The 72,089-nt window shown below is 38.3% G+C and overlaps 2 protein-coding genes across 2 annotated transcripts; one reads left to right on the plus strand and one right to left on the minus strand.

Annotated features, from left to right (window-relative positions):
* Positions 1-23,847: 23,847 nt before the first annotated feature.
* Positions 23,848-28,521, minus strand: LOC145627896 (uncharacterized). Its single transcript, XM_081680238.1, has 10 exons — positions 27,788-28,521; positions 27,351-27,683; positions 26,452-27,263; positions 26,062-26,205; positions 25,893-26,013; positions 25,479-25,615; positions 24,652-24,655; positions 24,421-24,562; positions 23,982-24,317; positions 23,848-23,898 (listed from the first exon to the last, which is right to left on the minus strand). The coding sequence occupies exons 1-10, from the start codon at positions 28,519-28,521 to the stop codon at positions 23,848-23,850; spliced, it is 2,814 nt and encodes a 937-aa protein (XP_081536364.1).
* Positions 28,522-32,489: 3,968 nt separating this feature from the next.
* On the plus strand, positions 32,490-33,234 carry LOC145627897 (uncharacterized). The gene is made up of 2 exons (XM_081680239.1): positions 32,490-32,701; positions 32,787-33,234. The coding sequence occupies exons 1-2, from the start codon at positions 32,490-32,492 to the stop codon at positions 33,232-33,234; spliced, it is 660 nt and encodes a 219-aa protein (XP_081536365.1).
* The last annotated feature ends 38,855 nt before the right edge of the window (positions 33,235-72,089 follow it).

Genomic DNA, 72,089 nt, shown 5'->3' on the forward strand with positions numbered 1-72,089 from the left:
AGGAAGGCATCAGTAAAAAAAAAAAAACAAAACAAAACAAAACAAAACGATGGCAGTAGAGGAGTAGGAAGGTTGACAAAGGGGGTTTTTTCATTTTTTTTTAAACGGTTCTCCCTCCGTTTTTTAATTTGCATCACTTGCAAATGCGCGAAGTTTTAGGAGAATGAATATGGTATATATAATGTGAGTGGATGAATAATTTATTATTGTAAAAATAGTATGGGGACCAGGAAAGTAAAAGTATGTGAGAGAGAGTAATGAGACCATTAAATAGATAAATGATAAATTATTTTAGTGGAGTTTAAAGAAAGAGAGAGAAATACTCCCTTCGTGTTTTTGTAAGTGTTATAGTTTGATCGGCATATAGTTTAAGGCAATTTAATACACTTAAATAAAATAAGAGGTAAGTGGGATTGTTATAGTATTAAAAAATTGTAAAAGAAAGATAGTGGGGTTAATAGTTTATTGAAAAGTAATGAATGTGAGTAGAAAAATATAATAAAAAAAAAAAGTAGAAGTGGGTTTTTGTGGTGTAGACACTCATTTGTGTCTCCCCAAAACCAAACCCAATGATGAGTACCTTTCATGTCGAATCATAATCGAATGAGGTGAAAGTGTGGAAAGTCTAATGTTGCAATTAGTTTTTATTTCTTTTCTTTCTCTCTATTTTTTAAAACTTATTTTAAGAAAACAACTAATATAGTTTGGTTTGGTCCATGTCAAGGGTCCAATAATAGTGTAGTTGGGTCAGGTTCAAAAAGAGCTTTCCAACGATATATTATAAGCCCAAATCCGATGAATAAGGAGGAAGTTATGGCCAAATTACTTAACTAGGCCCGGTTTGAAATTTATATGCGGCTCAATGATCTAGAGGAGGGCCTAATATTGATTTATCGTTCCTAATGCAATTAGAATTTATTATAGTCTTCTAGATTCTTCTAGAAGGTTCTTTTCATTCCTAATTTAATTAGCATTGATAAATTGACTTTAGTTGACTTTTTAGAGTTTTAATCAGAATAAAAGAAGTGTTTTTAAGGAAAATACGATTTTGCCCTTTTGTACGACTAAAATTTATCAAATTAAGAAAACGCGTGGAGACTGTTTTCTAAAGTCTGACGACAGGACCAGCGCTTGGCGCCAGGCTTGGTGTCTGGCTCTAGACCGGACGTCTGGTGCTAATGTCTGGCGTCTGGCGCCAAGTTGTTTTATTCTCTTCGAAACTATGATTCATTTTTTATCCATCCGACTGATTTTCTCTATAAATAGCCTCCTAAAACCTCCGTTTTCAATAATAAAATCTCATCAAAAATCACCAACTCTCTTCAAGATTCTCTTGATCTATCTTTCTCTTTTCTAAACTAGCCTTTTGCATACAAAATTCCGCATTCACAAGATCTAGACACACCTAGCCAAGTTCGAAGTTGCCTTCGCCCTAGACGTGAAAGGTTTTAATTTGTGAGGGTTTTGTCCCAAATCTCTCTTTCAATTATTTAATTTAATTGTTTGATTTTATTATTTTTTTAAAGTTATTAACGTGTGTATTTTGTTATTAGAAAGAGATACGAGGCGTCCAAGTAAGTGCGTTAATTGCTTTACTGATTTTATGATATAGAAATCATGTCTAGGTTGTTATTATGATTTCTAGTGACATGTTAGGGCGTTTTGATCTTCATAGTATCATGTTTAGAGTAAAGAATAAGTTCTTTAGATCAATAGTGATTTCTGTGATGCCTTTTATTGTCTTCCTAATATTCATGTTAGTATCATGTTAGGGTTAAAGCTTTGATTTTTATATGTTTAGTGACATGCTAGGGTTTGTTATTAATTATGTTAGTATCATGCCTAGGATATTGCTATTATTATGCTTTAACATGATTATGATAATTATGATTATGATTATTTTTATAAGCGTTATGATTATTATTATGTTGCTTGATATTTATTATTATTGCTTGATCACACCTTTTATGCATGTTTAAAGGGAATTTGTACTTGAAATCACTCTTAATAAGATAATTAATAATCTTGTTTAGGGTTAATTTGATTATAATTCAAGTGATCGCCAATAATAGATTTATTTGTGCATTAATATTCAACCAACATAGATTAAAAAGGTTTAGGGTTAACCTATTGATTGCATGTTAGTTAGAAAGCGCACATGAATACAATCAGTTGAAAGTAGAGCCTTATTATTAGGGTCGGTTCAATCTCTTTTAGGTTGGATTTGTACCTTCATCCCCGAACTACCAGTCATGGTTCCAGACCTACTGGATTTGACGATCTCCTGGATCGTTAAGGGGTGTAACCTTCACCCTGTGAACGGTTTACAAGTTCTTAAAACTTGTTGACGATTCTTTTGCTCTATCTTCCTTCCCCTTGGACGCCACAATGCTTTAGTGTGTGATCACAGTGGGGTTCAAGTTTGGGGTAATGCTTGAAATATTCCCTACAGTTTTTTACGACCCTAATGGGGAGGATTTCTTTTTTAATTCCTGAAATTTATTTCGGCAATGATTTAGAATGAGTGGATGAGACTCGAAAAGTTCTAAGTATTTCATGTGCGTAATTTTAATTACCATTATTGTCATATGAATAAAAAAAGATCTCATTGGAAAGACCATCCGTAATGAGTTAAAAGTATAGGATTTTTACACGTAGGAAATTTGAGGAATATCTTTCACAACTAGGATCGAAATAATGCTGCGCGAAACTGGAAAATTTTATCGAGCACAGAAAGCTGCTGAGGCATGTAGGAACTAGCGTCAGAAAACAGAGTCTAGCGTCGAGAATTTAGGAGAACGCAACCTCCCATCTCAAAACAATCTATGCCGACTATGCAGCAAGTTCCCATACCTATCATAGAAGACAACCATATTGTCAAACAATTCAAGAAGACCAAGGTCGAGATGAATGTATGGAATCTTATAGCAACATCTTGAGAACATAGGTTGGCAGTGATGAATGCCTTGGATAAGATAGGGATAGATTTTCACACCACTCTTGAGGGGTTGGCTAACTTCCTAACGAGTGATCTCCCTAGTCCTATCAACTTGATCACCTTTTCTGACAAAGATTTACCTCCAGAAGGTGACAAGAATTATAAAACATTAAACCTCACAGTGGTTTGCAAGAGAGTGAACGGCCCAATGACTCTTGTAGACAATGGATCGGCAATTAATGTTTGTCCACTCAGAACTGCGAGGATGTTAGGCATAAGGGATGAAGACCTAACCCCGTCAACACAAGGAATAAGAGCTTATGACAACACTCGTTGTCAAGCTCTTGGTAACATTACCATGAATATAACGGCGAGAGCAATGGAATATGCTACTACGTTTCAAGTGGTAGATATCAAAGCTTCATTCAACTTATTGTTGGGACGCCCTTGGCTTTATGACCTAAAGGTCGTCCCTTCATCTCTCCACCAACAGGTAAAAACCATATTTGGAGGAATTCCTATCACGATCGATGCTTCATCCATGAGGATTAAAGCTATAGAAAATCCAATAATTAATGTGGAGCACGGTGAAGACGATGAAGACTTGTGGGGCTTTAATGAAGAGGTCTCTTTAATCGAGGAGGATGAAAAGACCCCTCTCTGCCACGACCCGCACTCCAACATGATGATAAATGCTATTCTAAAGAAATAAGGGCATTTACTTGAATGACTCTAGGAAAGAAGAAAAAAATAGCAAAACAGCTGGAATTACCTGGCCTCCCTAAGTTAGATACTTTCGGACTTGGTTTCGAACCGCCTCGGGAAGATCTTAAGCGAGCCTAGGAAAGGTCTAAGGTGCATAGGAACGCTCGCATCCAAAAGAAAGCAATCCCAATGGATCAGTATCCTCTTACTCTCAATGGACAATTCATAAAAGAAGGAGAGGACTATCCATCCTACGAATTTCTCGAACCTTTTGTTGTAAATGGCATAAGGCAACCGAGATTCAAAATTTTCTTAGATTGCTACTTTTTAGATGAAATCCCAACTCCTATCCACAAGGAGAAAGTACCCCAATGCTTTGACTTTAATGTCGTGGGATTACTATTTGGGCGAGAAAAAGATGAGCCAAAGTACATAGAGGATAACTCTTCGCTCATCCAAACGATCCTACAAATCGAGAAATTTGACCCGTCAAAGGTCATCACTCCAGCAGAAGGATCAATACAAGGGTGGCGCAAGACAGTCAAGGTGACTACTCGAAGTGGAAGGAAAATCTCCATAACGACAGGGCAAGGACCGAAGTTTGAAGAGTCGTCAGAGTCAGAGTCAGAGTCTTTTCCTGTAGAGTCATATAAGTTTTTAGTTGTAGCACCCGCTCTTTCTTCTATTTCTTCTCCTAGGATAGTTAGTAATCAAGTCCCTAAGGACATCTACCTTTTTGATGTAATGATTTCCGAATTCAATAATATGTCTTCTTCTGCTTACTCCTCGTGTTTTTCTTTAACCCAAGATGTCGAGCATTGCTTACCTAACAATGAAAATGACAAAGAAATTATTAAAGCAATGGAAACACTTGAAAAGAAAACAACGATAATTGAGGAAACTGAGACGATTGATATCTCATATCATTCAACTATTAAAAGAGAAGTTAAAATTAGATTAACACTTAATGAACAAGAAAGAACCGATTTAATTAATCTACTTATAGAATTTATCGATGTATTTGCTTGGTCATATGAAGATATGCCAGGTTTTAATAGAGAAATAGCTCAACACACTATACCACTAATTCCAGGAATGAAACCTGTAAAACAAAAGTTGTGTCGAACAAAACCCGACGTAGCTCTTAAAATAAAAGAAGAAGTTTAAAAACAAATAACAGCAGGTTTTATCAGGGTATCCAAATACCCCGAATGGGTGGCGAACGTCGTCCTAGTTCCAAAGAAGGATGGAAGGGTAAGAATGTGTGTCAACTATCGAGACTTAAACAAGGCAAGTCCAAAGGACGACTTCCCTTTACCACACATCCATATTCTGGTAGATAATACAGCGAATCATGCACTTCTTTCGTTCATGGATGGATACGCGGGATACAATAAGATTCTCATGGCAGAAGAAGACATGGAGAAAACAACCTTCATAACACCATGGGATACTTACTGCTACAAGGTAATTCCATTCGGGTTGAAAAACGCGGGTGCTACTTACCAACGAGCAGCGACTGCCTTACTCCATGACATGATGCACAAAGAAGTTGAAGTATATGTGGACAATATGATTGTGAAATCAAAAGATCGCCCAGTCCATCAAGTAACCTTGAGAAAATTCTTTGAAAGGCTAAGGAAATACAACATGAGGTTGGATCCATCCAAGTGTGCTTTAGGAGTCACCTCAGGCAAGATTTTGGGTTATGTCATAAGCTCTAGAGGAATAGATATAGACCCAACCAAGATCAATGCAATCATGTCATTGCCATCGCCCAAAACCGAAAACAAATTCGAGGATTTATTGGTCGATTGCAATATATAATTAGGTTCATATCAAAATTAACAACAATATGTGGACCAATATTTAAGAAGCTTAAAAAGAATGTAGCAGTAATATGGGACAATGAGTGTCAAAAAACCTTTGAAAAGATCAAATCCTATCTCGCAAATCCTCCAGTATTAGCACCAGTACTTCTAGGAATACCTCTTAAGTTGTACCTAACAGTCACCAAGGAGACAATGGGAGACATGCTTGCACAAGAAGTAGAAGGTAAAGAAAATGCAATCTACTATCTAAGCAAAAAGATGCTCTAGTATGAAGTACGATATACAGCGCTTGAGAAATTGTGCCTCGCATTGGTGTGGGCCACAACTAAGTTAAGACATTACATACTCGTGCATAGAGTCTTTGTAGTTTCCCGAATGGATCAACTTAAGTATTCATTCCAGAAGTCTACACTGAATTGGCGCATATCAAGATGGATAGTCAACTTAGCCTAGTTTGACGTAAGATTCATGCCTCAAAAGGCTATCAAAGGATTTATGGTCTTAGATTTCCTAGCAGATTTTCCAATAGAAGATTCAACGCCAATACACGACAATGAATTTCCAGACGAAGACTTGATATTCACAGAAGATGATACCTAGACTTTATACTTCGATGGAGCCTCAAACCAAAAGGGATGTGGCGTTGGAGTATTTTTAGTATCACCTAAAGAAGAACATGTTCCAATCTCCATAAAGCTAGATTTTGACGTTACCAACAACGTTGTTGAATACGAAGCATGCGTGGTAGGCCTTGAAACAGCTTTGGCATTGGGAGTGAAGAAATTACGAATATTTGGACTCTTCATTGATCATCAACCAAATTTCTAAAAGATGGAAAGTAAGGAGCGAAAATCTAGCCCCTTATCAAACATACCTGGAAACTCTTATCAATAAGTTAGAAAAGGTAGAATACACATATCTACCTAGAGAGGAAAATTAATTTGTTGATGCCTTGGAAAGACTAGCCTCAATTGTTAGGATTCCTACGGAAATCGAGCAAATGCCTCTAACTATAAAGAAAAGGCACAAACCGGCTTATATTAAGGCTATAGAAGATGATGAAGTGATCCAAGATGATGAAGAAGAAGAAGAAGAAGAACCGTAGTTCACAGATATTGTTTAAATATTTAACCAAAGGAGAATACCCTCCTCATGTTTACAAAAGAGCAAAACGAGCATTAAGGCTCTTGGCTTCCCAATACGTACTCATAGACAACGAGTTGCATAAAAGGGTACCTAAGGGTCGAGCTCTCTTATGTGTAGGGAAAAAGGATGCTCAAAGAGCTATGAGGATAGTCCACGAAGGCATTTGTGGAAACCATGTTAATGGCAAAATGCTAGTCCAAAAGATAATGCGAGAAGGATACTATTGGACTACCATGAATAGGGATTGCCATTAATGTGTAAAAAGATGCCCTAAGTTCCAAATCTATGCTAATTTACAACATGTTCCTCCATCTCTACTCTACACCTACACTTCACCATGGCCATTCTCTACATGGGGAATTGATATTATTGGTAAAATTACTCCTCCAAGAAAAGGCGGTCATGAATACATCCTAATAGCCATTGATTATTTCACAAAGTGGGTTGAAGCACAATCATATGCTAAACTCACTGCAAAACATGTAGCACTCTTTATCGAAATGAATATTATTTGTCGATATGAAGTCCCACATGAAATGATAAGTGACAATGGAACTCACTTTCAAGCTGAGTGTGAAGATTTGTTACAAAAATATGGCATTTAACACCATCATTCTTCTCCTTATAGACCTCAAGCAAATGGAGCAGTTGAAGCAGCTAATAAAAATTTAAACACTATCATCGAGAAAATGAGAAAATTACAAGGATTGGCCTGACAAACTCCATTTCGCACTTTGGGGTTATCGCACGTCAACAGGAAAGACACCATTCTCCCTTGTTTAAGGAATTAATGTTGTACAACCTGTAGAGCTAGAGATACCATCTCTACGCATTGCACTAGAAAGTAAAATCGATGAAGTTGAATGGACTAGAGTGAGATATGAAGAGCTAATTCTACTTGATGAAAAGTGAATAGAAGCTCTACATCATACTCAATGCTATCAAACTCGTATGGCTAGGCATTTTAATAAGAAGGTCAAGACAAGAAATATCAAAATAGGAGACTTGGTGTTAAAAGCATTAAGGAAAAATGTTTTGGATCCAAGAGGCAAATTTAGGCATAATTGGTCTGGACCCTATATTGTCAAAACAATCCTATAAGGAGGTGCAGCAAAATTAACTTATATGGATGGCAACGTGTAGGGAATAATTTCAAGCCTTTAAAATCCCACTAGCTTGAACCCCACTGTGATCATACACTAAAGTATGGTGGCGTCCAAAAGGGAAGAAGTTAGAGCAAAAGAGTCGCCAACAAGTTTTTAAGGAACTTGTAAACCGTTCACGAGGTGAAGGTTACACCCCTTAACGATCCAAGAGATCGTCAACTCCATAAGGTCATGAACCAAATAAGGGTTCGGGATGATGGTACAAATCCAACCTAAAAGAGATTGAACCTGCCCTAATAATAGGCCTCTACTTTATTCTGCTCGTATTCATGTGCGCTTTCTGATTAACATACAATCAATAGGATTAACCCTAAACCTGTTTAATCTATGTTGGTTGAATTTTAATGCAAAAACAAACTATTATTGGCGATCACTTGAATTATAATCACAATTAACCCTAAACAAGATTATTAATATCTTATTAAGCGTGATTGCAAATACCAATTCCCTTTAACATGCAATAAAGGTGATCAAGCAATAAAGAATAAAATAATATGCATATCAAGCAACATAATAAATAAATAACATCATTAACAATAATATTAATCATAATCATAATCATTATAATCATGTTAAAGCATAGAAAGATCCTAGGCATGATATTAACAAGATTAATAACAAACCCTAGCATGTCACTAAGCAATAAAAATCAAAACTTTAACCCTAACATGATACTAAAAATCATAAATATTAGGAAGAACATAGGAAGCATCATAGAAATCATATTTAATATTAAAATTAACCTAGAAATGATACTAGGAATTAAAATAACAATCTAAGCATGATTTCTACATCATAATATCAATTAATCAATAAAATCCCTTAAAGTACTTACTTGGATGCCTCGTACCTCTTTCCTCAGAAATTAAAACCTTTCACGTCTAGGGCGAAGGCAACTTCGAATATGGCTAAGTGTTTCTAGATCTTGCGAATGCGGAATTTTGTATTAAAAAGCAAGAAAGAAAGAATGCTAAAGAATGAATGAAAGCTTGATGAATGAAGAGAGAATTAATGAATGGTAATTGATGAAAACTTAAGAATAAAGAGAATTGGTGACTCTTAATGATTGAAAACGGAGTTTTCGATACGATATTTATAGAGAAAATCATCCAAAAAAGATAATTTATCAAAACAGAGTCTGAAGACTACAAAACTAACTTGGCGTCAGCCCTGGCTCATTGGCGCCAAGACCAGTGGCTAGCGCCAGGCGCCAATGCTGGCGTCTAGCGCCAATCCTAGTTCCAGGCGCCAAGGCCTGGGGGTGGACGCCAATTCGGATTTCAACGCGTTTTCGAAATTCTGATAATTTTACCGTACTGGAAGATAAAATAATATAATTTCAGTCGAAAATGCTATTTGATCTAATTAAAACTCTGAAGAGTCCTAATTGAATTAAGAATGATAAAACCTTCTAGAATGTTCTAGAAGACAAAAACCATTCCTAATCACATTAGGAATGATAAATCATATTAGGCCCTCCCCTAGATCATTGGGCCGTACTTAAAACTCAAACCGGGCCCAGTTTAGTAAATTGGCCATAATTTCCTCAATATTCATCGGAATTGGGCTTATAATATATCGTTGGAAAGGTATTTGCAAACCCCATCCAACTACACATCTATTGGACCCATATCATGGACCAACCAAACTGGATTTGCTGTTTTCTTAAAAATAAAGTTTTCAAAAACAGGGAGAAGAGAAAAGAAAAGAAATAAAACTTTCCGCAACACTAGACCTTTCCACACTTTCGTTTCATTCGATTATGATTCGACATGAAAGGTACTCATCACTGGGTTTGGTTTTGGGGAGACACAAATGGGTGTCTACAGAAGCCCCTACTTTGACTGAGTTTGGAGAAACGCAAGTTTCGAAAACGAAAGCCAAAGTATCGATAGGGACGGAGAATGATTCAGAACGTTCTGCGATCCTAAATCAATCTTGTAACGCCGATACCTGCAAAACTAGCATTAGTTAAACAGATAAAAGAGTTAAGAAACGCATATCTTGCACCGTCGAGCACACGTCTCTGAAAGTAACCGATTGTTGCTGCTGTTGTTCTTTGACGACCTCCTGCAAGCTAGAGAATGCCATCCCGCTAGAAAACCGCTACGCCTTGTAACTGCTTCCAATTAGAAGATTGCTTCGCCTGAAACTACATTCTCCGCTGTGATAATATTCTACGTCCAAGGGAATATTATCGAAAATTATTTCTCTTGAAATAATTCTCATCCGCATTACGATCATCTTCCATGCCTCAGGAATTATGATCGAAGACAATTTTGCCCTGAAATTACCTTCAGTTGTCCATGACAACTTTCCGCCAAAGATATCTTCTCTTGAAGTCATCCTCATTTGATGCGATAATTTCCCAAAGGAAAATACCGAAGATCCACGCCTTGTCGATCTTTAAAAGTTCGCCTGAACCTTGCTTTTGCTATGCCTGTACGTCGGCGCTCTTTGCTCTTGAACCTGTATGTCGGTGCTCTTTTCTCTTGAACCTGTATGTCGGTGCTTTTTGCTAATGAGCCAATATGTCGGTGCCTTTTGCTAATGAGCCAATGCTTAGGCGCTTTAAGCTTAGTGAGACGATCTCTTTATCAGGTCGATCACTTTACGTAATCAAGCCGATTACTTAATCATGTCAAATTGCTTAGAGGGGCTAACTGGCGTACCAAGGAACCCAAAATATATTGCAGAAGGCTAGCACAACCCCAACAGGTGGCTGGCTGCTTTGGCGTCGCTGAAAATCAATCAGCGCCAGACTTATGGCATTAGCGCCATGCGCTGATATTGGCGTCTGGCGCCAAGCACAGAATGTGACGCCAATGCCTAGGGACTGGCGCCAGCACGGGAATCACTTTAAATTCCCGTTTTCAGTTCATTTCGTGCTCTGGCTTGTTGCGAACGCTGCTCGAAAGAAGTCGAAACTTCAATTGATCGTTGCTCATTCGTTTCTCAACCGAATTCGCTCAAATTTGTTGCAAATCAAAGCTCTTCTCATCCATATTCCCGATCTACGTAAGTTTTCCTCCAACTCACACCGGTTTTTATGAATTCTTGGCATGTTCATTCACGAATTTCATGAAAATTCGAAACTTATAATGCTCAATTTGCTTTGTTTATCAAGTTTTATGCCATGAAATTGCATGTTTATGTTTGTATATTGCCTTGGGAGTAATTTGAGACTAGTTTGACTCAATTTGGTGAAGAAACGAGCAATCCGCCATTGTTGGACCTCCTAAGGTCGTGAAGAACAATGCGACCCGTTCTTGATGTTTTTGCTAGCAATTCTTGTTCAATTTGTCACAATAATCACTATAGTGCAAGAAATTGTTTGATTGCTTGAAAAAATGTTGTCATGCTCAATTTGAATTTGTGCTCTGTTTTAGTACTACGTACTCTGTTTTTGCGAACATAGTATCATGCAGCTAGGCGAACCTTTAGATACTATATAACCTTAATTTATGATGATTCTGCACAATGTAGCATGGCTAGACAAAGAGGCTCGGGTTCACGGTCCCGAAACACTAGACGGGAGCATGAGCCCGTGGAGGACGACACTACACCGTCCACTTCGCTTGGTCAGTTCCCAGAGTGGGATGAGCAGACCTTGTTCTTTGCCCCTGTCCACCACATTTCTGAGAGGGTGAGACGGGGAACCGAACCTGGGAGGACACGGCATCACGGCTCTGGCTGTGATGGTCTAGGCGATTTGTATAGGATGCATATCGCCAGAGATCGAGAGACGAGACTCCTATGGGAGTCTTGTGGACTGGTTGCCCTGTTTGAGACCTCCGAGGCTATGGTTGCCTCCAGCGGGGGTCACCACGTGGTACGCGCTCTGGTGGAGTTCTTCTGGGACACCACCAACACTTTTCATTTTCCATGGGGTGAGATGACGTTCACTCCTACAGACTTCATTCTCATCACAGGACTGGAATTCACTTCTGTGCCGCTGCCATTCGACGGCAGTATCGACGTCTTTTCTCCAGAGGTCGAGGAACTGTTGGGGCCGATTGTTGTTCCGGCCCGAGCTGAGGTCGAGACGACTCAGTTCAGTGCTAGGGGGATTCGCCGCTCGACGCTGGCAGCGGCTCTTGATGACGATGCGACCACCCGAGAGCAGTGGGTGCGCATCTTTGTGCTGATGTTGTTGTCAGGGACATTCTCCCCTGACAGGGATAGTAGGGCGTTGCTTTACTACCTCCCTGCTGTTCGCGATCTCCGGCGGATCGGGACTTATGACTGGGCCAGCTTGGCCTACACTGACTTCGTTCGCGCGTTGAGGGACTCGTGTCGCCACCGGTCCTTTAGGACGAACGTTGCTCTGTCTGCTTTCTGGAAAGTCGTAGAGGTAAACATTATTCCCTATAAAGTTTAACCCTACATGTTAGTTAGCATTTACTCACGCTTTAACTTTTTTTTTGTAGATTTGGTTCTATGAGTACTTTCCTTCCATTACGCCGGCGAGACCATCGCCGAGGGGGTATCCGGTGAGCGCCTCTTGGGGCGGCCACCATGTGGACCTGTCTATTGCACGTGTCCGGAGTCGGATCATCTCGGTACGACTTTTTAGTGTTTATCTTGCTCTTCTGCGATGTTTTAGACATGTTCTTACCTGATTGGTATTCTTATAAGGACCTGAGGTAGTATACCGACCATGGGGTGGTTGGACAGTCCCTGGATTAGCCGCACAGTACTCTGCTGAGCGTCGCTACTTTTTGGGGACCTATGGAGCGGTTGCGTACTTAGGAGAGAGAGTTGCTAGACAGCACTCTTCCGATATTTTTGTTGTTCCTACTCCTCCACTACGTCACATGTTTGACGAGAGAGAGTTGTCGAGCATGGCTGAGGAGTCTGGTTCCCTCTGGCAGTCCCATGTGATCCTTGGGCGGAGTTATGCTGAGGAGCTACTTACTTTGTTAGCTCCAGCCCCTTTACCGGCCGAGGATGTGAGGGTAAGATCCTTAAATTTTGTTTTTCGCTGAGTAGCCCCCAAGTGATACCTTGCTGATTTCTTTTTGTCTTAGCAGGATGGTCCCACTGAGTTTGTGCCACCCCGTATGTCCATCCACTACCAGGGGATGTACGGGCCGATGGAGGAGATGATTTCTCCGGCTCCTGAGGGCGAGCGCTTCGTGGAGCGGTCGATTCCTCGTCACCAGACTAGGGTAAGCCTAGTTTTACTTCAGAGTCTTGTATTCAGTTATCATGCACTTTAACTGATTTAACTTTCCTTGACAGTTCTCACGCGAGGTGGTTTCGGCTATGGCACGATGCATAGATGCCTTCCAGAGCCTACTTGTTCGGATGAGGAACGCGGCTACCTGTCGTCGAGACGACGCTGTCTGAGAGGTAACTTTTCCTTACTTATTATTTCTACACTATGCTTTAGTTTTCACCTTGTTTCTGATTTAATTCTTTTTGCAGGGTCAGCCGATTGCTTCTCACACCCGTACAAGGCCTGAGGGGCGGAGAGAGCCGGCGAGGTCTAGCTCGAGACGTCGTTGCACTTCGTCAGGAGGTAGAGGTGGTAGTTCTGAGGCTGCTCGAGCCGATGTTGCTGAGGGCTCAGGGTCTTCTTCTGAGGGTGCTCCTGCTGCACCGGTAGGAGAGGCTACCTCGGCTTTCAGAGGTGGTGGGATGTACGAGGTTGGCTCGTTATCGCAGTAGCCTCCGCGGTCTCAGCCTCAGGTTGACTTTGGCTGGAGCGGTCCTGTCTTGAGTTTCCCTTCTCCTACGGAGACTGGAGCTAGTGCTGAGGCCGGAGCTGGTGGAGAAGTGACTCCTCGGACGGCGCAGTTTTATGGCATGATGGGCCTACGTCCTCCGGCGCCGTAGTTTATTTCTGTATATGCATTTTATTTTGACTTTTTATAGAACTTTGCCTTTGACTTATTATTTAGACACTTGTACTTTATTGTTATTGTAAATTTATCTATTATTATGTTAGTGTATGTTAGTGTGTGCAAATGTGATAACAATTTTGCGCAAAAATTCCGTCATTTTCATTATTGATGGAGGGTATTATCCGACTCTCTCCCCCAAAAGGAAAAAATAAAAAGGAGAAAATAAAACGGAGAGAAAGGCTGATTTTTTAATTTTAACATAAAATCCAAAAGAAATTAACTAAAAATAATTACTATATTTAATTAATTAACAAAAGGATAGAAAAATATTTAGAAGAAATTAAAACGGGGCCATAAAGTCATTAACCAACTCCAATTTAATATCAAAACGCAAACTGAGCACGCGCGGCTATCCTGCTGACTTGGCGCCAGCTGGTGCTAGCCTGTGGTGCGTGGCGCCAGGCGCTATTGCTAGCGTGTGGCGCCAATAGCAGATGGGTGACGCCAATTCTGGGTGGCTGACGCCAATTGACGCTGATTCCGTATTTCATTCAGATTGAAAATCCTCGTAATTCGAGCATAAATAGCCCCCTGCTCAGCCGATTCTTCACATAATTCCAGCAAAAAAATTATTCTTCTCTTTAGAAAAAAAAATAATCATGTCTTTAGCCACTTAAACCTTCACCCAATATTCTCATGAATGGTGTCGATCTCTTAATGCTAGAGAAAGAAAAGAATTGGATTTATTTCACTTGGGGGGAATATATGGCATTAAAGGGGTAGATCTAGACATAGACTTCATACATACCGCTTTAGAATATTGGAACATTGATACACATTGTTTTAGAATAGGGTATGATAAAATTAACCCTTTGCCAGAGGAATTTGGTGCTGTTTTAGGCTTCCCTGCAATAGACCTGGTAGTAATCCCTAGAGTAGATGCATATTACTATAAGGATTTTGAGCGCTTTTTTAACTTGAAGGAAAGGGATTTATCAAAAATAGTAGATGGCAATGTGGTGAACTTAAAAGAATTCGCACGCTATTATTTTGATAAGCCGCTTTCTGAGTCTTTTCACATATATAGAAGGAGGGCGTTCTTATTCTGCATGCTTAATCAATATTGTCTTAGTAGTGGTAAAATTAACGAGGGTCAATCAATTATAACCACTGTGCTAGAACAAATTGAATCAGGGAGAAATCCAATGCCATTAATAGTTGGAGAGACTATGTTTAGTCTAGATGAATTGAAAAGGGCCCCAAAAGCACCTTTTCGCGGTTCTCCAATTTTATTACAGGTAGAAAAATAATATTTTTAATTACAGAAATCAAAAAAAATATTTTTGTATTGTAATATTAATTTATTTGCATTGGAATTTTTTACAGATGTGGCTAATGGAGAGGCTAGGATTAATTAGCCCTCCGGACGACATTGAAAGTTATACGCCCACTTGCTTTGTGAGAAGAAAGAAGCGCATCCCTAAAATTGGGCGCCATGGGTGAAAGAAAGTCTTTGAATCACGTGATTTCGCTATCAAGTGGGTCATCCCATGGTGGAAAATAAAAAGGATGGTTGGTGTTAACAAGCAACCTTTCTGCCGTCTTCCAAGCTTGTCTCGCATGACATATTATTACCCCTGTAGAGTAAAGAGACAATATGGCTTGCTTCAAAATATTCCTTCCGGGGATCTTCGTCCTCCCTATGAGTATCCCATATCTCAAGAAGTAGGTAAATTTGACACTTACTGGAGCGCTAGACCTTTATGGGAGGTGATTACCCAAAAGGTTCCCCCTTTTTTACCTAATGATGTAAAGAAGTGGTTGTTGAAGAAGTCTTCAATTGATCAGGGTAGAACCGATGTGAAGAATCGTCTAGGTGACAGGGTGACACCGGCCAAGGAATGCTTAGGAGCAAGAATTGAGTTCAAGACACCTACAATGCCTAAGAAGTAAAATACTACTAAAGACAAGGGGAAAAGGAAAACTACAGACAAGAAGGCCAGGCTTGGGTGGAAAAGAAGCATAAAGTGCTAGCTGAAGGGGAAACAATCTATTCTAAGATTGAATGTAGGTCCTCTAAAGGATGCCTACTAGATAAAGTAATGGATGAAGAGGAGGAAACGAAAGAATTGGAAAAGTGCAAAGAAGGAGAAGAAAGGCTAGACCATTGCTTAACTTTAGATTTATTAGATTCTTAATTTTTATTTATTTCAGCCTTATTTAAATTCCATTAACAGTGCTATTTATTTTATTAATGAAATTTCATCTTTCAATTAAATTGTTACTTTAAATTTATTTTATTAAAGCAATGAAAAACCGAAAAAAATTAATTTTCGGAAATCTTTCGAGTACGGAAGTCGAAAATTTTCCGAAAAACACCGAAATTCGCCCAAATTTTACGACTGAATTGGCGTCAGTGATTGTAGATTGGCGCCAGCTATTGAGGTCTGGCGCCAGGCGCCAATTCCGTCGTCTGGCGCTAATGGCTTTTGGCTGGCGCCGGACTCTGTTCTGTGACGCCAGTTGCTTTTCCGACTTTTGTTAACTTTTTGTTGATTCTGGAACGCGGAGATGTCGAAAAATAAAGTGGCCGCACCCGTAATGAGTTGCCTACGTATCCTTTCCTAAGGAATCAGGCCGAACGTAGCTCTCTTGAGTGTCCTACTCAAGTAATTATGGGTAGTATTTTTTAAGTTGGTCAAGATTGGTCATGTTTGAGAATTCATTGCCATCCATATCAGTTAACTTTGCTGCACCACCTGACAGGATTGTTTTGACAATGTAGGGGCCAGACCAATTAGGTCTAAACTTTCCCCTTGGATCTAAAACATTTTTCCTTAGCGATTTTAATACCAAATCTCCTATTTTGATATTTCTTGTCTTGACCTTCTTATTAAAATGTCTAGCCATACGAGTTTGATAGCACTGAGTGTGATGTAGAGCTTCTAGTCGTTTTTCGTCGAGTAGGATCAATTCTTCATATCGTGCCCTAGTCCATTCAACTTCATCGAGTTTGCTCTCTAGCGCAATACGTAGAGATGGTATTTCTAGTTCGACAGGTTGTACGACATCCATTCCATATACCAAAGAAAATGGTGTATTTCCTGTTGACGTACGGATTGACGTGCGATAACCCCACAATGCAAAGTGAAGCTTGTCAGGCCAATCCTTATAATTTTCTGTCATTTTCTCGATGATAGTCTTTAAATTCTTATTAGCTGCCTCGACTGCTCCGTTTGCTTGAGGTCTATAAGGGGACGAATGATGATGTTGGATATCATATTTATGTAGCAATTCTTCACATTCAGCTTGAAAGTGAGTTCCATTGTCACTTATCATTTCATGTGGGACTCCATATCGACAAATGATATTTCTCTCGATAAAGAGTGCTACATGTTTTGCAGTGAGTTTAGCGTATGATTGTGCTTCAACCCATTTTGTAAAGTAATCAATTGCTACTAGAATAAATTCATGGCCTCCTGTCCCTGGAGGAGCGATCTTGCCAATTATGTCAATTCCCCATGTAGAGAATGGCCATGGTGATGTGTAGGTGTAGAGCAAAGATGAAGGAATGTGCTGTAAATTGGCGTAAATTTGACACTTAGGGCATCTTTTCACATATTGATGGCAGTCCCTATTCATGGTAGTCCAATAATACCCTTCTCGCATTATTTTCTAGACTAACATTTTGCCATTTATATGAGTTCCACAGATTCCTTCGTGGACCATTCTCATTATTCTTTGTGCATCCACATTCCCTACACATAGGAGGGCTCGGCCTTTAGGTACGCTTTTATGTAGCTCGTTGTCTATGAGTACATATTGAGAAGCCAAAAGTCTCAAGGCTCGTTTTGCTCTTTTGTCAGCATGAGGAGGGTATTCTCCATTGGTGACATGATTGAGAATGTCTGTGTACCATGGTTCTTCTTCTTGTTCTTCATCTTCGTCTTGGACTGGGTCGTCGTCTTCTATAGCCTGTATATATGCCGGTTTGTGCCTTTTTCGATAGTTAGAGGCATTTGCTCGATATCCGTGGGAATCCTAACCATTGAGGCTAATCTTGCCAAGGCATCTGCAAATTGATTTTCCTCTCTAGGTAGATATGTGTATTGTACCTTCTCTAACTGATTGGTAAGAGTTTCCAGATAAGTTTGGTAAGGGGCTAGGCTTTCACTCCTTACTTTCCACCTTTTAGATATTTGATTGATGATTAGAAAGGAATCTCCAAATATCCTTAACTTCTTTACTCCCAATGCCAGAGCTGTTTGAAGGCCTACCACACATGCTTCATATTCAGCAGCATTGTTGGTAACGTCGAAATCAAGCTTTATTGAGATTAGGACGTGTTCTTCCTTAGGTGATACTAGTAGCACTCCGACACCACATACCTTTTGGTTTGAGGCTCCGTCGAAATACAAGGTCCAAGTATCATCTTCGGTGACCATCAAATCTTCATCTGGAAATTCATTGTCCTGTATTGGTGTCGAGTCTTCTATTGGAAAATCTGCCAGAAAGTCTGACACCACGGATCCTTTAATAGCTTTTTGTGGCATAAACCGCACATCGAACTGGGCTAAGTTGACTATCCATCTTGAAATACGTCCATTGAGTGTTGATTTCTCGAACAAGTATTTGAGTGGATCCAATCGAGATACCACGAAAACGGTATGCACCAACATGTAATGTCTTAACTTAGTTGTGGCCCACACCAAAGCGAGGCACAATTTCTCGAGTGGTGTATAGCGTGTTTTGTATTCGAGCATCTTCTTACTTAAGTAATAGATTGCATTCTCTTTGTTTTCTACCTCTTGTGCTAGCATGGCTCCCATTGTCTCTTTGGTAACCGTCAAATATAACCTAAGAGGTATTCCGGGAAGCGCTGGCGCTAATACGGGAGGATTTGCGAGATAGGCTTTGATCCGGTCAAAGGCTTTTTGACACTCGTCATCCCATATTACTGGTACATTCTTCTTGAGCTTTTTGAAGATTGGTTCGCATATCGTCGTTAGTTTTGATATGAACCTACTTATGTATTGCAACCGGCCAATGAATCCTCGAATCTGTTTCTCGGTCTTGGGCAGTGGCATCGACATGATTGCTTTAATCTTGGTTGAATCTATCTCTATTCCTCTAGAGCTTATGACGTACCCCAAGAGTTTGCCTGAGGTGACTCCAAAAGCACATTTTGATGGATTTAACCTCATATTGTCTTTTCTTAACCTTTCAAAAAATTTCCTTAAGGCTACTTGATGGCCTGGACGGTCCTTTGATTTCACAATCATGTCGTCGACATATACTTCAACTTCTTTGTGCATCATGTCATAGAGCAAGGCAGTTGCTGCACGTTGGTAAGTGGCACCTGCGTTTTTACCGTGTAATAGTAAGTGCCCAATGGTGTGATAAAAGTTGTCTTCTCCATGTCTTCTTCCGCCATGAGAATCTGATTGTACCCTGCGTATCCGTCCATGAATGGGAGATGCGCGTGATTTGCCGTGTTGTCTACCAGAATATCGATGTGTGGCAAAGGGAAGTCGTCCTTTGGACTTGCCTTATTTAAATCTCGATAGTCGACACACATCCTTACCCTTCCGTCTTTCTTTGGAACTGGGACGACGTTGGCGACCCATTCGGGGTATTTGGATACCTTGATGAAACCTGCAGTTATTTGTTTTTGAACTTCTTCTTTTATTTTAAGTGCTACGTCGGGTTTCATTCGACGCAACTTTTGTTTTACAGGTTTCATTCCTGGGATTAATGGTATAGTGTGTTGAGCTATTTCTCTGTTAATGCCTGGCATATCTTCGTATGACCAAGCAAACACATCGATAAATTCTTTAAGCAAGTTAATTAAATCGGTTCTTTCTTGTTTATTCAATGTTAGTCCGATTTTAACTTCTCTTTTATGACTTGAATCATTTGAGATGTCAACTGTTTCAGTCTCTTCAATTACTGGTGTTTTATTTTCAAGTGTTTCCATTGCTTTAATAAATTTGTTATCTTTTTCATCGTTAGCTAAGCAATGTTCATCGTCTTGGGTTAGGGAAGAACACGAGAAGTAAGGAGAATGAGCGATATTATTATACTCTGAGATCATTACATCAAAGAGCGATATGTCCTCAGGGACTGGATCACTAACTATCCTAGGAGAGGAAATAGGAAGGGGAGGCGTTATAGCTAAAGACCCAGAAGATTTTAAAGGGAAAGACTCTAACTCAAACTCTGACTCTGACTCTGACGATTCTTCAAACATTGGCCCTTGTCCTGTCGTGATTGATATATTCCTCCCACTCGGAGTGGTCACCTTGATAGTCTTGCGCCACCCTTGCAATAATCCTTCAGCTGGAGTAATTAGCTTTGAGGGGTCGAAGTTTTCACTTTGTAGGACCGTTTGAATGAGTGAGGAGTTATCTTCCTCATAAAATGGCTCAATCTTTTCTCGCCCAAACAGTAATCCCATGACGTTAAAGTCAAAGCATGGAGGTGCTTTCTCCTTATGGACGGGAGTTGGGATTTCGTCAGTGAAATAGCAATCCAAGAAAATATCGAATCCTGGTTGTCGTATGCCATTTACAACAACTGGTTCGGGAAATTCATGGCATGGATAGTCCTCTCCTTCTTTTATAAACTGACCATTAAGCGTAAGAGGGTACTGGTCCATTGGAATTACTTTCTTTTGAATGCTAGCGTTCCTACGTGCTTTCAATTTGTCCTGGGCTTGCTTGAGATCTTTCCGAGTCGGTTCGAAACCAAGTCCGAAAGTATCTAGTTTAGGGAGGCCAGGTGACTCTATTGATTTTGCTATCCCCTTCTTCTTTCCTAAGGTCATCCCAGGGAAGTGTCCTTGTTTCTTTAGCATAGTGTTGATAATCATGTCGGAATGGGGGTCATAACAAAGAGATGTCCTTTCATCCTCTTGGATTAAGGAGACTTCTTCGTTAAAGCCCCATAGGTCTTCATCATCTTCGTCGTGCTCTACGTTGATGATTGGATTCTCTATTGATTTGATCCTCATTGGCGAAGCATAAATGGTGATGGGTATTCCTCCAACTATGGCTTTCACTTGTTGGTGGAGAGATGAAGGGACGACCTTTAGATCATGGAGCCAAGGGCGTCCTAGTAACAGATTGAATGAGGCTTTGATGTCTACCACTTGAAAAGTAGTAGCATGTTCTATTGCTCCTGCCGTCACATTTAGGGTTATTTTGCCAAGAGCTTGACGTCGAGTATTATCGTAAGCTCTTATTCCTTGTGTGGACGGAGTTAAATCCTCATCCTTTATGCCGAGCATCCTCGCAGTCCTAAGTGGACAGACATTAATAGCCGATCCATTATCCACAAGAGTCATGGGAACGTTCATTCTTTTGCAGACTACCGTGAGGTTTAATGCTTTGTAATGTTTTTCACCCTCCGGGGGTAAATCTTTATCAGAGAAGGTGATTAGATTAATTGGACTAGGGAGATCACTCGTGAGGAAGTTAGCTAGTCCCTCAGGAGTAGTGTCAGAATCTATCCCGATTTTGTCCGAGGCATTCATCACAGCCAACTTATGTTCTCGAGATGTTGCCAGAAGCTTCCATACATTCATCTCAACTTTTGTCTTCTTGAATTGTTTAACGATGTCATTGTCTTCGATGATAGGTATGGGAACTTGTTGTACAGTAGGCATAGGTTGTGTTGAAACGGGAGGTTGTATTCTCCCGGATCTTGTGAGGACGTCTATTGATGAATCTTCTTCAGCCCAAATGTCGTCCGTGGTGTATGATACAGAAGGTGAATGTCCTAATATGTCTTTTAGATAGACATCTTCTTCATCACTGTCCCATACTCCATTAACATTTATATCCTCTTCTTGCTGAACTTTGACTAATTCCTTTCTATCAATCATTTTCTGCACCAAATCCTTGAATTTGAAGCAATTTTCTATGGTGTGTCCTCCTGACTGATGGTATTGACAGTAATATCTATCTGTTCTTTTTAATGATTCAAATGGTCTCGGTTCGAGAGGTTTGACCTTGCCACTCTCGGAGAGCATTTTAAACATTTGTGCATACGGGATCCCAATTGGAGTATAAACTTTATTGCTCTTCTTGGGTCTTTCGGTGACTTGTAAGGGAAATTATTTTGCCTCATAAGTCGTTTTTACTGATGTGGATTCTTTCTTAGGTTCTTCATCATATTCCTTGTGAATTTCATTCAAAATTTTGAGATTTTCATGTAACAGTTGCGATGTCTCCCTCAGATACAGTGTGAGTATTCGTATCTCTACCTCGTTTGCTGGTTCCGGAAGATTATCTTCGACATCGAAAAAGGTTTCTTCTTCTTCCTCTTCGACATTGGTTTCTTGGACAGGCTTAATGAGAGATGAGGGGTCAACTTCGCTTTCTTCATCGGAGATAGCCAATGTGTGAGCTAGAGGTGCATTGTCAATACTCGGTTTCTTACTGGCAGGAGGCAACGACAGCTTGTTACTGTCAATTAGGTCTTGGATAGCTTCCTTAAGCTTCCAACAGCTTTCAGTAGAATGGCCCCTACCTTGATGATATTTGCAATGCGCATTGGGGCTCCAATTAGGCGACCTCTTCTCGACTGGTGGATCTCCAAATGGTCCAATGGGAGTTATAAGACCTTTTGCATTTAGCCGATCAAACGCGGTGTCATAACTCATGCCAATAAGAGTGAAGTTTCTCCTAAACGGTTTCTTTTGTCCTTGGTTGTTCATGGCGAGGACTTCTCCCAGATTAAAGGCGCTAACATTATTAGAGTGGGCGGTTTTGGAAGAAGAAGGATTGTCGTTCTTCTTTCCTTTCCAGCCACTGTTGGAGTTATTGTTGGCAGCTTTAGATTTAGCCAAGTCATCTTCGATATTAATCCCAATATCATAAAAGGCCTTAAAGGTATGAAGGTTATTTTGATATTTAAGATGTTTTGAATATTTTTCTTGGAGATTTTTAATGAACAATCTCACGGACTCTTTTTCACTTGGTACCTCAATCATTTTAGCTGAGGTTTCTCTCCACTTGTTAAAGAAATATGTGAAGCCTTCATTCTCCTTCTGTTTGAGGATTTCAAGTTCTCTATGGTCAGTTTCGACTTGAACGTTGCACTTGTACCTATCGACGAAAGCGTTTGCTATGGATTCCCAGGTAGAGGTCTTTTCTTTTTCAAGAGAAAAGAACCATTGTTGGCAAACGGTCTCGAGAGATAACGAGAACAGAGAAGGAAAAACTTTCTTATCAATACCCTTGATACTCATTATCGTTTCAAATGCCCTTAGATGGAAGTAGGGGTTGTCGATTGCTCTAAACTTTAGGATGTCGTTGGCACTGAACTTCTGCGGAAGAAGATCCTTATCCACCGAGACCCCTTGGGATGTGAGTTCTTGGAACTTGTAGTCGCTGGACAACTTGCTTAGGCTTTCTTGCATGAGGTCCATTTGTTGTTGCTTCGCGGGATCTTCGATCTTAAGTGCGAGAAGCTTTAGTGTCTCAGTTATAGTAGCCAGTTGGTTCTTGAGATCATTAACTTCTTCCTGAGTTGCCATTATAACTCTTGCTTTCCTCTTGCGAGCTATAGGTTTGTCGAAAAGTTGGACTTGTACGAAGAGGTTATCTTTGATTAATCGTCCTTCCTTTCTTGACCACGCGCTGTAAATTAAGCCAGTTTGCGTTTTAATTACTTGACTCGAATCAATTTGACTTTATGGCTTTTATAGCAATAAAAAGGTATGCATATTTTTAGGGAGCAATAATGTACATGTGTTTAGGGAACTTAAGTATTTTTTTTTTTTTTTTTTTTGGAAAATAAGATTTTATTACCAAAAAGAGAAAGTTACAACTTACAAAGCTAAGTTATAACTACCACCAGAACACCAAAAGACCTGAAAACAACAGGCCACCCCACGACCAGTTCTAGACCCAAACCTAGCCACCTTCTAGGAAGGGTTCTAGGAAAGGCCTAGAACAACTGGACTCAGATTTCCGGCCACCTTCTAGGAAGGGTTCCAGAAACCAGGGCCAGACAACAAAAAACCAGAAAACAACACAGCCAAACACCCGAAAGTCACCAAAAACTACAGCCAGAAGCAGACAAGCCTGCAAACCGACTAAAGAAACCAAAAGAACAAAGATAAACAACAAAACGAGTACCAAAGCAACACTAAAAACAAACTACAACAACAAAGACAGCACCAAAACAGTCGTGCAAAAACAAAATCAGCAGGCAGCAAAGCACAGCAAGCAGCAGCAACAAACACCACTCATAGTCTACAGCAGCACACAGCAGCAAAAGCAGTAGAACAGCAGCGCAGCAGGAGCAAAAAGCCAGAATAGCAGCCGGCACTGCATACCATCAGCAACAGCAAGCAGCAGGCACAGCAACAGCAACACAACAACACCAACAGCAGACTGCAGCAGACAGCAGGCACAGCACAGCAGCATAAAACCAGCAGATCAGCAACAGCATACAGCAGTGCAGCAGCAACCAAACCACAACAAAACCAGCAACCAGACTGCAGCAACAATAGCAGTAACACACCAGCAGTGCAGCAGCACATAAAGCAGGCAGCAGCAACACAGCAGCACAGCAGAGCACAGCAACACAAAACCAGCAGAGCTACCAGCAGACAGCAGCTAGAAACAGCCTGCAGAAAAGGAAACCGATACAAAAAGAAACGACGGGAAACCTAGTATCAGAACCCAATCCAAAGAAACCAGAACATAAACACAAAGAGCCCGAGACAAGCCCTAAACAATCAAATATTTGCTTCCCGCCGGGATTCTACAAACTGAGTGAAAGACAATATCCCGAACAAGGGCATCAACTGATTTGCAACAACCAGTAAAGAGAACTGCATTCCTTTGAATCCAAATACCATAAACCGTTTCAGTGAAGGCCACCTGGATCACTTTATTCTTCAATCTGGAACTTCTGCAGATTTTCTTCATCCAATCAATCTCATCACTAAACTGCTGAACAGGCTTGGAAACACGTAAGATCCCAAAAACCTTACTCCAAACCTTCCTAGAGAAATCACAATCAAAGAAAAGATGCTGAACACTTTCATTGCCATTCAGACAAAGGAAACACTTTGGATCACAAGAGATGTGCCATTGAAGCAACCTATCCATAGTGACAAGCCTATTCCATAAAGCTAGCCACAATATGAAAACACTCTTGGGAGTTGCTAAGTTATGGCAAGTAACTCTCTTCCAAGGAACTTTAGGCACTTGAGGCCTAATAGCAGCATAAAGCTTCTTGATTTTCATCTTGTTGCCCTGAACAAAACCATCCCATCCCCCTTGATCATATACAACATCTCTACAACTCAAAATCTTCTTCAAGAACCAGGAGCATCTAGCAGGGGTAGGAGTGGTCCAACAATCTTTGTGCTTGAAATAGTAGATATGAACCCACTTAACCCAAAGATTATCAGCCTTGTGAGCAATATCCCAAAGTAACTTAGTGACGGCTGCTTTATTCCACTCAGGAAGAGAAAGCAGATTCCAACCACCACAAACTTTAGGAAGACCGACATTATTCCAAGCAACCAAAGACTTCTTAGCAGGAGTAGAGGATCCAGTCCAAAGAAAGCATCTGAACCTAGCCTCAATCTCTTTCACAATTTTCTTCGGAAGAATAAAAATTTGAGCCCAATAAGTCTGGATACCAAACAACACACTCTTCACCAATTGAAGCCTCCCAGCATAGGACAGGTGTTTAGCCATCCACCCATGAATTCTAGCAGTGACTCTCTCCACCAAAGGCCTACATTGAGCAATAGTAAGCTTCTTTGAAGAGAGAGGGACCCCAAGATACCTAAAAGGAATGGAGCCTTGAGAAACACCAAGAAGCTCCCTCAACTCAATCTGAACATCAACAGAGACTCCTCCAAAGTAGACTTCACTTTTATCAAGATTAGCAGAAAGCCCAGAGGCACCCGAGAATTTCGAAAAGGCTTGGAAGAGAAGCTTAACAGAAACACTATCCGCTCGAGAAAACATCAATAAGTCATCAGCAAACATCATGTGAGTTAGGTTTAACTTTTCACATCTAGGGTGAAAGTTAAAGTCAGGAGACAACCTAAGCTCATCAAGGCATCTGGAGAGGTATTCCATACCAATAGCAAAGAGAAAGGGGGACATAGGATCACCTTGTCTTAACCCTTTCTTAGCTTCAAAGGGGGGGGGGGGCAGGAAAACCATTAATAAGAATAGAGTAAGAGACAGAAGTAAGACAATTCCAGATCCAATCAACAAACCTCTGAGGGAAACCTAGCTCTTGCATGACAGTGATCAAGAAACCCCACTCAATCGAATCATAGGCTTTCTTCAAATCCACCTTAACCATACACTTGGGAGAGATGAATTTGTGATCATAGCCTTTGATCAATTCAGTTGCAAGAAGAATATTATCACCAATGTGCTTGCCAGGAATGAACCCAGCCTGAGCATCATCAATCACCTCACCAATGACAGCAGCAAGCCTAGCAGTTATGATTTTAGAAATGAGCTTATAGACCACAGTACAACAGGCTATAGGTCTAAAATCCTTAACATGAGAAGCAGAAAGGACTTTAGGAACCAAAGTAATAGTTGTACAATTCCATTGCCTAGGCAAGATCCCATTATTAAAGAAATCAATAACACTTGCATAAATATCATCTTTCACAATATGCCAAACTCTCTTAAAGAAAAATGAGTTAAAGCGATCAATACCAGGAGCTTTAGTGTTATCAATTCCCTTAAGGCCAGCATCAATTTCAGCATGAGAAATAGGCCTAATGAGGTAGCTCTTAGCAGCAGAGCTAAGCTGCTTACCCCTCCGCATAGTAACAAGGTCAACAGCAGGGAGCCAAGAAGCCTGAGTCCCTAAAAGAGACTTATAGAAAGAGATAATTTCATGAGAGATAGCATCTAGATCCTTAAGCAACACCTGATTAGAATAAAAAATGGAGTCAATTCTATTCCTTGCTTGCCTAGTCTTCATCACAGAGAAGAAGTAGTGGGAATTGCCATCTCCAAGCTTAACCCAATTAATCCTAGATTTTTGCTTGAAGATGCTTTCCTGAATATCATTCCAGTGCTTAACAACCTTAATAGCATCAGATTCTTTAGCATACAAATCCAAATCAGCAGGGTTCTGAGCCATTAAGGTTTGAATTCTAGTAAGCTCATCATTAGCCTGATCAATCTTTCCCTCAATGTTACCAAACTGCTTGCTAGTAAGAGATTTGATACTAGACTTCACAGAATTGAGCTTCTGCCAAACAGAACTACCAGAGCCCCAAGCCTGCGAAACAGTATCAAGAAAATCAGGGTGATCAGCAATACAATTTAGAAACCGGAAAGGTCTACCTTTCCCAACAGGGCCAGAGCAAATATCCAGCAAAACAGGACTATGATCAGATAAAGATGGGGGGAGATAAACAGTCTCCACATGCCCATGAGAAGCTAACCAAGCTTGATTACCAAAGGCTCTATCAAGTCTAGAGAGCGTTCTAGGGCCAGTATGAGCCTTATTAGACAAAGAGTAGAAGGACCCTTTGCTTTTGAGTTCAGTAAGGTCCAAATCATCAACCAAATTATGAAAGTCTCTAGTCTCATAATCAGTAACATCAGCACCATGAAGCCTATCAGAAGCATGAAGAACAGAGTTATAGTCACCAACACAAAGCCACGGAGAAAGCTGGATAGAGATGCTTCTGAGCCCCTCCTACAAAGAAAGCCTATCATGAATGGAGTGAAGACCATAGATAACAGTGAGAAAAATCTGAGTAGAGAGATCCTTAGAAGAAACAGTACAATGAATGAACTGTTCATGAGTCTTCAAGACATTAACAGTTACTCTATCCACATTCCAACCAAGCCAAATCCTCCCTTTGGGAGAATGGTCATAATTACACAACCAAAGCCAAGAAGAGCCAAACTTCTTCTGATAAGTGAGAACTTTTTTCAATTTGATTTTTGTTTCAAGCAATCCAACAACATCAACTGAATGAGAGTGAAGCAACCTCCTTACAGAGGCAACTTTGCTAGGGTCATTCAGGCCCCTGACATTCCAAACAGAGTAAATCATGACACCAAAGGGGGATTAACCTCACCCCCGCTTGGATTAATAGTGAAACCACCTGCACCATCCATTTCATTTGCAAACAAAGCAACAAAGGAATTAGAAGTAGAAGCAGGCTGATGAACTCTAGTTTGCTGGCTTTTTGTTTTCCTCCCTACTATTCTCCAACCCTCATCTGAATTCTTAGAGGTATGAACCTGTGAAGTAATAATAGATTGACCATGAACAGAAACCCCAACATCAACAGCAGCAGAAGGAGCAGGGACATGGGTAGGCTTAGGAGCCCAAACTTGCTTTTGCTTAGGAGGAATAGGAGCCGGTTGCTTAGAAGCCTGCTTGGGCAAAGGAGGCTTAACAGAGCAATCATGACCAATCTTGTTACACTTAGAGCAAAAAGAAGGAGCCCACTCATACACCACCTTGATCTCCAATAATTCCTTCGAAGGACTCTCAACCCACACAGAGGTTGGCATAGGCTTTGTAACATCAATCTCAATTAGAACCCTAGCAAAAGACACTCTAAGCTGTCTAGTAGTACACTCATCAGCACAAATTGGCACTCCAAGCAAACTACCAAGGCGGTTAAGAGTGTGAGATCCCCAACAATTAAGTGGAAGATTAGGGAATTTAACCCAAAGAGGAATAGTTCTAAGTATTTCAGCATGAAAATCAAAATCAGGGCACCAAGGCTTCACTATTGCAGGCTTTCTAAAGAACATATGAGGACCAGAACAAAAAATAGTATCTCTATCAACACTAGAACACATATTGATAATAAAGTACCCATCATCATGCCAATACACATCTGCTTTTTGCATATCATTCCATTGTTGAGTAAAGAAACGAAGAACAGCAGCAATAGTAGGATAAAAGCCAACCACATAAAAAACAAGAGCATTAGCCCATTTTCGATTACCTTCCTCAAGCTCGGCTGCTTATAGCTCAGCAATTAGCTTACCATCTTGCACTTTCGGAGCAACAAAGGATAGTGAAGCTCCTTTAGCAGCCAATTTCCCAGCAAAAGGTGAAGCACGAGTCCCATTCTGCTCCAGAACAGGGGAATCAGCTCGGTTTTCAGCAGAATCGCGCGAGCTCAGCTCCAAGTCAGAAAGAGGGCCAGCTCGTTCTTCATTAATATCATGCGCAATATGCTCCAGAGAGATTGAGGAAGGAAATACAGAGTGTCCTGTTGCACCACCGAGCCCAGATCCACCAACATCCAATGGAACAGTAACCTTAGAAACCCTAGGTACTGTTCCATTGGACTGATTCGATTTGGCAGCAGTTTTAGCACCAGAAGTAGCTTTTTGAATCAAATGAAAGTTTAACAAATTCAAACAAAGCTTTTTACATTAAATGAAATAAAAACACATTAAAAAAAATCTTTTTGAATTAAATGAAAGTGAAACACATTCTAACAAAGCATTTTAAGTCAAATAAAAGGTAAACACATTCTCACAAAGCTTTTTAAATTAAATGAAAGTCAAAGAAATTCAAACAAAGCTTTTTGAAAGTCGAACACATTCAAACAAAGATTTTTTAATCAAATGAAAGGCAAACACATTTAAACAAAGCTTTTTGAATCAAATTAAAGTCAAACACATTCAAACAAAGCTTTTTAATCAAATGAAAGTGAAATGCTATAAGCAAATCTAATTAAATCAAATGAAAATCAAACACATTAAAACAAAGCTGTTTGAATCAAATGAAAGTTAAAAACATTCAAACAAAGCTTTTACAATTAAACGAAAGTAAAAAAGACTCAAACAAAGCTTTTTGAATCAAATGAATGTCAAACAAATTCAATCAAATATTTTTGAATCAAATGAGAGTCAAACAAATTTAAAAAAAGCTTTATAAACGAACAAATGTCAAATACATTCGATGAAACTAATTGAATCAACTGAAAGTCAAACAATCTCAAACAAAGCGTTTTGAATCAAATGAAAGTTTAACACATTCAAACAAAACTTTTTGAATCGAATAAAAGTCAAATACATTCAACGAAGCTAAATGAATTAAATGAATGTCAAACACATTCAAACAAAGCTTTTTGATTCAAATAAAAGTCAAACACATTCAAACAAAACTTTTTGAATCGAATGAAAGTCAAATGAATTCAACGAAGCTAATTTAATGAAATAAAAGTAAAACACATTCAAACAAAGCTTTTTCAATCAAATAAAAATTAAAAAAAATTAAATAAAGCTTTTTAAATGGAATGACAGTCAAATGCAGTCAACAAATTAATTGAATGAAATAAAAGTCTAACACATTCAGACAAAGCTTTTTAATCAAATGAAAGTCAAACACATTCAAACAAATCTTTTTAAATCAAATTAAAGTCAAACACATTCAAACAAATCTTTTTGAATCAAATGAAAGTAAAACATATTCAAACAAAGCTTTTTAAAACAAATATATCAAACACAGTCAAACAAGGCTTTTTGAATAATATGAACGTCAAACATAATCAAACAAAGCTTTTTTAATAGAATGAACATTAAACACATTCAAACAAAGCTTTTTGAATTGAATTAAAGTCAAACACTTTCCAACAAAGCTTTTCGAATAAAATGAAAGTATAACACATTCACATAAAGCTTTTTGAATTGATTGAAAGTCAAATGCATTCAACGTAGCTAATTAAATCAATCGAAAGTTAAACACATTGAAACAAAACTATTTGAATTGAATGAAAGTCAAACACTTTCAAACAAAGCTTTTTGAATCCATTGAAAGTCAAACACATTAAACAAAACTTTTTTAATCAAATGAAAGTCAAACTCATTTAAACAAAACTTTTTGAATGGAATGAAAGTTAAACACATTCAAACAAAGCTTTTTGAATCGAATGAAAGTCAAATGCATTCAACGAGCTAATTGAATCAAATTTAAGTCAAACACATTCAAACAAAGTTATTTTAAATCAAATGAAAGTAAAATGCATTCAATGAGCTAATTGAATCAAATTAAAGTCAAATACATTCAAACAATGCCTTTTGAATCAAATTAAAGTTAAACACATTCAAACAAAACTTTTTAAATCAAATAAAAGTCAAACACATTCAAACAAAACTTTTTTAATTAAATGAAAGTCAAAAACATTAAAATAAAGCTTTTTGAATCGAATGACAGTCAAATGTGGTCAACGAATTAATTGAATGAAATAAAAGTCAAACACATTCAGACAAAGCTTTTCGAATCAAATGAAAGTCAAACACATTCAATCAATTCTTTTTAAATCAAATTAAAGTAAAACACATTCAAACAAATCTTTTTGAATCAAATGAAAGTAAAACATATTCAAACAAAGATTTTTTAATCAAATGAATCAAACACATTCAAACAAAGCTTTTTGAATAATATGAAAGTCAAACACATTCCAACAAAGTTTTTTTTAATCAAATGAACAATAAACACATACAAACAAAGCTTTTTGAATTGAATGAAAGTCAAAGACTTTCTAACAAAGCTTTTTTGAAACAAATGAAAGTCTAACACATTAAAACAAAACTTTTTTAATCAAATGAAAGTCAAACACTTTCAAACAAAGCTTTATGAATCTAATGAAAGTCAAACACATTAAAACAAAGCTTTTTGAATCAAATAAATCAAACACATTCAAACAATGCTTTTTTGAAAAATATGAAATTCAAACATATTCAAACAAAGCCTTTTGAATCGAACGAAATTCAAATGCATTCAATGAAGCTAATTAAATCAAATTAAAGTCAAACACATTAAAACAAAGATTTTTGAAACAAACGAAATTCAAACACATTCAAACAAAGAGCTTTGAATCAAATGAAATGTCAAACACATTTAGACAAAGCTTTTAAAATAGAATAAAAGTCAAATGCAATCAACAAAACAAATTGAATTAAATGATAGTCAAACACATTCAAACAATGCCTTTTGAATCAAATAAAAAGTCACACACATTTAAACAAAGCTTTTTGAATCAAATGAATCAAACACATTCAAACAAAGCTTTTTTAATATATGAAATTCAAACACCTTCAAACAAAGCTTTTTTAATCGAATGAAAGTCAAATGCATTCAACGAAGCTAATTGAATCAAATTAAAGTCAAACACATTCAAACAAAGCTTTTTGAAGCAAACAAAATTCAAGCACATTCAAAAAAAGAGCTTTGAATTAAATGAAAGTCTAACACATTCAGACAAAGCTTTTAAAATCGAATAAAAGTCAAATGCATTCAACGAATTAAATTTAATTAAATGAAAGTCAAATACATTCAAACAATGCCTTTTGAATCAAATGAAAGTCAAACACATTCAAACAAATCTTTTTAAATTAAATGAAAGTCAAACACATTCAAACAAAGTTTTTTTGAATCGATTGAATGTCAAATGCATTCAACAAACTAATTAAATTTAATGAAAGTCAAACACATTCAAATAAAGATTCTTGAAAGTCACCTTTAATCATTTCAAAAGCTTTGTTAATAACCTTGATCTTTGTGAAATTAAGAGTTAAGGTTCATTTTATTCTTGGTCTTATAAGGGTCATGGTACCAGTAAAACTACTACAAGGATTGACACATGGCTAGTGAATCAGGCTTGGATAAGCACTTATAATCATGTTGAATCTATTTATCTTCCCCATCTCCTTTCTGATCATTGCCCTATCTTTTTAGAGTGTGTATATTTGTACCTACTAAGGGTAGACCTTTTTGTTTTGTGAATTGCCTAACCGATCATGCCGAGTTCTGTTCTATTGTGAAGAATAGCTGGCAAGGTGTTACAGTTTCTTCTGCTATGATGACTATTTGGCAGAATCTGAAATATGTCAAAGGTGGTCTTAAAAATCTAAACACTAAGTATTTTGCTAATGTTGATGAGAAAGTTGATCTGGCTCTTACTTCCTTGACCTCTATTCAAGATCAGCTTGCTTTGGATTACTCTAACTCTCATCTTCATGATAAAGAGGCTGGAGTTTTAAAAATGGTGAAACATTGGATGAGCATCCAAGAGTTTATTTATAAAAAAAATCCAAGGTAGATTGGATTAAACTGGGGAATCCAATTCTCATTACTTCTTTTCTTTCATGAAACCCAGGGAAGGTAGAAAAAGAATTGATTCTATCATTATTAAAGCTTATATTCTCTTAAAAGACCCTATGCTTATTGAAAATGAGATTGTGGGATTTTACAAAGGGCTTCTTGGCACTAGTGCTAGCTCTTTGCCTGCTGTAGATCTCCACACAGTTAGAAATTGTAAACAGCTCAATTCTGGTTCAATTGACATTCTGACTGTTGCTGTTACTACTGCTCAGATTAATGATGCTTTATCTCAGATTGGAGATGATAAGGCACCTGGTATTGATGGTTTCAATCCTGTTTTCTTCAAAAAGGCATGGCTAATGATTAAAACTGATATTTATGTTATTATCTTCTCTTTCTTTGAGCATGGTGTTATTGCTAAACAATGGAACTTAACAACAACCACCTTAGTGCCTAAGGTTCAGTATCCTTCTTATGTTAATGAGTTTAGACCTATTGCTTAATGCACCATGTTGTACGGGTTGATCTATAAATTTCTCACAAATAGCATTGCTAAAGTTGTAGGAACTGTTATTAATGATGCTCAATTTGGGTTTATTCCTGGTAAGCATATTGGTGATAATATTCTGTTGGCTACTAAATTGATTAAAGGCCATTCTCATAAATTTGTCACTCTTAGGTGCATGATTAAGATTGACCTGCGGAAGGCCTACGCTTCAATTGAATGGCCCTTTTTGCAGGCTGTTTTGGAAGAGTTTGGCTTTCCTCAAACAATTGTGAAGTTGATTATGACGTGTTTCTGTTCTGTTTCTTATTCTGTCATGATTTATGGGTTTGCTTCTAAACCTTTTTCTACGAAAAAGGGTCTTAGACAAGGGGATCCTATGTCTTCTTTTCTTTTTGCTCTCTGTATGGAGTATCTTTCTAGGTGCCTTAAGGAGATAATTGAGAATCCTAACTTTAACTTTCATCCTAGATGTGAGAAGTTAGGCATAGCCCACATGATGTTTGCTGATGATTTACTCCTCTTTTCTAGAGCTGATCTCATCTTTATTCAGCTTCTCTTGCATGCTTTTCAGAAGTTTTCTTGTTCTTCTAGGTTGATGGCTAATTTAAGTAAGAGTGAGGTCTATTTAGGGGGAATTTCTGATTTTGAAAAAGATTAGTTAAAATATGTGCTTGGTATGAGTAGAGGTAGCTTGCCTTTCTGATATCTTAGGGTGCCCTTGTCTTCTAAAAAGCTAATTGTTGCTCAGTGTAGGCCCTTGGTTGAAAGGGTTACTGCTAGAATTGATTGATGGACTTCTAGAAATCTGTCTTATGCTGGTAGTCTGCAGCCTATTAAAAGTGTTTGCTCTATTTGGTATTCAGGCTTATTTGGCTCAGATTTTCATTTTCCATAAGAAGATTCTTAGGGAAATTGAGTCTATGTTTAGATTTTTTCTTTAGACTAGAAAGAACACTTTTGCAAAAAAGGCTCATGTCTCCTGGCATCATATGACTCTCCCTAAGGTGTGCGATGGTTGGAATATTACCTCCCTCGGTGATTTGAATATGGTTGCTATATATTTGTAAGATTCTTTGGGATCTTGCTCATAAAGCTGACAATATGGGGGGAAATGGGTGCATACCTATTATTTCAGCAATAAGAACATTTGGAATGCTTCTATTCCCAAGAAATGCTCTTGGGTGCTGAAGAAAATTTTGAGTTGTAGGAATATTATTGATAGTATTGGTGGCTGGTAATCTGTTCTGAAGAATGGGAAGATGAGTATTGCTAAACTCTATGCTCATATTAGACCTCAGGCTGCTAAAGTGGGGTGGAAAAGAATTATCAGTAACAACCAGGCATCTCCTAAGAGTATTTTTATTACCTGGTTAGCTTTGCTTGAGAAGCTTGCTACTAAAGACGGGATAATCAAATGGAATGCTAGTTGTGATCCCATTTGCTTTTTCTGTCAGAATTCCTGTGAAACTGTTTCTCACCTATTTTTTCCTTTTCTTACTCTAAGATTGTCTTGGAACAAATTTTGAAGCTACTGTTAGGTAGTCTGTTCAGTCTTTCAACTTTGAGCAACAATGGATTATTCAGAATTGCAGGAAGACTAGTAGCAGGGGAAGAGTGTCTATGAGACTAATTATACTATCTGGTTGCAATGGAAAAGTCTGATGTTTATAGGTGACTGTTAACCTACATAAACTGATTTCAGATATATTATTTTTCATGTTTCTTTTAGGTTTAACAGTGCTGACAGAAAGTTGTTCTTGCTGTCTTGATGTTCTGTTCCCTAGGTTTTAAAATCTGTTAGACTGCTGGTGCTTCTCTTGGGTTTTTAATTTGTAGCCAGCAAATGTTCTGTAAACTAGCAAGCAGCTGCTGTTCTTGTAATTTTGTGTGTTTTGGTTGTTTTAGTTGTTTTGAGCCTGGTTTGTTTAGCAGTTTACAGGAGTACTGTTCTGCTTGTTTGCTTTAGGTAATTTCGTGTGGTTGTGGTTCTCGTAACCCTTCCTAGAAGCTGGCTTGGAGCTTGAGTCCAGTAGTAGTCATTAGGTCTACATAGAGCCCTTACTCAAAGGTGGCTAGGGCAGATTCTTAGACTGTTGTTGGTGGTTTGGCCTGTTTCAGGTCTAGAGGTGTTTGGTGCTCAGTTATAGCTTAGCCTTTGTAAGTTGTAACTACTACTCTTTTAAAAATAAAATTCCTTATATACAAAAAAAAAAAATCTTTTAATAGAATGAAAATCAAATGCATTCGACGAAGCTAATTGAATCAAATGAAATTCAAACACGTTCAAATAAAGCTTTTGAATCAAATGAAAGACAAACACATTCAAACAAAGATTTTTGAATCGAATGAAAGTTAAATGCATTCAACAAACTAATTGAATAAAATGAATGTCAAAAATATTCAATAAAAGCATTTTGATTCAATTGAAAGTTAAACACATTCAATCAAATCTTTTTAAATCAAATGAAAGTCAAACACATTCTAACAAAGCTTTTTGAATAAAATGAAAGTTAAACACATTTAAACAAAGCTTTTTGAATTAAATAAAAGTTAAACACATTCAAACAGAGCTTTTTGAATCAAATAAAAGTCTAACACATTCAATCAAAGATTTTTTAATCAAAAGAAAGTCAAACGCATTCAAAAACAGTTTTTTGAATCAAATGAACGTCAAACACATTAAAAAAAAGGTTTTTGAATTAAATAAAAGTTAAACACATTCAAACAAAGCTTTTTGAATTGAATGAAAGTGAAATGCATTCAACAAATCTAATTGAATCAAATGAAAGTCGAACACATTCAAACAAAGCTTTTTAAATCAAATGAAAGTCAAACACATTCAAACAAATCATATTAAATCGAATGAAAGTCAAATGCATTCAAAGGAGCTAATTGAATCAAATGAAAGTCAAACACATTCAAACAAAGCTTTTTGAATCTAATAAGAGTTAAACACATTCAAACAAAGCTTTTTGATGTAATTGAAAGTAAAACTCATTCAAACAAAGCTTTTTGAAGCAAATGAATGTCAAACATATTCAAACAAAGCTATTTGAAAAATATGAAAGTCAAACAAATTCCAACAAAGCTTTTTAAATCGAATGACTGTTAAACACATTTAAACAAATCTTTTTGAAATGAATGAAAGTTACACATTCAAACAAAACTTTTTAAATCAAATGAAAGTCAAACACATTAAAACAAAACTTTTTTTATCCTAATGAAAATCAAACACATTAAAACAAAGCTTTTAGAATCAAATAAATCAAACTCATTCAAACAAAGCTTTTTGAAAAGTATGAATGTCAAACACATTCAAACAAAGCTTTTTGAATCTATTGAAAGTTAAATGCATTCAACGAAGCTAAAGGAATTAAATGAAAGTCAAACACATTCAAACAAAGCTTTTTGAAACATTTGAAATTCTAATTGAATCAAATGAAAGTCAAACACATTCAAACAAATCTTTTTGAATCAGGGGTTTTGCTTGCGTTGACTTTTTGTTGACTTTTCTCTCTAGGCGATTTCCATGGAGATTTGAGCAGCTAGGTTAGGATCTTCATCTGCCTTCTTCTCATCATGGCACGAAAGAAGAAAACATCAACTCCACTCCCGCAAAACACTAATCATGCTCCTTTTGATAAGATCTTAGATAATCTAAGGAAATCTGGGATTTCTTTAAATGACTCGATTTCTGAAGCTGATGAAATGGTAACTCCTCCTGCATATCTGGTGCATCCAACTGCTGGAAAGGTTTCCAGAAGTGATTTGAGGATGCTAGAAAGTGTTCACAGGAGTCCGATTGCCCAGTTTCAAGCTCAATCCAATAGAACAGTAATTAGGGTTTCTGCGGTTATTGTTCCATTAGTTACAGGGGAAAATCGGACCTCGATGGCTACTCTTGATGTTAATCCTGAAACGTCTAAGGTTTTCGATGATCCAAAGCATGTTTCTGAAGCTCCTGCTGAAGAATGGAAGGGCTTGTTGATATGTCCATTTTATATAGTGTTTTACCCCCGTCCCTTGGTCGTTATTAGTAGTGTTTTTGGCTCTTTTGGGCCACTTTTATTACTAATTTGTGTGATCTAGTGTTTTCGTAGTTTTAGTTGTATTTTACAGGAAATTGCACTCTTGGAGCATTTTCCCAGGCTTTATGGATCAACTACGGAAGCTAGAAGGACACGACCACTTTTGGAGCCCAGGATCGGTGAGAGCCGGTGATTAAGGGCTCGGTAATTGGGATCCTGAGGCATTTGGACCAAGTATTCAAGACCCGAGAGGAAATCCGAATTAGGCCGAGAAATCTAGCTCAATATAAGTCCAAGCCTCAATGGGAGCAAAGACCCGATCGGGCAACCTCTAGCCCGATCGGGCGCGGCAAACCATAGTGCTGTGCATGCTAAGGCGCGCCCGATCGTGCGAGCATCCAGCACGATCGAGCGATGCTGCTTGGGAAGAACGCGAAGAAAAAGGCGCGCCCGATCGGGCGGCCCTTCGCCCGATCGGGCGCGCGTTTTTAGAAGACCTGATTAAGTTAGTTTTAATTCTTGTTTTAGAAAATGTTTAAATACGATTTTGTACGGAATTATAAGATCTTCTTCTTTCTAAGACTTTCTCTCTCTACTTAGGATCTTTTCTCTCTCTTTACTCTTCTCTCAACTCTTCTCTCAACTCTTGTTCTTGATTATTTCCATTAATACAGATTAGTTTGGTAACGATTTCTCTTCTCTTAATCTTATTTCCTTTCAACATGATTTATTTTATTACTTTGTTTAGTTTAGTTTTTAATATGTGTGAGTAGTTTTATTTCTAGGGTTTGTGGGGATCCATAAATAATATGAAGGAGTAAATTGTTGTTGTTAATTATCAATGCTTGATTAATTTCCTATTGATTGATTTAATGCTCTGTGACTAGATTTGCGCAGATCTTTTATGCATGAGTTTAACAATATTGATTCGAGATTCGACAGATGAGAATTGATGTTTAGGTCTAGTTTCAATAGGCAGGTTAATTTATAAATGGTTAAGTCGAGATTCGAGAGATGAGATTTAATACCGGTAAATTAATTGTGTGATTGTAATACGTAGCGAAAGCCCTTTACAATCTGGTTAATTGATGCATTGATGATTGACTATTATTGATTATTGGTATTGAATGGTAATTTCTTATTGAATTGTTTCAACGTTTTACAATTGCGGCTTGTAAAAGTATAGCAATATTGAATTGATGAATCGAGCAGATGTTAATTTGATATTAAAGGCTATTTTCAATAAGAACTTAGATCTAGTAAATTGCGAGAGCCTGTTAGATATATGTTGATTAATAAATTGCGAGAGCCTGTTAATCGTGTTATTTATGCAATGTCAACGATTGATTACTATGTTTTACCCTGGAGTATTATTTATTGGTGAACCTATGCCCTAGATCCTTTTATATATTGTTTTCTCCCTACTCCTATTCTTTGTAGTTTAGTTTCATACTCAAACATAAATATTGGTTACTTAGATAATTAAGATTATAATAATTAATTAGGAGTAAAAAGACTTGTTTCCCTGTGGAGATCGACCCTACTTCCCTATCTACTTTAGTTAGAGAATTTAGGTATTTACTTTTGATTAGGGGATACGACTTTACCTTGTCACTTGTTCAAGGGGAAGCTGAATGCAAAAGGAACCTCACTGTCTTTCATTGCTCCTGAGGTTAAGGATGGTAAATCAATTTCAAAGCTTAGCTCTGCTGATATTCTTGAAGGCAATAGGAAATGGGGTAATGCTCTTATTTTCTACGTAGTTGGTTATTCACCTACTATTTCTGCAGTTCATAAGTTCATTGTTGATAATTGGAATTTTATAGCTAAACCAGACATTTTTTGGCATGATGAGGGATATTTCATTGTTAATTTGAAATCTGTAGATGATAAGAATGTTATACTATGTTCTGGTCCCCATATGTTCTTTGGTAAACCCGCTATTGTGAAATCTTGGTCTGATAAGTTTGATTTTCATGCTTAAATCTTAAGAACTATACCTCTATGGATTAAGCTACCTAATTTGCCTTTGAGTTGCTGGGGTGCTGAAACTTTAAGTAGAATTGGTTGTCTGCTGGGTGTCCCTGTATGCGCTGATGAATGCACATCTAGACAGCTTAGGGTCTCATTTGCTAGGCTCCTGGTGGAAATTGATGTTACTAAACCTTTGCCTAGTTCTGTCTGGGTTGAGAGTCCTGCTGGAGAATTAATTGGGATTAAAGTCTTATTTGAATGGACACCACCATTCTGCAAAAAATGCAGCAAAGTGGGGCATGACTGTGCTGTTCCTAGAAAGCCTAAGCAGAATCAAGATGGTGTTCAAAAACTTGCTCCAGCTCAGAGTAAGAAAGTTTGGGTGCCTAAGAAAGCCAATCCTGCTGGTGCTAGTAAAGTTACTGAACCTGTTAAGGAAGTCTTAGTTCCTCCAGTTCAGAAACATGAAGAATGGTAGGTTCCTGGGAAAAAATCCAAGAAAAAAGCTAACAGGCAAATCTCTTTCCCTGCTATTGTTACAAACTCAAACTCTTACCTTCCTTTGGCTAATGAGAATGATGTTGTGGTTAATATTGATGATGAAGTTGTTGATCCTAACGGGGTTGATGGTAATCCCTCTTTGGGAATATGCTAGTGCTATCTTGGAACATAAGGGGTCTTAAAGACCCTAGGAAGATAGCTTCTGTTAAGAAGCTTCTTTCAGAGCAAAATATTGATGTTGTTTGTCTTCTTGAAACTAAAGTAAAGCAGCAAACTAGTATGAATATTCAGAAGAAATTTGGATTCTCTTGGTCTTGGCACTATAACTATTCTAACTCTCCTAAAGGTAGAATTTGGTTTGGGTGGAAAGCTGAGTGTCTTACTTTGGATGAACACTTTTTTTTGCTAAATAGTTTGTTCATTGTTTACTCAGCACTCAAGATTTGCAGCCTCAGATTATGGTTACCTTTGTTTATGGTCTGCATACTATTCATGACAGATTGCAATTATGGAGTGGGCTCAAGAATTTGCCTAGTACTCTTTTGCCTTGGTTGTGCACTGGAGACTTCAACTCTATCTTGTCTGCTGATGATAGATTAAATGGAGCTGCTGTCTCTGAGTATGAGACTAGAGACTTTCAGCAGTGTATTGATGATCTAGCTCTTGTTGAAATCAAGAGCAAGGGCTCCTTTTTCTCTTGGTGTAACAAAGCTCATGAAGGCCCTAGAACGTTTTCTAGGATTGATAGAGGTGTTTTTAATCAAGAGTAGATTAATTGTTATGGTCATGTTGAAGCTGTTTACTTGCCTCCTTCCTTATCTGATCATAACCCTATTGTTTATGACATCTTTCATGCTTTTCCTGGGAAAGGGAGACCTTTTAGGTTTCTCAATTGTCTTGCTGAGCATGATAGTTTCTTGTCTGTTGTGGAAAATGCTTGGCAAAGCACTGATTCTAGTAATCCTATGGATGACATTTGGTGTAAGCTTAAGCATGTTAAGGTTTCTTTGAAATCTTTGAATACTCAGAAGTTTGGTGATATGAGTGCAAAGCTTGATTCTGCCCAAAACCATCTTATGGATATTCAGCAACAAATCTCCAATGATGTTACTAATACTGATCTGTATGCTCTAGAGATGGCAGCTATTGCAAATGTGAAACATTGGTTTGGCATTCAGGAAAGTGTTTATAGGCAGAAATCTAGGATTGACTGGATGCAGCTTGGGGATGGTAATAATCATTATTTTTTCTCAGTCATGAAGCAAAGACAAAGCAGAAAGAGGATTGATTCTATTTATACTGAGCAAGGTGTTCTGCTGAAAACCCCTGATGCTATTGAAGAAGTGGTTACAGGTTTCTATAAGAAACTACTTGGTTTTAGAGCTCATGCTCTTCCTGAGGTTGATTTGAGTATAATGAGGAAAGGTAGATAGCTATCTAAGTCTGCTCAAGATTCCCTTGTTGCCCCTGTTACTATTGCTGAGATTGATTTGGCTCTTAAGGGTATTAACAATACTAAGGCTCCCGGGATAGATGGTTTTAATTCCTTTTTCTTTAAAAAGGCTTGGAATATTGTGAAAGCTGATGTTTGTGCTAGTGTTATGCATTTCTTTAACACTGGTAACATGATGAGGCATTGGAACTGCACTACTGTTACCTTAGTTCCTAAGGTGCAGAGCCCTTCTTATGCTAAGGACTATAGGCTAATTGCTTGCTGTACTGTACTGTATAAGCTGATCTCTAAGATTTTGACTACTAGATTGGCTGCTGTTTTGCATGAAATTATTGATAATGCTCAAGCTGGGTTTATTCCTTGTAAGCATATAGGAGACAACATTTTTCTTTCAACTGAGTTAATTAAGGGTTACACTCATAAATACATCACCCCAAGGTGTATGCTCAAGGTTGACCTTAAAAAAGCTTATGATTCAGTTGAATGGAGCTTTCTTGAGACTGTTATGGCTGAGCTCAGTTTTCCTGCTCCGTTTACCAGTTGGGTTAAGAGCTGTCTTTCTACTGTTACTTTTTACATCTTGATCAATAGTGTCCCTGCCAAACCTTTTCCAGCTAGGAAGGGGCTTAGACAAGGTGACCCTATGTCCCCCTTCCTTTTTGCAATTAGGATGGAGTATTTGTCAAGATGTCTTTTTGAGATGAATCAGGACCCTGACTTTAATTATCACCCTAGGTGTGAAAGAATGAATCTGACTCATCTCATGTTTGCTGAAGATCTGCTTATGTTCTGTAGAGCAGATACTGGTTATGTCTCTCTTCTCTTCCAGGCTTTCACCAAGTTTTCTGAAGCTTCAGGGCTTTCTGCAAATCTGGATAAAAGTGAGATATATTTTGGTGGGTTAGCTGAGGATGATCAAGCTAATCTCAGATCTCTGGTGGGTGTTGCTCCTGGGGTTATCCCTTTTAGGTACTTGGGAGTGCCTCTCTCTTCAAAGAAACTCACTATTGCTTAGTGTAAACCTTTGATTGATAAAGTGACTACTAGAATCCATGGGTAGGCTGCAAGGTTTCTTTCTTATGTTGGTAGGTTGCAACTGATCAAAAGTGTTCTTTTTGGTGTACAAACCTATTGGGCGCAAATTTTTGTCCTTCCCAAGAAGATTCTAAAGGAAATTGAGTCAAGATTTAGGGTTTTTCTTTGGACTGGGAAAGCCAATCCCTCAAAGAAATCCTTAGTCTCTTGGTCCCAAGTCTGTCTCTCTAAGGTTATTGGGGGGGGAATGTCATTTCTCTCCCTGAGTGGAACCTTTCTGCTATTACTAAGCTTCTCTGGGATTTGGCTCATGAAGCTAATAGCCTATGGGTCAAATGGGTCCACATTTATTACTTCAAAGAGAAGGCCTGGTGGGGTTTGCCTGGTCCCAGGAAATGTTCTTGGGTTCTCAAAAGAATTCTGAAATGCAGGAATATTATTGATAATATTGGCAGTTGGGATCCTGTTATGCAAGGTGGCAAGGTTAAGATTAAGAAGATTTACCAGTGCATTACTAATCAGGTCCCTAAGGTGAGTTGGAAAAGGATTATTTGTAATAACATGGCTTCTTCAAGAAGTATGTTTACTACCTGGCTTGCTGTCAGGAACAGGCTAGTTACCAAAGATAGATTGTAAAGCTGGAACATTCAATGTGATCCTGTCTGCTTTTTGTGTAATCGGAGTTTGGAATCAGTGCAACATCTTTTCTTTGAATGCCCTTTCAGTTGCAGTATCTGGAAACAGGTCCTTGAAGTCTTTGGCTATGTTAGAGCTGTACAGCATTTTGATGCTGAATTGGAGTGGATTTTAAAGATCTGCAGGAAGTCTAGACCTAAGAATAGGTTGCTGGGAATGTGCTTTGCTGAAGCTATATATCAAATTTGGCTGCAAAGGAATGTTGTGGTTTTTACAGGAAGCTGCAAGATTACTACTGGTGTTTTTAGAGAAATTATTTTTTCTGTAGCTTGTAGATGTTTTGTCTCTGATAGACAGCTTCTAGGTTTTTCTTGGTCTGTGCTGCCTTTTTGTCTAGTCCTTCTGTTTGGTTTGTCCTGCAGCTGAGTCTAGGAGAGGCTGGTTTTTGCTTTCTTGCCTGTCTGCTTTTTCTTGCACCCTTCATAGAAGGTGGCTAGCTTTGTAGACAGGGTCTGCCTTCTTTTCCCTGGTGAACCCTTCCTAGAAGGTGGCACTTTGGGATTTAGGGGCAGTTTGGGGTTTGTTTGCCTGTGTTCAGGCTTGTGTAGTTTGGGGTTGCAACTTTGCTTTTGGAAGTTGTAATTTTCTTCTTTTGGTAATAATAATTTCCATTTACCAAAAAAAAAAAAAAAAATCTTTTTGAAACAAATGAAATTCAAACAAATTTAAACATCGCGCTTTGAAGCAAATGAAAGTCAAGCACATTAAGACAAAGCTTTTAGAATCGAATAAAATTCAAATGCATTCAACGAAGCTAATTGAATTAAATGAAAGCCAAATACATTAAAACAATGCTCTTTGAATCAAATGAAAATAAATCACATTCAAACAAATATTTTTAAATCAAATGAAAGTCAAACACATTCAAGCAAAGCTTTTTAAATTGAATAAAAGTCAAATGCACTCAACGAACTAATTGAATTGAATGAAAGTCAAACACATTAAAACAAATTAAAACAAAGGTTTTTGAATTAAATAAAAGTTAAACACATTCAAACAAAGATTTTTGAATAGAATGAAAGTCAAATGCATTCAACAAAGCTAATTGAATCAAATAAAAGTCAAAACACATTCAAACAATGCTTTTGAATCAAATGAAAGCCAATCACATTCAAATAAAGCTTTTTGAATAAAATGAAAGTGAAAGGCATTCTACAAACTAATTGAATAAAACAAATGTAAAACACATTCAAACAAAGCATTTTGAATCTATTGAAAGTCAAACATATCCAAACAAATATTTTTTAATCAAATGAAAGTCAAACACGTTCAAACAAAGATTTTTAAATCAAATGAAATTTAAACATATTCAAACAAATCTTTTTAAATTGAATGAAAGTCAAACACATTCAAACAAAGATTTTTGAATCAAATGAAAGTCAAACACATTCAAACAAATCTTTTTGAATCAAATGAATGTCAAACACATTAAAACAAAGGTTTTTGAATAAAATGAAAGTCAAACACATTCGAACAAAGCTTTTTGAATTGAACGAGAGTGAAATGCATTTAACGAAACTAATTGAATCAAATGAAAGTCGAACACATGCTAACAAAGCTTTTTAAATCAAATGATAGTCAAATGCATTAAACGAATTGTAGACACCCATTTGTGTCTCCCCATAACCAAACCCGGTGATGAATACCTTTCGCGTCAAATGTCTAGTGTTGCGGTTAGTTTTTTTATTAAAATATCTCTTTTTGTTTTCGAAAACAAATTCTATCTTAAGAAAATAGCCAATACAGTTTTGTTTGGTTCATGAAAAGGGTACAATAATAGTGTAGTTGGATAGGGCTCGAAAAGTGCTTTTCAACGATATAATATAAGCCCAATTTTGATGAATAAGGAGGAAGTTATGGCCAAATTACTAAACTGGGCCAAGTATGATCTTTATATGCGGCCCGATGATCTAGAAGAGGGTCTATTATGAATTATCATTCCTAATGAAATTATGATTGATTATAGTCTTTGAGAATCTTCTAGAAGATTCTTTTCAATCCTAATGTGATTAGGATTGATAATAAAGTTTTATTTGGAATAAAAGAAGTGTTTTAAGAGAAATTACGATTTTACCCTTCGTACAAACTTTTACAACTTAATTTTATCAAAAAATAGAAAACGTGTGAAAAAATCTCCTGCAGCGCCGAACGTTAGGCTATCGCGCCGCGACAGACCCTGTCGCGCGGCGACAGGAGCTGTTGTGGCGATAGCGGCGTGTTTTATTCCTTTTCAAACTCTAATTCTTTTTTTTTTTGTCAAATCCGGACTATTTTCATTATAAATAGTGTCCTTAGAATTTCAACATTTCTTACCAACTCTCATCAAGAAATTCTTGACTCTCTATCTCTCTCTCTATTTCTTAACCAACCCTTTTTACAAACAAAATTCCGCATTCACCAAATCTAGACACACCTAGCCAAATTCGAAGTTGCCTTCGCCCTAAACGTGAAAGGGTTGGTATTTCTAAGGGTTTGGTCCCAAATCTCTATTTCAATTATTTAATTTAATTGTTTGTTTTATTATTTTCCTTGAAGCTACTAACGTGTGTATTTTGTTATTAGAAAGAGATACGAGGCATCCATGTAAGTGCTTTAATTGTTTTATTGATATTATGATATAGAAGTCCTGCTTAGATTGTTATTTTGATTCCTAGTATCATGTTAGGATATTTTAATTGCTTCCTTGTATCATATTTAGGGTAACAACTAAAAATTCCTAATATCAAGTATGATTAAAAGAATGCTTCCTTTTTTCTTTCCTAATAGCATGTTAGTATCATGTTAGGGTTAAAAGCTTTGATCTTTATTGTTTAGTGATATGCTAGTGTTTGTTTTTAATCTTGTTAGTATCATGCCTAGGATCTTGCTATCATTATGCTTTAACATGATTATTTTAATTATGATTATTATGATTGTTATTATGATTATAATTATTGTTATTATTATTATGTTGCTTGATATATTTATTATTATTGTTTGATCACGCCTTTTATGCATGTTTAAAGGGAATTTGTACTTGTAATCATGCTTAATAAGATAATTAATAATCTTGTTTAGGCTAACATGATTTTAATTCAAGTGATCGCCAATAATAGTTTTATTTGTGCATTTAATATTCAACCAACATAGATTAAACAGGTTAGTCTGAAAGCGCACATGAATACGAGAAGAATAAAGAAGAGGCCTATTATTAAGGCAGGTTCTTTCTCTTTTAGATTGGATTTATACCTTCATCCCTGAACTTCCAATCTTGGTTCCAGACCTATTGGAGTTAACGATCTCCTGGATCGTTAAGGGGTGTAACCTTCACCCCGTGAACGGTTTACAAGTTCCTAAAACTTGTTGGCGATTCTTTTGCTCTAGCTTCCTTCCCTTTGGACGCCACCATGCTTAAGTGTATGATCACAGTGGGGTTCAAGTTTGGGGTAATGCTTGAAATATTACCTAAAATTTTTGGCGACTCCGCTGGGGAGGATTTCTATTTCAATTCCTAAAATTTATTTCGGCAATGATTTAGAATGAGTGTATTACACTTGAAAAGTTCAAAGTATTTCATGTGCTTAATTTTGATTAACATTATTGTCACATGCATAAAAAAAAGGTTCTCATTAGAAAGACCATCCGTAATGAGTAAAAAAAATAGGATTTTTTCACGTAGGAAATTTGAGGAATATCTTTCACAACTAGAATCGAAATAATACTGCGTAAACTAGAAAATTCAAAGAACAAAGAAAGGTGTTAAGGCATGTAGGAACTAGCGTCTAGAAAACAGAGCTTGTCGCCGAAGATATGGCTCTGTCGCCTAGCGACAATTCTGTTGTCTGGCGATAGGGCTTATATCCTGACGACAGACTCTGTTGTCTGGCATCGTGTTCTTCCAATACCGAGCCGGAAATCTGCCTTCTTGTTTCGACCAGTTCTAGCACTCTTGGCTCGATTCTACTTCCTGATTGAGTTTTTCTCACTTTTCTTAAACCCAATTGTGTTATACATATGGACATAACCCTTTGGTAATTCATGCTCCATCTACCTGATTGAACGCTCTGAGCAACAAAGGGTACATCCGAGAATGTTGAATTCACTAAATAATGGAAGTGAGTTAAACTCGTGGGGTTCCATTCACACGCACCAACCCTTCCAAAGGTAAGACTTCCGCGCAGTGCATCTGGACTCATAACCATGGACCCTCTTTTACTAACCCATATCCCGAAATTTAGAGAACTAGAGCCATAGTTAGGTTGCAAACTTATTGCATCTACACTTGAAACGAAATTATTAATGCAATGGAAACACTTGAAAAGAAAACACCGGTAATTGAAGACACTGAAACGGTTGACATCTCAAATGATCCTACCATTAAAAGAGAAGTTAAAATTGGACTAACACTGAATAAAGAAGAAATAACCGATTTAATTAATCTACTTAAAGAATTTATCGATGTATCTGCTTGGTCATATGAAGATATGCTAGGTATTAATAGAGAAATAGCTCAACACACCATACCACTAATTCTAGGAATGAAACTTGTAAAACAAAATCTGTGTCGAATGAAACCCGACGTAGCTCTTAAAATAAAAGAAGAAGTTCAAAAGAAAATAACTGCAGGTTTTGACAGGGTATCCAAATACCCTGAATGGGTAGCAAATGTGGTCACAGTTTCAATTAAGGATGGAAGGGTAAGAATGTGTGTCGACTATCGAGATTTAAATAAGGCAAGTCAAAAGTACGACTTCCCTTTACCACACATCGACATCTTAGTAGATAATACATCAAATCACGCGCTTCTCTCATTTATGGATGGATACGCAGGATAATACAGCAAATCACGCGATTCTCATGGTTAAAGAAGACATAGAGAAAACGACATTCATGATACCTTGGGGTACTTACAGTTACACGGTAATGCCATTTGAATTGAGAAACGCGGGTGCCACTTACCAACGAGCAGCCACTGCCCTACTCCGTTATATGATGCATAAAGAGGTTGAAGTATATTTGGACGTTATGGTTGTGAAATCAAAAGATCTCCTAGGACATCAAGTAGACATAAGAAAATTTTTCGAAAGGCTAAGAAATTACAACATGAGGTTGAATCCATCCAAGTGTGCTTTTGGAGTCACCTCAGGCAAACTCTTGGGATATGTCATAAGCTGTAGAGGAATAGAGATAGACCTAACCAAGATTAAGGCGATTATGTCAATGACACCACCCAAAACCGAGAAACAAATTCGAGGATTTATTGGCTGATTGCAATATATAAGTAGGTTCATATCAAAGCTAACAACGATATGTGAACCAATATTCAAGAAAGTCAAAAAGAATGTGCCAGTAATATGGGATGATGAGTGTCAAAAAGCCTTTGAAAAGATCAAATCCTTTTTCGCAAACCCTCTCGTATTAGCACCAGCGCTTCTAGGGATTCCTCTTATGTTGTACTTAACAGTCACTAAAGAGACAATGGGGGCTATGCTTGCAAAAGAAGTAGAAGCAAAAGAAAATGCGATCTACTACCTAAGCAAGAGAATGCTTGAGTATGAAGTACGCTACACACCGCTTGAGAAATCGTGCCTTGCATTAGTGTGGGCCACACCAAGCTAAGACATTACATGCTCGTGCATACAGCCTTTGTAGTTTCTTGAATGGATCCACTTAAGTATTTGTTCGAAAAGTCTACACTCAATGGGCGCATATCAAGGTGGATAGTCAACTTAGCCCAATTCGATCTAAGATTCATGCCTCAAAACGCTATCAAAGGATCTGTGGTCTCGGAATTCTTAGCGGATTTCCCAATAGAAGATTTGACGCCAGTACATGCAACAAATTTCCAGATGAAGACTTGATGAACACAGAAGATAATACTTGGACTTTATACTTCGACGGAGCCTCAAACCAAAAGGGATGTGGCGTTGGAGTACTATTAGTATCACCTAAAGAAGAGCATGTTCCAATCTCCATAAAGTTAGATTTCGACGTTACCAACAATGCTGCTGAATACGAAGCATGTGTTGTAGGCCTCGAAACAGCTTTGGCATTGGGAGTGAAGAAATTGCGAATATTCGAAGACTCTTCTTTGATCATCAATCAAATATCAAAAAGATGGAAAGTAAGGAGTGAAAGTCTAGCCCCTTACCAAACTTATCTGGAGACTCTCACTAACCAATTGGAAAAGGTGGAATACACATACCTACCTAGAGAGGAAAATCAATTTGCTGATGCCTTGGCAAGACTAGTCTCAATGGTTAGGATTCCTTCGGAAATCGATCAAATGCCTTTAACCATAGAAAAAACTTAAAAGGCATAAACCGGCTTACATTCAAGCCATATAAGATGATGAAGTGGTACAAGAAGAAGAAGAACCATGGAATACAATTATACTCAATTACGTTACCAAAGGAGAATATCCTCCTCATGCTGAAAAAAGAGCAAAACGAGCAATAAGACTCTTGGCTTCCCAATATGTGCTCATAGACAACGAGTTACACAAAAGGGAACCTAGGGGTCGAGATCTCTTATATGTAGAGAAAAAAGAAGCCCAAAGAGCTGTGAGGATAGTCCACGAAGGCGTTTGTGGAACTCATGTTAATGGAAAAATGCTAGTCCAAAAGATATTGCGAGAAGGATATTATTGGACTACCATGAATAGGGAATGTCATCAATATGTAAAAAAAAATGCCCTAAATGCCAAATATATGCTAACTTGCAACATGTTCCTCCATCTCTACTCTACACCTATACTTCACCATGGCCATTCTCTACATGGGAAATTGATATTAATGGTACAATTACCCCTCTTGGGACAGGATGTCACGAATACATTCTAGTCGCAATTAATTACTTCACGAAGTAGGTTGAAGCACATTCTTATGCCAAACTCACTGCAAAACATGTAGCACTCTTTATCAAAAGGAATATTGTTTGTCGATACGGAGTCCCACATGAAATAATAAGTGACATTGGAACTCACTTTCAAGCAGAATGTGAAGGTATTCAACACCATCACTCTTCCCATTATAGACCTCAAGCGAATGGAGCAGTTGAGGCCGCTAACAAAACTTTAAAGACTATTATCAAGAAAATGACAGAAAATTACAAGGATTGGCTTGACAAACTCCATTTTCGCACTTTGGTGTTATCACACGTTAATTCACACATCAACAGGAAATACGCTATTCTCCTTGGTTTATGGAATGGATGTCGTACAACCTATAGAGCTAGAGATACCATCTCTACGCATTGCATTAGAAAGAAAACTCGATGAAGTCGAATGGACTAGGACAAGATATGAAGAGATAATTCTACTCGATGAAAAGCAACTAGAAGCTCAACATCATACCCAAATGCTATCAAACCCGTATGGATAGACACTTTAATAAGAAGGTCAAGACAAGAAACATCAAAGTAGGGGACTTGGTGTTAAAAGCATTAAGGAAAAATGTTTTGGATCCAAGAGGCAAAATTAGGCCTAATTGGTCGGGACCATATATTGTCAAAACAATTCTCTCCGGAGGTGCAGCAAAACTAACTGATATGGATGGCAATGAATTCTCAAACATGACGAATCATGACCAACTTAAAAAGTACTACCCACAATCACTTGAGTAGGAAACTCAAGAGAACTACATCTATCCTGATTCCTTAGGAAAGGATACGTAGGCAACCCTTTACAAGGTACGACCACTTTTATTTTCACAAACCTCGCTTCCTAACATCAATAAAAACTCGACGCAATGTCAGCGCCACAAAAAGAAGTATGTTTCCAGACGACAGACTGCAGCGCAAGGCTACAAATCCTGTTGCCCGGCGACAGGAAGCAACGTCTGGCGACAGACAAAAAATAGCAGCGTCAGTTTTATGCAAATATCTGGGTAAATTTCAGTGTATTTCGGAAAATTTTCGACTTTCATACTCGAGAAAATTTCTAGGAAATAATTTAAGTTGTTTTCATTGCTTTTATAAAATAAAAAAGTTGATTTAATGAAAAAAGCTGAAATTGCACTAATAAAATAAAGTAAAAATTACATTATTGGAAGTTAAGTAATGCTTAAATCTTTTTTCTCTTTCTTTGCTCTTTTCAAATTTTTGTCCGAGTCCTCTTCATTATCCATGACTTTAGCTAGTAGGCATCCTTTAGAGGACCTGCATTTAATTTTAGTGAAAATGGTTTCTCCCATTGCTAGGACTCCATGTTTCTTTTCAACCCAAACCTTCTTTTCTGAAGTGTCATCTTTTGATTTCTCTTTACCATTAGTTGTGTCTTTCTTCTTAGGCATCACAGGTGTTTTAAATTCAACTTTTTCACCCAAACTTTCCTTAAAAGGAATTACTTTGTCACCTAGACGGTTCTTCATATTGGTTCTACTCTTATTTTTCTTCATGTCCTTTGTAGGATTATAAAGAAGCCAATTTTTCGCATCATTTGGCAAGGGAGGAGGAACCTTTTGGGTAATCACTTCCCATAAAGGTCTAACACTCCAATATGTGTCAAATTTCTCTACTTCTTGTGAAATAGGGAATTCATAAGGACGACGGAGATCCCTAGAATAAATTGTTTGAAGCAGACTGTACTGCCTTTTTACCCTGCAGGGATAATAAAAAGTCATCTTGGTTAAGCTCGAAAGACAGCAGAAGGGTTGCTTGTTGACACCAACCTTCTTCTCAATTTTCCACCATAGGATGACCCACTTAATAGCAAAGTTGCAAGAGGGAAAAATTTTACTCCACTCACAGCGACCCATCTTAGAGAAACGCTTCTTTTGCCTCACAAAGCAATTTGGAGTGTATTTTTCAATGTTGTCAGTAGGACTAATTAATTCTAGTCTCTCCATTAACCATATCTGCAAAAAAAAAAAAAAAAAAAAAAAAAAAAATCAATGCAAATAATTAGTGTTAATAAACAAAAATATGTGTTTTGATTTCTGTAATTAAAAATATTATTTTTCTACCTGTAATAAAATTAAAGAGCCCCGAAAAGGTGCGTTTGGATTTTTCTTCAATTCATCTAGACTAAGCATAGTCACTCCAACAATTAATGGCATTGGATTCCTTCCAGATCAATTTGCTCCAACACAATTAATATGATTGCTTGACCCTCAATATTTCACCCACTAGTAAGAAGATATTGGTTAAGCATACAAAAGAGAAAAGCCCTTCTTCTATAAACATGAAAAGACTCAGAATATGGTCTATCAAAGTAGTGGCGTGCAAATTCTTTTTTATTAACTACGCTACCATCTACAATATTTATTAGATCTTTGTCTTTTAAAATAAAGAAGCGCTCAAAATCTTTATAATAATACTCATTCACTCTAGCAATTACCGCAAGATCTAATAAAGAGAAGCCTAGGATGACACCAAATTCTTCCGATAAAGGGCTAATTTCATCACAGCCTAGTCTAAAGCAATGTGTATTTGTATCCCAATATTCGAAGGCGGTATGAATAAATTCTATGTCAAGATCTACCCCCTTAATACCATAAATACCTCCAATGTGAAAAAAGTCACGTTCTTTTCTCTCTTTAGCAGTTAAAGACCGATACCATTCACGAGTAAAATTGCTAAAACTCTTAGTGACTAAAGACATGATTATTTGTTGATAAGCTAAGATTATAATTAATCTGATCGAATTGTACAGAAAATCGGCAGATTAGGGGGCTATTTATGTGCAAAATTGATGAAGTTCGAGTCCTGAAAGGATTCGACGGCAGCGCACTACAGCGCTAGACGACAAGCCTGTTGCCTGGCGACAGAAGCAGCACTCGATGACAGCGTCAAGCGCGTGGCGACACGAAACGCTGTAATGCCAGCTCATCGCACTATGCAAACCGCGTTTTTCTGACTATGATTTGAATTCGTACAATGACTTTACAATTTTTCCCTTTATTCAATTACCCCATACATATTAATTTAATATATTTTCCTTCCTTTTTTAGATTTATTCAAGCTTGATTAAATTTAGGCTTCTTTTAAGTCCGATTTATTTTTCATTTTTTCTTTTCGGTGGAGAAAGTCGGATACCCACCATTAGTAATAAAAATGACGGAAATTTTTGCGCAAAATTTATCACAAATTTCTTGCACACACACATATGCATATAAAATGAAAAATGAAATGCAAAGATAAAGCAGTCAAAATAGATAATAGTTTGTATATATAAATATGTCTAATAAATGAGTCAGTCGGCAAAGTCCTATAAAAGTCAAAATAAGTAACAAAACAGGTACAACTACGGTGCTGGAGGGCACAGATGATGAGGGATGCTCATCATGTCGAAGAATATCGCAGATCGAGGAGTATGCTCCTCACCGGCTCCGGACTCGCCAAGTTTCAAAAACCTCAACTCAGCACCAGTCCACCCAAGCTCACCCTGGTGCTAAATTACTAAAGGCTAAGGCTGCGGGGGCTACTACGACGACGAGCCAACCTCGTACGTCCAACCACCCACTGGACGAGCCGATGTCGCGCCTCCTTGGCCCATCAGCCCAGTCCGTGCAACCTAAGTGGATGAACCCGAGCCCTCCACTGCCTCGATCCGAGCAGCGTCAAATCGGCCACCTTGGCCACCAACAGTACTGTGGCGATGCCTCGAGCTAGACCTAGACGACTCCCTGTTAGCCTCGAGTCTCGTCCGAGTACGTGAAGGGATAGGCTGTCCCTGCAAAAAATTAAATCAAGTTAGATAAAAAGTAACCAGAAGGATAAACATTGCAAAATAAAGAGGAAAAAGGATACCTCTTGAGCAACGTTGTCACGACGACAGGAAGCTACGTTCCTCATCCTCCCCAGCTGGCTTCGAAAGGCGTCTATGCACCTTGCCATCACTATCACCACCTCACGCGAGAACTGTCAAGAAACAAAGTCAGTAACAATACAAGACAAGTATAAACAAATAGTAAGTAAATAACTCACCTGAGTCTAGTGACGAGGGACGGATCGCTTTACGAAGCACTGATCCTCAGGAGCCGGGGGGATCATCTCCTCAACGGGGCCATACGTCCCCTGATATCTGATGGACATCCGAGGAGGAACAAACTCAACAGCCTAGGCCTGTCAAAAAACAAATCTAAGTGATTAATGTCCACTTGGGGGCTATCAAGCAAAGAATTAAAAGAAAAAAAGCATATCGCCGCCTCCTCACATAAAACAGAGGTCGACGCTAGCAATGGCAGTAGGTCCTCGTAACACCGCCCTGAGCTAGCATGAGATCGCTAAGGGGTACCAGCAGGCGACCTCTTCGCCAAGTTGATCAGCATCGCATCATGGAACATGTGGCGAGGCGGAGGAGCAGGGATGACAAAAATCTCCGAAGAGTGCTGAATAGCCACTCTCTCACCAAGGTATGCCGCCGCCTCGTACGTCGCTTGCAAGTAGTTACGCTCAGTGGTGTACTGCGCGGCCAGCGTAGGAATAGCTAGACTGGCCCACGGCCGATATACCACATCAGGCTCCTGCAAAATACGTCTTTAAGGTAAAACACTATCAAAAAGCAATACAAAAACAACAACTGTTCAAAAAGAACATACCAAGAGGATCAGCTCTCGGACATGGGCAGTGGGCGTCCGATCACTTATGCGACCTCCCCAACAGGCACCAACAAGAAGCTCGCCATGAGATGGTCTCGCCGGCGCAAGCGACGGAAAGTGCTCGTAGAACCTGATCTACAAAGACAGAAGAAAATCAGCGAATGGTGATAAGAATCTAGAGCTAACTTTTAAAGAGATAAAGTATACCTCTACGATTCTCCAGAAGCTAGAGAGTGCGATGATTACTGTGAAAGCACTATGGCGACAGGAGTCTCGCAAGCCCCGCAAGAAATTAGCATAGGCCAAGCTGGCCCAGTCATAGGTCCCGACCTGCTGAAGATCGTGGAGAGTAGGAAGGTAGTACAGAAGTACACGACTACCTTTGTCAGGGGAAAAGGTCCCTGACAACAAGATAAGAACAATGATGCGCACCCGCTGCTCTCTGGTGGTCGCATCATAATCGAAAGCCATTGCCAGAATTGACCGGCGTATACACCGAGAGCTAAGTTGTGATGGCTCCACCTCGGCACAGGCCCGAACAGTGATCGGACGCAACAACTCCTCAACTATCGGAGAAAAGGCAGTAATCGTACTGTTGAATGGCAGCGCAGTCGAGCGAAACTCCAGTCCTGAGATGAGACTGAAGTCGGCAGGGGTGTTAGTGGTGTCCCGGAAGAACTCCACAAAAGCACGAACCACGTGGTGGCTCGCGTCAAACGAGTACAAGGCCTGAGTAGCCCAAAAAAGGGCAGTCAGCCAACAAGAGTCCCAAAGCTGTCGCAACTTCTCATCGTTGCGGAAATACTTGTCGCCGATGGACTCGTTGCCCAAACCATGACTACTCGTCCTCCCGCTAATAATCCCGCGACACACTCTCTCTGAAATGTGGTTCTCGGGAGCGAAAAACAAGGTCCGCTCATCCAAATCAGGGAAGGGACCAAGAGAAGTGAACGGATCCTCGTCTTCATCCACGGGCTCGTGCTCCCGTCGAGTGTCTCGAGACTGGAACCAAAACCATGTTGTCTGGCCATACTACATTATGCAATAGTGACAAAAAGTTAGGCTCTATAGTATCTAAGGTTTTCCTAGCCGCATAATACTATGTTCGCAAAAGAAAAAAAAAAGGGTACATAGTACTAAAATAGAGCAGGATTTCAATTCAAGCATATATGGCATTTTCCAAGCAATCGGACAATTTCTTGCAATATTATGATAATCATTGTGACAAATTGGACAAGAATAGCTGGAAAAAAAACGCGAGGAACAACCCACATTGTTCTCACGATCTCAAGGGGTTCAACAATGGTGAATTGTTCATTTCTCCACCAAATTGAGTCAACCAAGTCTTAAAGTACTCCCAAGGAAATATACAAACATAATCAAGCAATTTCATGGCACAAAATTCTACAAACAAAGCCAATTAAGCAATTTAAATTAACATGCAAAAATTATGCAAAATTCGAGTGAGTTTGAAGAAAACTTACATAGATCAGCAAACTTGTTGGGAATATTTCAAGCATTACCCCAAACTTCAACCCCACTGTGATCATACACTTACGCATGGTGGCATCCAAAGGGAAAGAAGCTAGAGCAAAAGAGTCGCCAACAAATTTTAGGAACTTGTAAACCGTTCACAGGGTGAAGGTTACACCCCTTAACGATTCAGGGGATCTTTAACTCCAATAGGTCTGGAACCATGACTGGAAGTTCGGGGATGAAGGTACAAATCCAATCTAAAAGAGAAAGAACCTGCTCTAATAATAGGCCTCTACTTTATTCTTCTCGTACTCATCTGCACTTTCTAACTAACATGCAATCAATAGGTTTACCCTAAACCTGTTTAATCTATGTTGGTTGAATATTAATGCACAAACTAAACTATTATTGCCGATCACTTGAAATATAATCACATTAACCCTAAACATGATTATTAATTATTTTATTAAGCGTGATTACAAGTAAAAATTCCCTTTAAACATGCATAAAAGGTGTGATCAAGCAATAATAACAAAAATCAAGCAACAAAATAATAATCAAAATAATAATCAAAATAACAATCATAATTAAAATAATCATGTTCATGTTAAAAATAAAGCATGATAATAGCAAGATCCTAATCATGATACTAACAAGATTAATAACAAACACTAGCATGTCACTAAAGAATAAAGCTTTAGCCCTAACATGATACTAACATGATATTAGGAAACAAAATAGGAAGCATCATAAAAATCATAATTGATATTATATAAGGAACTTATTGTTGTCACCCTAAACATCATACTAAGAAAAGCATCCTAACATGATACTAGGAATGAAAAATAACAACCTAAACATGATTTCTATATCATGATAACAATTAAACAATTAAAACACTTACTTGGAAGCCTCGCACCTCTTTCTAATAAAAAAATACACACATTAGTAACTTCAAGGAAAATAATAAATCAAGGAATTAAATTAAATAATTAAAATAGAGAATTAAGAAAGTTTACACTAGATTTGGGACCAAACCCTCAGAAATATCAAACCTTTCACGTCTAGGGCGAAGGCAACTTCGAACTTGGCTAGGTGTGTCTAGATCTTGTGAATGAGGAATTTTGTATTTGAGAAAAGGCTAGTTTAGAAAAGAGAGTGAGAGTATCAAGAATTTCTTGATGAGAGTTGATGATTTAAAACGGAGGTTTTAAGAGGCTATTTATAACAAAAATCAGCCGTATTATGATAAAAAAGAATCATAGTTTCGAACAGAATAAAACACGACGTTGTCGCCACACACACCCCTGTCGCCAAACGACAAAGCTTGTCGCCAAGCGACATACGTGTCGCCGCTGCGCCAGGCCTGTCGCCAAGCGACAGCCTGTAGTGTGGCGCTGGAGACAGTTTTTCCACGCATTTTCATAGTTTTGATAAAATTTAAACGTACGAAGGGTAAAAATGTAATTTCCTTTAAAACACTTCTTTTATTCTAAATAAAACTCTTAAAACTCAATTATTACATTAAGATTAAAAAGACCCTTCTAGAAGATTCTAGAAGACTCTAATCAATCCGAATTGCATTAGGAATGATAAATCATAATAGGCCCTCCCATAGATCATTGGGCCGTTTATGAAGATCAAACTGGCCCAGTTTAGTGATTTGGCCATAACTTACTCATTATTCATCGGAATTGGGCTTATAATATATTGTTGAAAAGCTCTTTTCAAACCCGATTCAACTACACTATTATTGGACCCTTCCCATGGACAAAAATAAACAATATTGGCCATTTTGATAAAATAGGTTTTCAAAAACAGAGAGAAAGAAAAGAATTAAAAACTAACCGCAACACTAGAGTTTCACCCTTTCACTTCATTCGATTATGATTCGACGTGAAAGGTACTCATCACCGGTTTTGGTTTTGGGGTGACACAAATGGGTGTCTACAAAACTATATGAACTAAGCTTCGATTTGCAAAAAGTTTGAGCGAATTTGCTTGAGAAATGAGCAAAAACGAGTAAATTAAAATTTGAAGCGATTCACGAGCGAAAAACAACAGCAGCGGCGAAATGAGGAAGGAAGGGGATTTATTCGAAAATCCCAACAGCAGCGTCGCACAACAAATATGTTGTCATGCGACAGGAAGAAATTTCGGCGACGGAAACTTCTAGCAGCCGCTGGAGCGGCGACAGAGCGTGAGGCTTTGTAAAATGATTTTTTTGACCTCGTGTAGCAATTTGGGTTCCTTGGTACGCCAGTTAGCCCCTGTAAGAAACGTGACATGATTTAGTAATCGACTCGGTCTGATAAATGATCGTCTCACTTAGCTTAAAGCACCTAAACATTGGCTCATTGCAAAGGCCCCGACATAATGGTTCATAAACAACAAAAGCACCGACTTACTGGTTCACAAGCAGCAATAGCGCCGACGCACTGGCATAGAAAAAGTAAAAGTTCAATCGAACTTTTAAAGGATCTACAAGCGTTGGTCTTTTGTGATATTCTTCGGAATATTATTGAAACAGATGAGGATGGCTTCAAGCGAAGAAATATTTGGCAGCGTTCCTTAGCTTGTGGAGGGTTGTCACTAACAAATGGAGGTTATATCAAGCGAAGTTATCTTTGCTCATGTTCCTTGGCTTGCGAAAGATGGTTAGAAAGCGGTAAAAGATCATTTCAAGCGAAGCAATCTTCGATAGGATTCTCTAGCTTGCAGAAGACTATGCAGCGGAAAATGGAGGCGGTTACAAGCATAGCAGTCTTCAGGCGGTATCCCTTAGCTTGAGGAGGATCGTCAAAGCAGCAGGATAGCATTCCTTAGCTTGTGGAAGGTTGTCAAAAAAACGAAGCAACGAATCGATTACCTTCAGAGACGTGAGCTCGACGATGCAAGATACACGTTTCTTAACTCTCTCGTTTGTTTTAACTAACGCTAGTTTGGAGGTATCAACGTTTCAAGAATGATTTTGGATCGCAGAACGTTCTGAATCATTCTCCGTCCCTGTCAATACTTTGACTTTTGTTTTCGAAACTTGCGTTTCTTCAAACTCAGTTAAAGTGGGGGCTTCTATAGACACCCATTTGTGTCTCCCCAAAACCAAACCCGGTGATGAATACCTTTTGCGTCGAATCATATCGAATGAAGTGAAAGTGTGGAAAGTCTATTGTTGCGGTTAGTTTTTTTTTTTATTAAAATCTCTCTTTCTGTTTTCGAAAACCTATTCTATTCTATGAAAATAGCCAATCCAGTTTAGTTTGGTCCATAAAAAGGGTCCAATAATAGCGTAGTTGGATAGGGCACGAAAAGATCTTTCCAACAATATATTATTAGGCCAATTTCGATAAATAATGAGGAAGTTATTGCCACATTACTAAACTAGGCCCGGTTTGATCTATATATGCGGCCCGATGATCTAGAGGAGGGCCTACTATGAATTATCATTCCTTATGCAATTAGGATGTATTATAGTCTTCTAGAATCTTCTAGAAGATTCTTTTAAATCCTAATGTGATTAAGATTGATAATTAAGTTTTATGAGTTTTATTGGTAATAAAAGAAGTGTTTTAAGCGAAATTATGATTTTACCCCTCTTACGGACTTTTACAACTTAATTTTATCGAAAAATAGAAAACGTGTGGAAAAATCTCCTACAGCGCCGAACGTCAGGCTGTCGCCTAGCGACAGACCCTGTCGCGGAGTGACAAACTCTATCACGCGGCGACAGGAGCTGTTGTGGCGACAGCGGCGTGTTTTATTCCTTTTCAAACTCTGATTCTTTTTTTTTTTTATCAAATCCGGACTATTTTCATTATAAATAGTGTCCTTAGACCTTAATCAATTCACACCAACTCTCATCAAGAAATTCTTGACTCTCTCTCTCTCTCTCTCTCTCTCTCTCTCTCTATTTCTCTCTCTCTCTCTCTCTCTTTTAAACCAACCCTTTTTACAAACAAAATTCCGCATTCACAAGATCTAGACACACCTAGAAAAATTCAAAGTTGCCTTTGCCCTAGACATGAAAGTTTTGGTATTTCTAAGGGTTTGGTCCTAATTCTCTGTTTCTATAATTTAATTTAACGACTATTTTACCAAATGCCACTAAGTAATTTAAAAATTCACCAAATGCCATCGGGTTTTTAGAAATTCACCAAATGCCACTAACAAACATTATATTGTCATGGTGTGCCATTAATGAGGTATGGCCATTAACTTTCTGTTACTATAATTCTTAATTCACCAATTGTCACTGACTACTTTCAAATTTTCATAAAATGCCATTATTTATATAAATTATTACACAATATACCTATGGCCTAATGAGTTATAACGACCGGTTAGTTTCACCTTTTATTTATTTATTTGGGGTAAACTAGCTGTTACACCCAATTGGTTGTATAAATTTGATACTTAGAACACACATAGTAAGTAGCTCTCTATTTGCATAATCATGAGTATTATTGCCTGTTACAAAAACTCTTTTTTAACGAATTGAATTGCGCCCGTTACAAATGAACTATTTTTAACTAGTGCACCAACAAAAAATTCTCAATTCTGTTTTTAAATTAGGTATACAGATGTGTGTAATGGTTGTGACCGGAATGTTGAAGTGAACTATTGTTATTGCAATTAAATTGAATAAAGTGGGAAATTAAACATTCATTTAAGCATAATTGGTTACTGTTGTAAATCATGTGCTTGTTTCTCTAGCATATTACAAATCCTCTATTCTCCAGCATATTACAAATCATCTATTACAAATCCTCCATTAAATAATTTATATCCTCCAATACATGAAGTATCCAAAAATTAAATATACAAAAAATTATCAACAACTAAAGAGAAATGAGAAAATGAGAATATAGACATACATGAATAATTGCAAACATAGATTTGACATATATGAAAAAACATTAGCCATTATATATTACTGTATTGAGTGATATGCATGATTGATTAATGCAAAATGACAAAATAAACATATTAAGGAAACATGATAAAAATAGGGGGAAAATGGAAGAAAAAATTGAGAAATTATATTATAATCAAGAAAAGTAAAATCAGCAAACAGAACGAAGAAGACAATGAAAAATCGTGTTCAAAGAGGCAAGCTTCATCATTCCTAGTTAAGCTAAACTTGGTTGTGATAATTGCTTCCCTCAGTTAGCTAGTCCAAAGGTCTCAGAATACGAAGACATGGAAGTGATTAGTGTTAAAGAACAACAAGAATTTACATGCTAAAAAACGAGGATTTGGTGTTTGTGGAGGTGGAGGAGATTGAGAGAGAGTATGGAAGCAGTGATTGTGATGGTGTCGATGGCAGTGGTTGTTGCCGAATGCCAAACAATTATTCAATGAATAACTTGTGGTAGTTGAGTTTGTTGTTGGAATGACGGTTGTTGAAGTATGGGTGTGGCTAGTTTATCCCAAATAAATTCAAAAATGGTGAAACTAACAGATCGTTATAACTCATTAGGTCATAGGTATATTGTGTGATAATTTATATAAATAATGGCATTTTATGAAAATTCAAAATTAGTCAGTGGCATTTGGTGAATTAAGAATTGTAGTAACGGAAAGTTAACGGTCATACCTCATTAATAGTGCGCCATGACAATATAATGTTTGTCAATGGCATTTGGTAAATTTTGAAAAACTAGATGGCATTTGGTGAATTTTTAAATTACTCAGTGGCATTTGGTGAAATAGTCGTTTATTTTAATTGTTTGTTTTATTATTTTCCTTGAAGTTACTAACGTGTGTATTTTGTTATTAGAAAAAGATACGAGGCATCAAATTAAGTGCTTTAATTGTTTTAATGATATTATGATATAGAATCATGCTTAGATTGTTATTTTGATTCCTTGTATCATGTTAGGATATTTTTATTGCTTCCTAATATCATATTTAGGGTAACAACTAAAAATTCCTAATATCAAGTATGAATAAAAGAATGCTTCTTATTTTCTTTCCTAATAGCATGTTGTATCATGTTAAGGTTTAAAAGCTTTGATCTTTATTGTTTAGTGATATGCTAGAGTTTGATATTAATCATGTTAGTATCATGCCTAGGATGTAGCTATCATTATGCTTTAACATGATTATTTTAATTATGATTATTTTGATTGTTATTATGATTATAATTATTGTTATTATTATTATGTTGCTTGATATATTTATTGTTATTTCTTCGTCACACCTTTTATGCATGTTTAAAGGGAATTTGTACTTGTAATCACGCTTAATAAGATAATTAATAATTTTGTTTAGGCTAATATGATTTTAATTCAAGTGATCGCCAATAATAGTTTTATTTGTGCATTTAATATTCAACCAACATAGATTAAACAGGTTTAGGGTAAACCTATTAAATGCATGTTATTCAAAAAGCGCACATGAATACAAGAAGAATAAAATAGAGGCCTATTATTAGGGAAGGTTCTTTCTCTTTTAGATTTGATTTGTACCTTCATCCCCGAACTTCAAGTCTTGGTTCCAGACCTATTAGAGTTAATAATCTCCTGGATCGTTAAGGGATATAACCTTCACCTCGTGAATGCTTTACAAGTTCCAAAAACTTGTTGGCGACTCTTTTGCTCTAGCTTCCTTCCCTTTGGACGCCACCATGCTTAAGTGTATGATCAAAGCGGGGTTCAAGTTTGGGGTAATGCTTGAAATATTCCTTACACGAAGCTTATTGAATCCAATTAAAGCCAAACACATATAAACAAAGCACTTTGAATCAAATGAATGTCAACCACATTCAAACAAAACTTTTTGAATCAAATGAAAGTCAAACATATCAAACAAATTTTTTTGAATCGAATGAAAGTCAAATGCATTCAACGAAACTCATTGAATCAAATGAAAGTCAAACACACTCAAACAAAGTGTTTTGAATCAAATTAAAGTCAAACACATTCAAACAAAGCTTTTTGAATCGAATAAAAGTCAAATGCATTCAACGAAGCTAATTGAATTAATTGAGAAAGTCAAAAATATTCAGACAAAGCTTTTTAAATCAATTGAAATTTAAACACATTCAAACAAAGCTTTTTGAATGAAATTAAAGTCTACTACATTCAAAGAAGCTAATCGAATGAAATGAAAGTCAAATAAATTCAAACAAAGCTTTTTGAATCGAATGAAAGTCAAACACATTCAAACAAAGATTTTTAAATCGAATGACAGTCAAACGCATTCAATGAACTAATTGAATGAAATGAAAGTCAAACACATTCAGACAAAACTTTTTGAATCAAATGAAAGTCAAACACATTCAAACAAAGATTTTTGATTTGAATAACAGTCAAATGCATTAAAAAAAATAATTAAATGAAATGAAAATCAAACACATTCAGACAAAGCTTTTTAAATCAAATGAAAGACAAACACATTCAAACAAATCTTTTTAAATCAAATGAATCAAACACATTCAAACAAAGCTTTTTGAATAATGTGAAAGCCAAACACATTCCAACAAAGCTTTTTAAGTCGAACGAATGTTAAACACATTCAAACAAATTTTTTTGAATTAAATGAAAGTTAAACACATTCAAACAAATCTTTTTTAATCAAATGAAAGTCAAACACATTAAAACAAAACTTTTTCAATCAAATGAAAGTTAAACACATTCAAACAAAGCTTTTTGAATCGAATGAAAGTCAAACACATTATAACAAAGCTTTTTGAATCAAATGAATTAAACACATTGATGAGTGTCATTTATGGCGCCCAATAGAATAAGATTTAGATCCTTTTTCTATATTTTCTTTCTATATTTTCATATACTTTTTTTTAGTTTTCCTTGGTTTTCCTTCTTAATAACTCATTTTGGGTTTTAATTAGTTTTTAATAGTTTTTCATTATTTTAGTCCTTAATTCATAGTTTTAGTTTTATTTCTTTTATTTTCCATTTTACTTTATTTATTTCTTTTTCTATTTTATTTATTTTATTTTATTTGTCTCATACTTCTCCCTCATGTTTGGTTGTTCGTGTAGGTGATTGTTCGAAACAAGACACGATTCAAATTGTCATATTCGGGGTTCCGATGTTCAACCTTAATGTTTCAAGGTATTAGATTCTAAACAATTAAGTGTTGCAACAATAACAAGCCAACAAGTCTCTTCCCATCAAGCAGCCACCTCAACGCAGCAGCATAGGTAGCCGCGGACGCGGGTCTGCAAGCCGCGGACGCGGTCTTTGTTGCACCAAAACAGCAAAATCGACCAGGAACACTCTGCAGTCTTTTCGCGGGCTCACTGCGGGCGCTGCCCCAATTCTGCGGGCGTGGCTCTTGCACCGCAGGCGCGGCCCTTCGTTTCCTGTTCCAGCTAGCTCTCCACTCACGCAGCTCCCCCGTTCACGCAAGACCACCCAAAATCACCACCAATATCCCGCAACATCAAGCACCCAAGTAGCAGTCGCAACCAGCCGCAATAACCACCACCTTCGCACCACCTTCCAACCGCACCTTCTGCCCGCAACAACCGCATAGTTGCTACCAACTTCCAGCCACATCAGCCAGCACCAATTCCTCCGACAAAACCAGCACCTTTTGCACTTTTAATTGAAGCCGTTGATCTTGATTAATTTGCTAATCAAATGGTTGTGATGGTGCGTAAGAAGCGTGAGATAATTTCCCAATTAAGTGCAGCGAAGTATGGAGCTTGATGATCGAATTTGTGATGGTGGGTGTTGATGTGCAAAGCAGGGGAATATTTCCCAATTAAATGAAAGCAAACCGAAAGTGGATTCGGTGGTGGAGTATTTTATTTCTTTTCCCTTTTTTTATTTCCTTTACTTTTGTTTTATTATTTATTTTTATTCCCTTTTCATTTCTTTTTCCTTTCTTTTATTTTTCTTACTCTATTATATTCTTTTAACGTAGTAATTATAATTACCCGTTTTTGGGTTAGAGGAGAAAAAAATTTTAGATAAAAAATTATACCACATATTTTTAGCTTAGTTGAGATCTTCTCTCTCCAGATCTAGGGTTAATTTTAGGATTAAATTTTAGAGAGAGAAAGTGAGGAATTTCAATGGTTATTTGAGAGGTTGAAGATTCAAGATGACAATTGTATTGAAGATCTCCATTATCAATAAATGAAGATTTCTCACTCTTTCACCTCTTTATTGCTTTATTCAATTTCATGTTTGTTTGAATTGATTTTAATGTTTGATGCTTGATTAGTGTAGTCGTTCTCCATATTTTGTGAATTCTTCATTTCTTTAGTTGATTGTTGATAGATGATGATATTTGAGTAGTTGTTGTCTAGGAATTGTGTGAAACTTGTATGATTGATTAATTGTGATTAATTTCGGAATTGTGTTGATTTATTGTTGAGATTAAAGTGATTAATGAAGGTTTGCATGTGTGTAATTCAATTAGGCCTTGAGAATTATGCTAGATTGCATTGTAATTGCTAATGACACGAACAATTGATTTAGGAATTGCAATTATCGATTGGTTTTATTGTGATTCTCTTAGTTTGTTATTCATAGTGAACCCTAACTTAACAATTATGAGATAGCTCTTTGATTCCAATTGATTGCCCTTATCATTAGTCTTAAAAACCTTTGATTGGCATGATATTCCCAAGTTGTTGCTGTTAACATGATTACTTGTTGATCCTCGTTCCTAGTGTTTCATTTGTTAGGTTGCTTGTCATATCTTACCTTTGATTTTTACCTAGCTTAGGAGTATAATTGAAAGTGCTTGAACATTACCGTTCCTTTTGGTTCGACCCTTGACTTGCCTCTATACTCATATTTAGGTTTGTTATGTGTTTACAATTTTAGTTTGACCGAGGGAAGATTTGATAAAGACCTAGTTTTCCACTCTTAAAAGTGGCGCCGTTGCCGGGGACCGGTGTCTATGTTTGAGTTTTTTTTATTGCTTGAGTCTAGGTCTTTGTGTATACATTTATTTTATTTGATTTTTATTTGTTTTTTAAAAAATATTAAAAAATGGCATGTCTATCATTTCCTCAATATGACAATGAGCCTTTTTGTGAATATTTTAATAGACTTGAGGGATTTTTACACTATAATTGTTGTAATATTTGGGAGGCTTGTGAGATTTGTTATTTTGGTTTGAATGAGCAAACTAGAGATGAAGTTGAATGTATGCATAATGGGGAATTTAGAGCATTATGAATTGATGATGCTTGGAATTTTTATGTATGGTTTGCTAGGGATGTTTATGATAGGGGTAATCATGAGTCTAATATTGATATGCAATGTCTTGATTCTTCTAATATTAGCATGAATTCCCATGATTTTCCACATGATCCCTTAAGTGAACCTAGAACACATGATTTCAACTTTATTTCTCCTTTTGTTCATGGTGATGAAGTGCATGCTCAAGTTGATGCTAATGGTATGTTTCAATATTCTTCATAATTTACCATGCCTTCTTGTGATGTGCTTCGTTCCCTTGATGATGAATCTCATGTGTTCGATTGTGCCCCCATTCGTCAATGTGATGTATATGCTCATGATCTTAATGTTGATTCTTCCAATATTGGTTGTACTTAATCTTCCTCTCTTGTTGAGCCTTAAATATAATCTCTTGTTGATATATTTGAGTCTCAAATTTGGCGCATTTAGCTTGATAACAACCTTGGGCCTAGTAAGGAGATGATTCTTCAATCTATGATAGGTCAATTGGAGATAATGAAAAAGAATGAGGAGCATCTTGAGAAGAGAAGGAGATGAAAATAAGAGTTAGAAAGCCAATTGTCATCCTTGGTGCTTGTTTGTGAAAAATCTCAATCCACATTTATTACAGAGCTGTCGTTCTCTGGAAACAGACAGCACCTTACCCGAGCTTGGAATCGGAGCAGATAACTTTATTTCCGCACGTTTTACTCCGAATACTTTACTAACTTAATCTTCGGAGGCGGACCACCGACCATCCGACGGTCCGTTTGCTTTGCAAGTACAGGCGCCCCTCTTGCTGGATCTAGTCTTAGTGTTGTAACTCTCCTGAGGGACAAAAAACGCCAAAAATTTTGGCGCCATCTGTGGGGATAGTACCTCTAAGTTGGCTTCACAAGAACCTGTACCGAATCCTAAGACAAATCGGCCTCCGGAAGACATAGTGGTCCAAACAGACCATGACTTAGGGGACGACTCCGATGTCGAAACCTTTGTGGATCCTAACAGGTCCCTCATCTCTAGACGCATCCGCTGTAAAGAAAAGCGGGAGCGTCACCATGATCAGGCGGGGCCAAGCAATACTGCTGGTCAGCCAAAGAATCCCTTAGGGCGGCCGGGTGATCCTTCCCAAGCGGCAGATCAACCCCCGTCACCCAAGACGAACTCATGAAACTCCTGAGCAGTCTCAGGGGTGAAATCAAACAACTTGCCACCAAGAGGTCGCCTACTCCTAGAAAGGAGTAGTCGGCCAAGAAGCCAGCTCAACCTGGTAAACAAAAGTCGGTCAGTGACCGCCAGCCGACTCCTTATCCTGCCCCCAAGGAGAAGGCTCGGCCCCAATTTGACCTCTCTAGAATCCGTTTCCTAGAAACGGGTACAAGGAAAGCCATTCGGCAAGTACAGCAGGATGGTAGCAAGAAAACATTCTCTGATGCTCGACATTACATCGAGCAGAAGAGAACCCAGCTATCAGAGTCGGCTTCTATGTCGACCTACCATGATAGCTTTCGGAATACCTTTGTGAGGTATTCCCAATCTGTACATGAGACCCTAGCAAGCAGCCCTCGGGTTCAGTCTGGACCTCATGTAATACATTCATCCCAGTACATGGCTCCGCCATTATACCAGTCGCCTACTTTACCTTACTTTCAGCCTGCCTTCTTGGGAGGCCAGGCGGCATACGGCTATCAGCCGATGGATTGGAAGCTTAGGCTGCAACACCTTGGAGATCAACCCTCTGCTTTCTCCAGGGAAATAACCGAAGCCGAACAGCCAACCAAGGTTAAAAATGTGTTGGTTGGAACCTATGATGGGACCTCCAACGTTGAAGACCACCTGCTAGTATACACCCACCTCATGTATTTACAAGGGTTGGATGATGCCATATGGTGTCGCTGCTTTCCAGCCACCCTGAAGGGCATAACCCAACAGTGGTTCGGCAATCTGCCGGGTGGTTGCATTAATAGCTTCAAGACGCTTGCGTTCTTGTTTGCTTCAAACTTCTCTATGAACATCCCTGCCAATAAGACAAGCCTCGATTTGGGCAATGTACAACAGGGAGATAGAGAAGGCCTGCGTTCCTATGTAAGGCGGTTCAATCTGGTGCGAATCCAGATTCATGGGCTGTCTGATGAGGTCGCCTTTATAGACTTCTTCAAAGGTCTGAAGGAAGGGTCTACTTTCAAGTACAAACTCGTCCGCAAGCAAATTTTCACTCTGCAAGGAGCATTACGAGAGGCGGAAGCCTAAATACAGGCGACCGAAATCTGCTTCTCCAGCAAGCAGTCGAACACAAAGAAGTCTGACCGACAAAAGGAGAGTCAGCCTGCTCAATCGGCTCTTAAGCCAGAAGAGAGCAAAAAGAAAAAAACAAATATGTGCCGTTGATAACTCCAATCAACCGGCCCAGAAGAAGAAAAAAGAGTGGAAGCCGTATGTTCCAAGGTACGAGTTCCACAAGGATTGCTGCTCCATCCTCTTGGTGATCAAGGATCGACTGACTCTTGAGAAGCCGACTCCTATGAAAGGTTCTGCTTAAAATCGGAACAAGAGCAAACACTGCCATTTTCATGAGGATGTCGGCCATGACACGAACGACTGCTTCAGTCTCAAGCGGGAGCTTGACCGTCTGGCCGACAAGGGACAACTGAAGTCATATGTGAAGTCCAAAGTGACTTCCAAGGCAAATCCGGGGCAGTCCAAGAAGAAAGCTCCCCAGCCTGCTATTAATGCCAAAACAGACGAAGATCTGGTATATACAATAGCAGGCGGATTCGCCGGGGGTGGGCCGACCATTCGGGGCACCAAGGACCATTTGAGAAAGATGGTCAATTCTGTTGAAGAAGGAGAGGCGCCAAGAATATCCGCCTTCCCAAAAGTCATCATCACCGAGCAAGAAAGAAGCAAAGTCCGTCGGCCGCATAATGACCCTGTGGTCATTGAATGTAAAGTGGCCAACCAACTGGTTGGTCAAATTTTAATTGACACAGGCAGCTCCTCTAACCTCATCAAACTCAAATTCTTATCCAATCTCAAGTATAAACCGGATAACATGATGTAGGTCTCTCACACCCTTGTTGGGTTTGGGGGAGGACTTGTGCACCCAGTCGGACGAATTGATTTGCCCGTCCTCCTGCGGAATAAGGGAGTCGGTCGGCACATGACCATCCGTTTCCTAGTGGTTGAAGAGCTCACAACCTACAACCTCATCTTTGGCCGACCCACTCTGAACGAGTGCAAGGCCGTCATCATTCCTGCTCTCATGCTGCTCAAGTATGAGAAGGATGATGGAACAGTCGATTCCCTTAATGGGGACCAGAAGACGGCTTGAGAGTGTTATCTCTCGAACGTCAAGCCCGCGCCCGCAGTAGTCGGCAGGGGCAAACAGACGATCGACCTTGATGATGTCAAGGAAGAACATTCGGCCCCACCAGCTAGTAAGAAAAGAAAGACTGATCAGCTGGTGGTGGTCAAAAAAGAAAAGCAATAGCAATCGCTGACCGTGGAACGGTCAGATGATCTTCGTCCCTAGCCTGCTGGCGAACACATTGATATCCCTCTGGACGACAGTCGGCCAAAGCGGACGGTTAAGGTGGGGACGGTTGCATTTGCTGAGCTGGGTGAGAGCCTGCACCAGCTGCTGAGAGAATTCAAAGACAATTTTTCCTTTGAAGTAGAAGAGATGCCAGGCATCAGCCCTGATCTCGCTGTCCACAAACTCGCCGTGGATCCCAAAAAGAAGCTCATTCGGCAAAAGAAGAGAAACCACGGCGAGGAAAGAAGTCAGGCGGAAGTCGCCAAAGTAAAAAAGCTGCTAGACGCCAAGTTCATTCGGCCATGCAATTTCCCTTGGTGGGTAGCTAACGTTGTGTTAGTAAAGAAGCCGAATGAAACTTGGCGCATGTGTGTTGACTACACAGACCTCAACAAGGCATGTCTAAAGGATAGTTATCCACTGCCTAAGATCGACAGTCTGGTCGATTCAACAGCCGGACATGCCCTGATGAGTTTTATGGACGCCTATTCAGGTTTCCACCAGATCCCCCTGTGGAAAAAAGTTCAAGAAAAGACGGCATTCGTCACTGATCAGGGGTTGTTCTATTATACGGTGATGCCGTTTAGTTTGAAGAATGCGCTTGCTACTTTCCGACGAATGATTAATACGGTCTACATTAGTCAAATCGGAAGGAATGTAGAGGCGTACATTAACGACATGATTGTCAAACCCAAACAACAGGCAGATAATCTTGCTGATCTCCAAGAAACATTCGCCACACTCAGGCGGCACAAAGTCATGATGAACCTTAAAGGAAATAGAGTTTGGGAAGTTTCTCGAGTTTTTTATTGACCAAAAGGAAATAGAGCGTATTGCGGGTTTCTACGCCTCCCATATAGGCGGCAAGTCCTTAGCTGCCAAGGCCAGGCGACTCTATTTCTGGCCAACTCTGGAGTCGGATGCAATGGAAATGGTCAAAAAATGTGACAAGTGCCAAAAGTTTGGCAAGCTCATCCATCGTTTGGCCACAGACTTGACGGCCATCCACAGCCCAATACGCTTTGCTAAATGGGGCATTGACATTCTTTGGCCTTAAACAGTTGCCCCAGGCGGTAATCACTATATATTGTTAGCTGTGGATTACTTTACCAAGTGGGTAGAGGCGGAGGCGATCAAAAACATCAAGACTAAAGATGTCATTTCGTTCATATGGAGGAATATTATCACTCGTTTCGGGGTTCCTGTGTCTATGGTTTTTCACAACGGTCCTCAGTTTGAGACGCCTCAGCTCAAGACTTGGTTGGGAGACCAGCGGGTCTCAAGTTTCTTTGCATCAGTCGGCTGGCCCCAAGCAAACGGCCAGGTCGAAGCCTTCAATAAGTTAATCTCAGACAGGATAAAAAAGAAAATAGAGAGAGCTGGTGGCCTTTGGGCGGATGAATTACCACACGTCATCTTGGCCATCAGAACAACCGCCAAAGGGGCAACTGGAGAAATCCCATTCCTCATGGTGTATGGTGCAGAAGCTGTCTTGCCCATCGAACACTATGAGCTGACTCTTTGACTCATGTTGTATGACAAAGAAGCAAACTAGGAGGTCATGCGGCTAGCATTGAACTCACTTCCAGAGCGCAGGGGCAATGCTGCCTTGCGCCATGAGATTTACCGTGTGAGAATGACTCGGGCTTACAACAAAAGAGTACACAAGTGTACTCTCAAAGTGGGGGACATTGTGCTACGGAAAATGGAGGTAGTCGGTAGGGCCAATGAGCAGGGAAAGCTAACCCCAAATTGGGAAGGCCCCTACCGAATCTATGATGAAGTAAGAGACGGCACCTACCGGTTGGAAGAACCAGACGGTAGGCGGCTGCCTAGAACTTGGAATGTAGACAACATAAAAAAGTACTACTTCTAAGAATTTTTGTAAATGTCTCAAAATTTTGATTAATGAGAATATGCCTTCGTTTCCCAAACTTGTCTTTTATCTAATTTTTGCTAGCGTCGCCTGTACAATGTGCAGACGGCCACCTTATTTGTAAAGCGTTTGTCCCAACAGCAGACGCCCCAATCCATCTGAAGGAGCCGACTGCACCAAAGCAGTCGACCCTACGAATTTATTTTTAAGTTAAGTGCAACACTTAACGGCTATTTACAATTTTTAAAGAGGCCAATGGCCGGATACTAATAAAACGATAGAGGCCGACGTCCACAGTCTGATCCAACATGAGCATGACCGTCTGCTCCAACATGAGTTAGATAACCGACGACGTCCATTCGGGCGAATTTGTCGAGGAGAAGAATCTCCCATTTGGGTGGCACATTGCTCTACTAATACATCAAACGGTCGTACCAAATGCTAAGGAAGCATCCGTAGTTGTTTAAATAAATCGAAAGTCAAATCTAAAAGGCCGAGAGTTTTTCAAATTGTTCAAGTACAATTGGAAAGTGGTCACTGTTTCATGATTAGAGGCTATCGAGGCATAAGGCCAGATGCGCCTTTTTTTGC

Source organism: Chenopodium album, chromosome 4, assembly GCF_948465745.1.
Source record: "Chenopodium album chromosome 4, dcCheAlbu1.1, whole genome shotgun sequence".
In the NCBI taxonomy this organism is placed as follows: domain Eukaryota; kingdom Viridiplantae; phylum Streptophyta; class Magnoliopsida; order Caryophyllales; family Amaranthaceae; genus Chenopodium; species Chenopodium album.

Bases quoted from the DNA above. Each gene is read 5' to 3' on its own strand.
- LOC145627896 (XM_081680238.1), bottom strand. From the start codon at position 28,521: ATGCAAAAAGCAGATGTGTATTGGCATGATGATGGGTACTTTATTATC. The intron at 27,264-27,350 runs GTAGGAGGGGCT...TGCTTCTGATAG, and splicing joins ATTCATGATAGGCTTTCTTT to GCTTCATGGTGCTGATGTTA. The intron at 23,899-23,981 runs GTATGCAGTGCC...GTGCTGCTGTAG, and splicing joins GCTGCTTGCTGTTGCTGATG to ACTATGAGTGGTGTTTGTTG.
- LOC145627897 (XM_081680239.1), top strand. From the start codon at position 32,490: ATGACTATTTGGCAGAATCTGAAATATGTCAAAGGTGGTCTTAAAAAT. The intron at 32,702-32,786 runs GTTTATTTATAA...CATGAAACCCAG, and splicing joins CATTGGATGAGCATCCAAGA to GGAAGGTAGAAAAAGAATTG.